Genomic DNA, 71,167 nt, shown 5'->3' on the forward strand with positions numbered 1-71,167 from the left:
CGGCGACCGGCTTGGCGAGGTGCCGGTGCAGTATGGCTGGGAAACGCGTGGGGACATGGGCGCCTCCACGACTCGCTGCCCTAGCACGGGGAGATGGGCAGAAGTCGGCGGTGCTGGCGTTGGCGACGGTGGCCCGCGCGCGAGGAGGATGGTGGTGAGGCGGCGGCGGCGAAAAGCGGAAGAGGAGATGAGGGCGGGTGCGAGGGCGGCATGAGGCCGAGGGGCTGCAGCGTGCGGGATTTGGAACAGAGGAAATTGGGGGTTTCCTTCCTTTTGGAGCGCCGGGTAAACACGGTATTGACTATTGAGGTAGGAGAGAAGCGCCCCCCATGCATGCGCAGGATTTGTTTCGCACGACGAAGGGAACCAGGCGAGCGATAATTTGTTTCGCAAGCTGTCAACGATTGTCTTATGAATTTTTTAGTTGTAGAGACTAGATCCATCTTCACCATACATGGATAACTAGAATGTAATTAAGTTTTGATATGAAATCAAACAATCTAGTTCGAGTAATAATTGAGTTCATTACAACTATCTATTCCGATGCGGTTAAGGCATAACTAATATAAAGAACAAATAGAACCTACGGACATGTTCGTTTCTCTTATAATCCGTATTTTTCAGCTTGTTTTTTTCAGTCGGAACAGTGTTTTTCTCTCCCAATAAATCAGACAGAACAGTGTTTCAGCTTGTTTTTTCAGCGAATCGAACGGATGAATGAGTAGTACATATTTATTTTTTCACATGCCTGGCCATTAAGAGGAGCAATTTTATACTAAGTGTAGCATGTAATGAACCTAAATACCATAGGCACACAAATCGTGGTTCCAGTTGCATGGAAATGGATAGCATTGGCTTCTTATTACATTGTTGTTGCCGCTCCAAGAGGGCTGAACCAAACAACATCTACTCTCTTCAAATGTACACTAGGCCAGCCATGATCTTTAGGGGCAGCTCATGACCTTTCGTAAGATCGGTTTTGCCAGCCGCCTTTAGGAAGGGATGAAAGGTAGAGATACAAATCAATTTTCAAAAATTTACAAAATCGAGCCCCACAAAAAAAATAACCCAGGGAGGCACACCCACCCACGAGAATCAAGCGTTTTACAGTTGCAGGGATTCAAACCCGCAATCTCCCCCTCGCGCATACCCTTCTTTACCATTACACCCCACACTCACTTGTGTCTATATTGGATTTGGGTTCCCCACATATTATCCTATACCGTGCTTAAATTGATTGTTTGAGCCCCTAAACGAATTCAAATGAAAAAGTTGTCAACTATAAAGTTTTATAACTTTTCGAGATCTACAACTTTCATTTCGGTAATTTCTCCATCCGAGGTCGTTTCATTCAAACATAGTTTCCCATAACAAGATAATTTCAAATGAAAAAGTTATCAACTATAAAGTTTCATAACTTTTCGAGATCTACAACTTTCGTTTTTGTTGTTTGTCCATCCGAGGTCTTTTAAAAAATTCAGATTTCAAATTTTTGAAAATTCAAATATAATTTTCCTTGACAAGATGACTTCAAATCAAAAAGTTGTCAACTACAAAGTTTCATAACTTTTCTAGATCTACAACTTTCATTTTGGTTGTTTCTTCATCTGTTTAAAAAATTCAAATTTTAAATTTAAGAAATTCAAACGTAGCTAACGTTGACCGGATGAATTCAAATAAAAAAGTTATCAATTACAAAGTTCTATAACTTTCCGAGATCTACAACTTTTATTTTAATCATGTGATCATCTGACATAATGATAGCAACATTGTTCATAAATTTTACATATCCCACTATAAAAGATGTAAATTTTATGAGCAATGTTACCACTATTCACAAATGTTGCCCCTGCGCATTGCGGGGTGAGAATAGCAATGATTGGTTAATTGTATATCATTACATGCCTTTATATCTTAAAATTGTTGATTAAGATTCGAGGATCATAAAAGCTTCATTACATCATAGGATCATGGCACCTCAATTTAGTAGGTCTACCTTTCTAAGAGCACATCTTATGGCCGTACAATTCCATTTCCGCTTGACACCTCCAAACTCGACAGGCTGGAGACACTACTCAGGTTGTCCAGGTCTGACTGTTGCATGTCTGAACTTGGAGATGCCACCTGGCGCATACGGGTTGATGAACGTTGCCTTGCTGCCTCCCCAGTCCACCATCATCCTTCCCGTTGGATCCTTTGTGTTCAGGAAACGTCCACCAGAGGCTCGTGGGCAACGCAGTGCATGCTAATGGCGTGATTCATGGAGATACGGCTGCATCATGCAGGCAGCAACATGAATGTAACGGTAGAAGACAACAGAAGATATGTTGCATGGCATGGTGATTTCATAGCTTGAGATGTGAGAGGCTGATTCATGGAGATATGATCAAATATGCTGAACAACACAAAATATGATGCGTGGCATGGTGATGTAGCATCATTCAGTCAGTAGGTGACAATTTAAGTAGTTTAACATGGAGATTGATGACTGACGTAACTGCTACTAAGAGAAGATATGTTGCATGGCATGGTGATATAGCACCAGTCAAAGGTGACAGTTAATGTGTTGAACTAATAGTTTGAGATGTGCAAAGTACCTTTCTGTCTTGAACAGCCTATTTTCCCTCTCTGCTTTGGCACGGGTACAGCGTCGACGCATAGTGGCGTCATATTGTGCGTCATATTGCTTATCGTTCACATAAATTGGTGCTTCTGTTGGCATATTCAGCGGTATAAACATACGCGCTCCAGGTTGCATGCTCAAACATAAATGCTGGAAGATAAGCAATAAGATCTACTCATAAATATTGTACAGATTTCCTACTTGAAAAAAGATATCTCCTTTCTACAGCCTGTTCGCTTGCTCGTAAACGATCGTAAATTTCTAGCCAGGAACAGTGTTTTTCTCTCATACCAAACCAGCCAGCAGTAAATAATCCACGATCGTTTACGGTCTCCCGAACAGGCTGCTAGATCCTCATTAATTAGAATGCAATCCATGGAAAAGATGCTGCTTAAAGAAATTTCTCCAGATTGTAGCCATACTATATCTGCTCATTTAATGATAAACACTAATTACCTGGGTTACACTGTATCTCTTTTTTTCATGGTATAATATCCCTTTCCTTCTTGTTTTTTGAAACTTTATAATATCCCTATCTATATCCTCATTAATTATAAATCAACCCATGGAAAAGATATGGCTTCAGAACTGCACTTATAAAGGAAATTCTTGTTTTTTGAAACTTTATAATATCCTTATCTATATCCTCATTGATTATAATGCAATCCATGGAAAAGATATGGCTTCAGAACTGCACTTAAAAAGGAAATCTCACCAGATTATACCTATTACACATGGTCGTCCAAGAATTTTTTTTAATTTTAACACTTTTTGAAAGCTAATTTTAAATCTAACACGGCCGGGTTTTTTTAAAACTAACACTTTTGACCACGCCTATTTCCCTGGCGCGGCCAAATGCCTGTGCCACGCCATGCATGGTGGCGCGGCACAGGGCTGACGTGGCGGTAACCGGGTCCGCTGACCGCTGACGGGGCAGGGCCTGCCGCGCCACCGATCTTGGCGCGGCAGGGCCGCGCCACTGAGCATGGCGCGGCTGCGCCAAATAAAACCCCCCAGCGAGGCCGCCCGCCCGCTGCCCTGCCCGCCCGCCCACCGCCAGCCGCCTCTGTCCTGCCGCCGCGCAGCGCCCGCGGCCACCTACGCAGTGCCCGGCTAGTCCCGCCGCGCAATGCCCGCGCCGGCCACGCCACGAACACCAGCGCGTCAAGACCGTCAGCTCCTAAGGTATCTCCCTCTCGATTTCATGTTATTTTGATTATTATTATTTTAGGATAATTAGTGATTGGGGATAATTAGTGATTTATGATAGTTAGTAATTTAGGATAGTTAGGGTTTTATGATTGTTATTGATTTATGATAGTTTGTCAAATTTAGGATACTTACTGATTTAGGATAGTTAGGTTAGTGAATTAGTTTGTGATTTACGTAGGTAGTTTTTAGGTTCGAGGTTGTGTGTTCTAGAATAGTTAGTATTAGGATATGTATATATCAGGATCATTAGAGAGATCCCCTAGATAGGCTAGTTGCTATGTATAGCCTAGTTTCCTTACATTAGGATAGCTTCCTTGTACAGGTAATAGCTTTCTATATTTGTACTTGCCATGTGTGCCTAATTGGCCCTATATATAAAAGGCTCCCCACCCACATTGGGTGTGTGGTGATTCCCTCTATTCTACATGGTATCAGAGAACTAGTTCCCTTTCTCCCTCCCTCCCGCACCTTTTCTCCACCGGCGGCTGTTCTCACTCCCTCACCTTTTCTTCCCCAGCGGCTCTCCCTTCCCAGGCCCCCAATGTCGGCCTCCTCTGCCACTAGTGCCTCCCACTCCTCTGGAACCCTGCCGGCTGCGGACTCCATCTCCGCCCCCGCCATCCTTGTCGCCCCCCTACGCGACAATCTCCGTCAAATCCCATGTCCCGGTGACCTTGGAGCTGAACCACCCCAACTTCAACCAATGGTCGCCGTTCTTCACCTCCCTCTGTGGGAAATTTGGCCTCCTCCCGCACATCGACGACACGGCGGCGACCAGGCCCATTGACCCTGCTTGGGCTATTGCGGACTCCTGTGTTCGTAGCTGGCTCCTCGGCACTGTCGGGACCGACGTCCTCGGCCTTGCTGCGGCCCCGGACCAGACCGCGCGCGAGCTCTGGGTCACCATCAAGCACCTCTTCGAGGCCAACAAGGCCCCACGTGCTATCTTCCTGAGTCACAAGTTCCACTCCATGACCCAGGGCGACTCTTCCATCGACGAGTATTGCCAGCAGATGAAGGCCACTGCCGATGCGCTCCACGACGTCAGTCGTACCATCACCGACCCAGAGCTCGTCCTCAATCTTCTGCGCGGCCTCAATCCCCGCTTCGCCAGCACCACGGACAACATTGCCGACTCGCACCCGCTGCCGGACTTCGCCACCACTTGCGAGAAGCTCGTCCTCAAGGAACTTTGCCTTGCCAATGAGGGCACGGTCGCCGCCCAGACGACATTCAACGCCACGTGCGGTCCAGCTTGCCGCTCGGCCTCCCCCACCGCGAGTGGCGGCTCCTCTGCTGGTCGCCAGGGCGGCCACGGTGGCGGCGGCTATGGTGGCCGCAGCAACAGCGGCGGTGGCGGCAGTCGCTATAGGAAGAAGGGACGGGGCGGCCACGACGGCGGCAGCGGTTCCCAGTCTGCGGGCGGGCCACGGGCACCCACACCGCCCGCCGGCTCCTGGTTCTGCTACGCCCCCTGGACAGCCAGGGCGCAATAGCAGCAGTGGCGCCCGCCGGCGGCAAACCCGGCCTGGCACGGCCCCGGCGTCCTCGGCGCCCATCCTCAGGCCCATACCACCTTCTCCCCCGCCTAGTTCTCCTACTGTGCGGCCCCTTCTCCTTCGCAGTAGACTGGCGGCTAGGATCAGACCGGCCTCGTTGCTGCCCTGAACCAAATGTCTCTCCAGGGGTCAAACCCTTGGGTCCTCGACACCGGCGCCACAACTCACATGACGCCCTCGGATGGTATACTTCTGTCCTGTCTCCCCCCTCCTACCTCTGGCATCACGGTTGGCAACGGCAGCACCATTCCTATCACATGCCGTGGCACCTCCATATTGTCTTCTCCCAACTCTACTTTTCACCTCACTAACATTTTGGTTACGTCGGCCCTCGTGCGCAATCTTCTTTCCGTTCGTCAATTCACACGTGACAATGATTGTTCTATTGAATTTGACGCTTTCGATTTTTCTGTCAAGGACCAACAGACAGGGCGTATGACTCTTCGCTACAATTGTGGTGGCGACCTCTACACCTTCCCCTCCACGCCAGCGCACCACTGCAGCCTCGCCACCACCTCATCGCTATGGCACCACCGCCTTGGTCACCCCGGTCCTTCCAGCCTTGCCACTCTACACAGCATGTCGGTCATCTCCTGTAATAAGAGCCCATCATCTCTATGTCATGCCTGTCAACTTGGTAAGCACATACGGCTCCCATTTAATCATTCTACCTCTGTAACCACTGCTCCCTTTGATTTAGTTCACTGTGATGTTTGGACGTCCCCGGTCCTTAGCACCTCCGGTTTTAAATATTATCTTGTTCTACTAGATGATTTTTCCCATTATTGCTGGTCGTTTCCACTTCGTCACAAATCTGAGGTGCACCACCACATAGTCAATTTCATTGCCTATGCTCAAACACAGTTTGGCGCCACACCCAAATCATTCCAAGCTGATAATGGGACCAAGTTCGTTAACCATGCTACCACCTCCTTCCTCGCTAGCCATGGCATTACGCTCCGCCTCTCGTGTCCCTATACCTCTCCACAGAATGGCAAGGCTGAACGCATGCTTCACACCACAAATGACACTATCCGCACCATGCTCCTTCATGCGTCCATGCCACCTCCCTATTGGGCTGAGGCTCTTGCCACTGCCACTTTCCTCATCAATAGGTGACCCTCATCTTCCATACAAAACAATATACCCTATCAGCTTCTTCACAAATCAATCCCCGACTACTCCTCGATTCGAGTTTTCGGATGCCTCTGCTATCCAAACCTTACTGCCACCTCCCCCCACAAACTAGCCCCTCGCTCAGCACCCTGTGTCTTCCTTGGCTACCCATCCTCTCACAAGGGGTATCGTTGCCTCGACATGTCCACTCGGCGCATCATCATCTCTCGCCATGTTATTTTTGATGAATTGGTGTTCCCCTTCTCGGCAGCACCATCGGCGGCCTCCATGCCGTCTTCACTTGATTTCCTGATGCAGGGACTATCTTCCTCAACGACACCTGCGCCCACCGCTCCATTGCTCGCTGGCCCTATGGCCCCCACCTCCAGCGTGGACGAGTCCCCAGAACTCCTGCACCTGGCTATCCTCTAGCTGGGCCCCCTAGCTCCTCCTGCGGGCGGCCCCCGGCTGGGCGGCCAACGCTTCAGCGCTGTCTACACTCGCCGTGCCCGGCATCCTGCAGCGCCGACCGACCAAGCAGCAGTTCTAGTGGCCGTAGTAGGTGCTGCTGCACCTCTAGCATCACTGGTGCCCCCTGCTACGCCTCCAGCAGTACCAGCAACCGCTGCTGGCCCTGGTGCAGTAGCTCCTCGGGCTACCGCGTGGCCTATGACGCGCTCACAGGCCGGCAGTCTCTGCACCATCGAGCGCTTTGGATTCTCTGCCTTCGCTGCCTCGCCCCTCTCGGTGAACTATCGCAGCGCACTCGTCGATCCCAATTGGCGCGCTGCGACGGCGGAAGAACACAAGGCGCTGATCGACAATGGCACTTAGCACCTCGTCCCTCATCCGCCTAGTGCGAACATCGTCACTAGAAAGTGGCTGTTCAAGCACAAGTTTCACGCTGACGGCTCCCTCGTCTGGCACAAGGCGCGCTGGGTCGTCCGTGGCTTCTCCCAGCAGGCCAGCGTCGACTACGACGAGACATTCAGTCCGGTGGTCAAGCCGACCACGATCCACACTGTTCTCGGCATCGCTGTGTCTCGGGAGTGGCCTATCCGCCAGCTTGACATGAAGAACGCCTTCCTTCACGGCCACCTCGACGAGACGGTCTACTGCGAGTAGCCGTCCGGCTTTGTCGACCCCGCTACCCCTGACTCTATCTGCTTGCTGCAGAAGTCCTTGTATGGACTCAAGCAGGCGCCACATGCTTGGAACCAGCGCTTCACCACATTCATCCACAGCATCGGCTTCACCCCCTCCAAGTCGGATGCCTCCCTATTTGTCTACAAAGTTGCCGCCGTGCTGGCCTACCTCCTTCTCTACGTCGATGACATCATTGTCACCACGTCGTCGCCGACCCTTCTCCAGCATGTCACCACGCGCCTCCGCTCGGAGTTCGCCATGACGGACCTCGGCGACCTACACCACTTCCTCGACATCTTGGTGACTCGGGACAGCCACGGGCTATTCCTTTCCTAGTGGCAGTATGCTGTGGATCTTCTCCAGCGTGCTGGCATGTCTGAGTGCCACTCGACAGCTACCCCTGTGGATGCCCGGACCAAGTTGTCCGCCATAGAGGGTGTTGCACTCGCTGACCCCTCAGAGTACAGACGCCTTGCTGGTGCGCTCCAGTACCTCACCCTGATGAGGTCGGACCTAGCCTATGCCGTCCAGCAGGTCTGCCTCTTCATGCACGACCCCCGCGAGCCGCACCTTGCGCTAATCAAGCGCATCCTGTGGTATGTCAAGGGCTCCCTATCGTCCGGCCTACACTTGGGCACCAGCGCCATCGACCAGCTCACTGCCTACTCCGATGCTGACTAGGCCGGCTGCCCCGACACGCGCCGCTCCACCTCCGGCTTCTGCGTCTACCTTGGCGACAACCTGGTGTCTTGGTCCTCCAAGCGCCAGACGACGGTGTCTCGCTCCAGTGCCGAAGTGGAGTACCATGCAATGGCCCATGTTGTGGCCGAGTGCTGCTGGCTACGTCAGTTGCTCCAGGAACTCCACATCTGGATCCCACGTGCGACGGTCGTCTACTACGACAACGTGAGCACTGTTTACATGACTGCCAACCCTGTCCACCATCGCCGCACGAAGCACATCGAGATCGACATCCACTTCATCCGCGAGAAGGTTGCTCTAGGACAGTTCCGAGTTCTTCATGTTCCCTCCGCGTACCAATTCGTAGACATCATGACCAAGGGTCTACCCGTCTAGCTCTTCACTGATTTTCAGACCAGTCTGTGCATCTGTGACTCTCCTGCTGCGACTGAGGGCGGGTATTAGGATATGTATATATCAGGATTATTAGAGGGATCCCCTTGATAGGCTAGTTGCTATGTATAGCCTAGTTTCCTTACATTAGGATAGCTTCCTTGTACAGGTAATAGCCTCCTATATTTGTACTTGCCATGTGTGCCTAATTGGCCCTATATATGAAAGGCGGCCACATTGGGTGTGTGGTGATTCCCTCTATTCTATAGTTAGGAATTTGGGTTTAGGGATTGATTAGGTATTTATTAATTAGTTTATAGTTAGTTATTTAGTTAGGGATTTTGGGTATACCTACTAGTTTACAAACGTCGGTACTTACTAGTGCGTGATACGCCGATTTTGATGACTTCATGAAGTTTCATCAAATGCTTATATTCCTAGTGAAGTTGTTTATGTTACAAGTGCGTGATATGTCTGTTAATGTTACTTTGAATATATACATGTGCTTTTATATTGTGTTCGTATTGCATAACAAGTAGTTCAAATTTTGCAATGCTACATAATGTTAATTTGAATTTTGTTAATTTGAATACTCTAACGCTTTTTTATCAATTTATAACACGTTGTACTCCATTATTGAGGTGAAGTACGACGACCAGCATCGAGCACATATCTTGAGTGACAACGATGCAGAGGTGGCCTTGCCTCCTTTGAGGCCCGCATGCATACCAGGGCGCACCAGTGGGACGAACGTTACGCGCCGTACATACGGCGTGTCAGCTTCCTCGAGCTTGTCCGTGTTGTCAACCACGGTCTTCCGCCCCTTGACCTAGCACTACTTACTGCAGCTCTAGACAGGTGCGAGTGCATTCTTTGTACGTAAACTTTCTTATAATAAATTTGAGGCAAGTAACAGTCGTTCTATTCTTATATCAGGTGGAGGCCTAAGACACACGCGTTCTACCTACCTTATGGCGAGATGACCTGGACCATGCAGGACGTGAAGGCTATTTTTGGCCTTCGGTTGGAGGGACTTCTAGTGACAAGGATAGTTGACAACGATCACTGGAGGGAGTTGGTGACTCACTTTATTGGCTTTCTTCCACCGGATGACGAGGCTTCCAAGAAAAATAAGTTAGATATTGAAGCTTATTTAATACTTACACTGCTTTACTACAGCCATCGGGTCTCATTTTGTTTGGTAAATTTCAGGAAAACTTCCGGTGTTTTGTCGCCCTAGATCACAGAGCGCTTTGATTACTTGGACCCACAGGCTGAGGAGGCTCAGATCGTCAGATTCGCTCGAGTTTGGCTGTGGCACTTTCTTGGTGCTTTCCTCTTCCTAGACGCATCGGGCAACACCATCAGCTGGATCTTCCTTGACATACTACGCCAGCCGTGGGAGAACATAGCGGCGTACAGCTGGGGCAGCGCAGTCCTGACATGGACGTATCGACAGCTATGCGTTTCCTACCGTCGCACCTCAGTGTACGCGAACCTTGGGGTTGCTCGTACCCACTCTAGGTTTGGTGTTGGGAACGATGGCCCGTTGGGAGGCCCCTTAATACTGGTTTACCGGTAAGTACTTCGGTTCATTATATTCTTCGATATGGTTACATATGATGAGTTTATTATTAGCTAATTCATTATCGCGTTCAATGCAGCACTAGAACGGACATGATACACTCCCTACAGCTCTGTTTATCTGGACAGAATCAGAGTTAGTTAGAGGGAATGCGAGACACAAGTACAGGGAGTACACGGACGGTCTCGACGTCCTGACACAGCACCAAATTACGCTCTCTTTACTATCATACATGTGTCTTGTTCGATCTACACTATATCACAGCCTAACTCAATTACGAAATGTTCAGGTGCATTGGTGTCCTTGGGATGCTCCGGAGCTCCAGTAGTATCTTAGTCCTGTCACTAGGGACGAGTCAGAGAAGTATCGCTGCAATGTCCCTCTTATTTTCTTCCACGTGGTCGAGATTCACATGCCCGTCAGGGTCTGTAGATAGTTTAGAAGAATGACAAGCTGCCCACCACCGCTTTACTCCATCAACCAAGGATTGCACGAGTGAGTTATCGATTAATAACAGAGCTACAATTCAGAGGTGTGTGTGGTATAACTAACATCGTTTTGTTACAGGTATGATCACAGAAAGAGGTACAAGACCAAGCATTGGCGCGTGACACACAACGCGCACATCCACTTGTGAGAGACTAGGGAACGACAGCCGGTCCATGCGGGTCCTCCACACGACCAGCACACCTTCGACGATTATCTGCGCTGGCTTCACAGGTCTACGAGAACACATATCAAGCCGCCATACACTGAGAAAGCGATTGACGAGGACTCGGAGGAAGATGTGATCAAAGATGTGTACGGCGTTGCCACTAGAGAGGACACACAGCTACAGAGAGCCCCGCTACAAAGATACGTGGTAAGATACTTGAATGATATAATTTGTTATCTATTTGGTATTAAGTATGTATACTAAAACTGTTCAACCGTATTTCTGTACCCATGCGACACAATTGTTGAGGCTGTCCAACGAAGCAGCGTACCGACTTCACGAGTCTAGAGGGCTGGGGACAGGCGTTCTCGCGGCTTTTGCGAAGGTAAACATAAACTTGCCCGTTCTGAAAATGTTTGTTTAGTATATATACATTTGGGAAATGGACTAACTTTAACGTCTATTTATGCAGAAGGTGAAGAAGAGCTACAGGAAGCTAGCTCAGAAGCTGAGCTGCATGGACACTCCTTATGAGGAACCGCCACTCCCGGCGTGGACGGGTGGCACGTCTTCAGCCTCTTTGAGGACACCAGCCGGCTCTTCTCAGCAAATGACAGGTGCCACTTCCGCGGTGCGTACACCACCACATCATAGCGCTGGCAAGGACTCTGCAACCGAAGATGAGGAGGAGGACGACGACGATGACGATGACGAGATCGGCATGTCTCAGCTAGGTGGTGCCCCGCTTGGTACCCAAGGTGCGTCACAGGTACTAACAAAGGTAGTTTCTTTAAATACGTAGGCTACATGAACTAACGATCATAAAGAATTCTAAGTAATCGTGCATATCACATACTTGCAGGGTACGAGCCGTACGCACCGGCAACACGACCACACCGACGTTGGCTACACTCTCAATGTGTTGCCAACAAATCCGAAGATACAAAGACGTCCGAAGAATTCTTACACTCCTGGATCTTAGTTTGTTAGGTCGAACTATTACTGGCGTCCAAAACTTGCAGACTTAGTTGGTTATGTTATGTCGAATTTATGTTAAACCAATTAAAATGTTATGTGGCAGCTTGTCAACTTATGTTATTTGCTTCATATCCATTTCAATGCGTCGCGTCATCATTGCTTGCGAGATTAAGTAGCAACTAGTTTGGAAACCGGCAGTCCCGGGGTATCTCGACGCCGGTGGCCGGCGTCTTGCGCGAGGGGTCGAGGAAGCCGGGTCCATGGTCACGTCGCCGCCGATCCTACAATATGGGGCCAAAAATATCATTGGCTTATCAAATTCTCTATTCGGCCGTGAAATTTTTTTTAACAAAATATAGAAACAAATTCATTAGACTTTACGTTAAACAATACTTAGAATAACTCCCACTATCGGCGTGACGCGTTCCGGGATGGCGGCGGACGCGGCGGCCAGACTTGCTTGCTGCTCGGGCAGGCATGACTGGCAGCGGGGTTTTATTTGGCGCAGCCGCGCCATGCTCCGTGGCGCGGGCACTGCCGCGCCAAGATCGGTGGCGTGGCAGGACCTGCCCCGTCAGCGGTCAGTGGACCCGGTTACCGCCACGTCAGCCCTGGTCAGCGGGCACTTCCACACTCATCCAGGATTTAGTGCCGGTGACATTCAGTTCTACCTGTATGCTTATCTATCAGAACTGCATGGTGTCAACTACCTTGCTAGCTGCAATTTGATAATTGAAGGCCGACATTCAGTTAAGCATCAAGTTATCTGATTTCAGTTATGTTCCAAATCAGAAAAATAGCAGTTCTGAAGACTTGTATGAGCAAACTGAGATCATGAACTGCTATCTGTTCTCTTTTCTGTCCCTACATGGAGCGCGTCGGCGGCCGCGATGTCAAGCGTCGGCTAGAAAAAGTACATATGGTCGACAAATAATTTGGCAAGAACAGAGTGTGCATCGCCACCTATGGTCCTATCAAGTTCCAGCCATTGATCTTTTTAGTTACATGTCCTAGACGTCAGAGTTTAGATTTCAGAGTTCACATATAGCTGCCTAGTGTTCCTTTTGTTTCACTTAAAGTGTGATGGAGTGAGTGTTTCAGTTATCTGAATCTTTGTTGTGTGGTGGTCACATTTATCTGAATCTCTGCATTTACAAAATCAATAGCCTCAATGTAATGTTAGGGTAATTTGGACTTCCTATATGTATTGGTTCTGAAACTAACTATCCACTGTAGCATACTTAGTTTTGATGGTGGTGATATGTTCTGAAACTTTTGTCCAGTTAAGTTTCTATTAAATTTCTGAAAACTGGATGGTGGTCATTTAAGTTAAGTTTCAGTGCTCATTTCAGCTAAGTTTCTGAGTGTGCTTGCTTCGGTTAATTGATGATCTGTCTCTGCATGTGCTAATTTCACAAGAGAAAACGAATAGCATGTTTATGCATGTTTGTTTATTCCCTTGCCATTTTTATAACAAACTGTTGTCTCCCATCAAAATGGCCACACAATGATATACAAATTGATATTCATGATTGATTTTGGCTACATACAAAGCATTAAATTGCTTGTAGACGACCCTCCGTCTCTGAGTTGTATGACCAATCTTTATAACTGTCTCTATGTCAGATTTTACTCTCTTAGAGACGATACCCAGTCTCTTCTCTTCTACCGTAAACATCCTCCGTACTTTGCAAGCGAAACGATCTACAAATTGGTTTCCTAACGACGATAAACGATTCCAACCTAGATGACCGGATCCACCAGCTTTTGCTAAATATAGGTACACATCCCTTTTTTGCCCGCACGCGAGCCATGGACCACCGGCGGATCAACTGTTCTTATAACTCCTAGTCCAGGAGCAAAACAACACGCGGAAGATGACAAGGGGAGTCGTTCGGGACTTCGGGGGGCTGGGAGTTTTACTCTGCCGCGCGCGCGCGCCGCATGTGCGGGTGGTGGCCGTGGTCGGGTACGTGCAGATGCAGGCGGTGTTGGAAACACGCTCTAGGTGTTCGATGTAATGGATCAGCAGGTTTGTTGGTTGTTTGCGTCCTAGAGATCAGGCGTCAGCGTCAGGAATTAGTGAAATCAGGTCGTGTGTGCCTGCCCTGTAGTTGTTGTTTAGGTAGGATGTGCCTTTTAGAGATTCGAGGTGGCTCCTTGGAGAATATTCATGCGTCATGCTGGTGGTTTAGTTCAGGTTCGGTGCAGTTGTTATTCTCTTCAGGAGGGTTACCACCAGTTAGGCTGTTACATGATGGATCGGAAGCGTAAATCGGGGTGACAGCACCCTTGAGTTTTGACTAGTTTTTAAAGATTATGCTTTGATCCAGAGTGCTCCTAATGGAAATAGAATGGTCGGTGGCTAAAAGTTTATTTCTCTCTGTGTAATGTTTGCAGTAAGTAGTTTTTTGATTTTTATGTTCTGAGACAGTTGTCCAAAATGGGTACAACAGTTGTTCCTTTATAGTGGTCCTTTATGCAGTGAAGATGGCCCGTTCCAAATTTATACTAGATTGTGAATCCACTTTTGATGTAAGTGATGAGAAGCCTTTCTGGAAGTGACAACTGACAAGTGATTTTCCTATTTATTATTGCAAGGTTAGCGCTTTGAAAGAGTAGTTGATGTTAGATCAGATGAACTTTTCAGCATGCACTTGGGCAAAATCTCGTAAGGCCTTTTAGAAGTATATCCACCCTTCAGATTTTAGCATTTGGATTGGTTTTCGCATGGAAAGGTTAGTCCACTTGTTTTCATCACGTTCCTATGTATGTGCGCATGCTTATTGTTTGATGTTGCTACTCTTTCTAAACGTGGCTCGAAGGATTTGCTGTGGTTGCCTTGTACATTTAAGTCTGCCTTAGTTAGAACTTTGTTCTGTCCAGAAGTCTAGTGCTGTGTCTGGCCTAGGAATTAATTGGCCACCTGTAACATGCCGTGATTCTTTGTAATATAAAAATCCCAACTTTCAAAAATTTTCGTTGCAGTGTGTGTCGCATGTAGTGAGTAGTCAACTATCTTCCGTCTCGCCCTGATCTAAAAATCCAGGACTTCAAAAATTTTGCAGCAATAACACCATTGCCATTTTATTGACTAAGTCAACATCATGGCAAGGCAATATTCCTAAAAACAAAACCCTAATCTCTCCCATCTTATTCAACTGAATTTACAATAATATTGTGCACCTCATATAGTATGCAGCATATGTGTGACTTGATTCTAATCTTGTTGTGCTTGGAGGTAGCCCTTCTCCTAACGCCCTTGTGTAGAAAATAGAAAACCTCTTCTTAATTCTTTGGGCCAAAGCTTCCTCCGGCATCTCCCTCTAGTCCAGCTCGTGGCCTACCTCTTGGCCGCACGGGCAGCAAGCAGGTGTTGCCGAGCGTGCATGCTCCTGTGCCAATTGTCCGCTAACGTGAAGCACGTATAGAAGCAACAGCTCCCTTAGTCCCAGTAGTTTTCTCGGAGCTGTCTGAAGCGTGCAGTGCAGATAACCGCGTACACCACCAGGCTCTATACTATACGTGTATATGTACGTACAAATACCCCAGCGGCAAGTACCGGAGCCTAGCTCCTCTTCTGGCCCAACGCCCAGCAACAGCCCAGTTTCCCTCCCTTGCTCCTCACGCGCGTGGCACGCTCGCGAGTCCGCCGCCGCCGCTCCCCATCGGACGCCGCTCGCGTAGTCGCGTACGCTGCACACGCGGTAGGGACACGCCGTCCCCGTTACCCCACGCGTCAGCCTCGAGCGGAAAGAGGGAAGCCGAAGACGCCGTTTCCTCCGTCCCCTCCTGGAGCCGTTCCGTCACCGCACCGTCGTCATCTATCTCCGTACGACCACGCTCCTCTGCTTTCCGCCCGCCGCGCCGAGCACCAGCAGGAAGCTGCGGGCCTCGCCGAGCCGCGCCCCGCGCCGCGCCGCAAATTGCGGAGCACTCTTGACCGCGCGGACGCGCCCGTGACCAGCCCCTTCTCGAAGGTTCCCTGCTGCGCCACCTGCTCTGCGCCTTGGATGCACGCCACGTCGCGCCGGCTGTCACATCAACGGAGCGAACGCCGGTGCACCACCCTGGAACCCTAGCGCCGCAACTATAAGAACCCTAGGCCGGCCTCCTGCTCTCGCCATCTCCCAGCATCCGCCGCCACGGCCCTTCCTCCCCCTCTCGGCCTTGCCTCCCCACTCCGCGCAAGTCGACGACGCCGTGGTGGTCGTCTCGCTGCCGCGCCGACGCCGCGGGAGCCCCCTCGGCGAGCCCTTCGTCCAGACACCCTGCCCGACGCCGCTCGCGGCCGTGCGTCGCGGCGTCGGTTCGCCTCGACGCCGCCCTCGACGTCGCTCTGTGCACGCTGCGACACGGCAGCGGACGCCACGCCGAGCCGCCTCCGCCTCGCCTTCGAACTCTGCTGAGATCCCCGCCGCCGGTGAGCCCTTTCCCTTGCCAAGTTCCCACCTTTTTCTCTTCCCTGTCGTCGACCTTGTCTGAATCGGCCTTCGTGCCGTGTTCATCCTCCGCAAGGAAGCCGCGTGGCAGCCGTGAGCCCAGCCACCTCCTCGCTAGGAGCTGAAGACGCCTTCCCGAGACCTCCACCGAGCATCTGCAGTACATCACGCACCGCGACGTCGCGAACGCGGGCCGCGGCAAGGAGCACGTCGACGCCCCGGCCTCGTGGTCGCCCTCGTCACACGTCCGCCCGGAAGCCACCGGGACCCGTAGCCGCCTGCGTCACCTGGCCGACGACGTTGCAGCCATCGGCGCCCGCTCTGGACCCTCCCGGCGCCCCGTGTACTACTACTACCGTCGTCGACAAGCCAACTTCGTTCGGGAACGCGCCGCCGCCGACGGACGCGAGCCAGCCATCGCCCCGGCCCTGCCGTCCCTGATCTCGCGCGACGACCACGACGCCGAGCCTGCCTCGGAGTACGCGGAACCCCGGAGAGGAGCCGTGCCATGCCGCCGTCCCAAGCCACTAGCCGGTGACATCGCGCGTTCTGCCTGCACTCGAACCCGACCTGCACCACGCGGACGGCCAGGACGAGCCCTCCGGTGAGCAAGCCCTAAAGCCTCACCTTTGTTAGTAGTAATCCTAGCGCATTGGCTGGCTCAGTTAGTTAGGACTGCATGTTTCTTATTCAGTTTTGCATGCGGATGAGCACTGATCTGTGGTTGCCATCTCGCGTAGAAGTAGCAGCGGGAGTAGCGCGCACGTCCTGAGGATGACCGGTGTTTGAGCGGCATCGTGGGCACGGGGATGGACGTGCTCACCGCACGGTGCGCGCCTGACCACTGCGTGGTCCTGATAGTCTGTAACTCTGAATAAATAGAGAAGAGAAAGAACAGAAAACGCTGCTTGCAGTTCGCAGCACCAAACCCAGTGTCCCAAGTGTTTACGTTGTGTTTGAGTGCTTCTGTGATTTGCATTTGACGATTGCAAGCTCACCGGCTGTCAAGAACACCGGTTTAGAGCTGACAATTGGCATCAGAGCCGTAAGAGGAGGACCTAGCGCGTCGCGATGGTGTCGCCGAAGGGCCGAGGCCGCACGCCGCCGTCGGCCACGAAGGAGAAGGGCAGCGGTTCCGGCAGCAAGACTCCAACGCGCTCGCCGTCTCCAAGTCGATCACCACCGCGTCGTTCGCGGACTCGTCGCGGTGGCCGCTCGTGAACGCGGCGCCCACGGGAGGTCGTCGTCGAGCGCGTGGTCCGGGAGACGAGCGGCTCAGGCAACTGGCCGCAGCTCACGAAGACGAACTACGACTCCTGGTCGCTGTTGATGAAGCTGAAGATGCAAGCCCGTCATCTCTGGGAAGCAGTCGAGGATGAAGATGTCGATTTCCACGACGACCGAAGCGCACTGGAGGCGATCTGCTCCGGCGTTCCCCTGGAGATGGTGCCCACCCTGGCGACCAAGCCATCGGCCAAGGAAGCGTGGGAGGCGATCCGGGCGATGCGCATCGGCGATGACCGGGTGCGGAAGTCGATTGCACAGAGCCTGCGCGCGGAATACGAGCAAATTGCGTTCCGCGATGGGGAGTCCGTCGAGGACTTCGCCTTGCGACTGTCCAACATTGTGCAGCGCCTGGCGATCCTCGGGGACCCGGAGCCGAAACCGAAGGTGGTGGCGAAGTATCTCCGCGTCGCGCGTCCGCGGTACAAGCAGCTCGTCGTCTCAATGGAGACCCTCCTCGACATCGACACGCTCTCTGTTGAGGAGGTCACCGGGCGGCTCAAGGCGGCAACCGACGACGAGCCGTCACTGGCGAAAGACATCTCCGGCAAGCTCCTGCTCACGGAGGAGCAATGGCTGGAGCGGTACAAGAAGAAAGACGGCGAGGCTGGCCGGGGCGGCTCGAGCTCCGGCGGTCGCGGACGAGGACGCGATCGTGGCAGGGGCCGTGGACGCAGCGGTGGCGGCGGCAACGAGCAGCGGGCCGGGACGAACTCGGCCCAAGGCATCGGCGATGATGCCTGCAAGACCTGTGGCAAGAAAGGTCACTGGGCCAAAGATTGTAGGAGCAAGAAGAAGCTGGAGCAGGCCTACATGGCCCAGGATGACGAGTCCACTCTGCTCCTTGCGGTGGACTGTGAGCAGGGGGAGGGGATTTTTCCCCAAATCGAGCAGCTGCCGCCGTCGGAGCCAAGACCGACGACTCCACCACCGATCCGCACCAACAGCCAGCTCCATCTCACAGAGGGCAAGGTGTTCGCCGTCTTCGACGAAGGCGGCGACCGGGATCCCAGGAGATGGGTCCTGGACACGGGCGCATTGAACCACATGTCTGGGGCAAGGTCCGCGTTCTCCAACATCGACTACGGCATCACTGGTTCCGTGAGGTTCGGCGACGGCTCCGTAGCGCGCATCGAGGGAGTCGGCACCGTCCTTTTCTCCTGCAAGACGGGGGAACATCGCGCCATCGACAATGTCTACTACCTTCCCCGCCTCACCGCGAATATTATCTCCGTCGGTCAGCTGGACGAGTCCGGCTACTAGGTGCTGGTTGAGAGCGGGGTCATGCGAGTGCGCGACGAGGAGCGCCGGCTGCTGGCCAAGATCCACCGCAGCCCAGGACGCTTGTATGTGCTCGACGTCAACATAGCACAACCGGTGTGCCTGGCGGCGCGCGGAGAGGAAGAAGCCAGGGTATGGCACGCCAGGTTTGGCCATCTGCATTTTGCGGCGCTGTGGAAGATGGCCAAGGACGGGCTCGTCCGTGGCATGCCCCTGATGTCACAGGTGGAGCAGGTGTGCGACGCCTGCCTCGTTGGCAAGTAGCGCCGTGCGCCGTTCCCTCAGCAAGCTCTGGGACGGTCGACGGAGCCATTGCAGCTTCTTCACGGCGACATCTGCGGCCCAATCATGCCGCCTACCCCAAGCAGGAACCGGTACTTCCTGTTGCTTGTTGACGATTACTCACGGTATGTGTGGATCTGCCTGCTGCCAACCAACGATGCCGCGGCTACCGCAATCAAGCGCGTTCAAGCAGCAGCTGAGCGCAAGAGCGGCAAGAAACTGTTGGCCCTGCGCACTGACCGCGACGGTGAGTTCACCGCCACTGACTTCATCGAGTACTGCGCTGAGCTGGGTGTTCATCGTCAACTCACGGCGCCATACATGCCACAACAAAACGACGTCGTGGAGCGGTGGAACCAATTCGTCATTGGAACCACGCGCAGCATGCTCAAGGCGAAAGGGCTCCCCGGCAAGTTCTGGGGGAAGCGGTCACCACGGCCGTCTACTTGCTCAACCGTTCCTCGTCCAAGAGCGTGGGTGGCAAGACCCCCTACGAGCTCTGGACGGGTAGCGTTCCCAGCGTCCAGCACCTGCGGACATTCGGCTGCGTCGCGCATATGAAGGTGACAACGCCTAACCTGAAGAAACTTGATGATCGAAGCAGGCGTACAATCTTCGTTGGCTACGAACCCGGCTCCAAGGCATACAGGGTCTATGACCCTGTGTCTCAACGCGTGCACGTGAGCCGGGACTTGGTGTTCGAGGAGGCGGCGCAGTGGTCCTAGACCCAGGGGCAACGTAGCGAGGTGAGTGACTTCACGATCGAACACCTGCCATTGCCCGGGTCAGCCACCACGACAGCATCGACGAGTTCGACTACGTCAAGCGGAGCTGCTACCACATCTCCAACACCACTAGCGTCTCTAGCCCAAGCTTCACCAGCACATGGTGCTGGGAGCTCCTCATCACCTACCTCCCTGGTTCATGCCTTGCCAGTGTTCAGCGCTGGGAGCGTGACGCCGGGCACGCCTCCTCAGCCTGAGTCGGACCCAGTGGAGTTCGTGTCACCACCAGGCACCGGCGCATCGCAGCTGCTGGACGCGGACCATGACGACGACGCCCCACTGCGATACCGCAACGTCGACAATGTGCTCGGTCCGGCCACGCCGTCGGGTCTCGCTGCACGTGAAGTGGAGGAGCAGCTGCTGCTTGTAAGTGAAGCTGAGCCAACGACGTTCTAGGAGGTGCTACAACATGAGAACTGGCGCCATGCCATGCTCGATGAGTTCACTTCCATTGAGGTGAACGACACTTGGGAGCTCATGGATCCTCCACCAGGCGTGCGCCCGATTGGCCTCAAGTGGGTCTTCAAGACGAAGTGGGATGAAGCCAGGCTCGTCACCAAGTTCAAGGCCCGGCTCATCGCCAAGGGATACGTGCAGCGCCAAGGCATTAACTTTGATGAAGTGTTCACGCCTGTGGCTCACCTGGAGTCAGTAAGGCTGCTGCTCGCGCTCACTGCAAGTGAAGGGTGGGCAGTCCATCACATGGACGTCAAGTCCGCCTTCCTGAACGGTGAGCTTCTAGAGATGTCTACGTCGAGCAGCCACCGGGGTTCGTGGTGAAGAATCAAGAGAAGAAGGTGCTGCACCTGATCAAGGCTCTCTATGGACTTCGTCAAGCCCCGCGCGCCTGGTACTCCAAGCTCGATGAGTCCCTGATCAAACTTGGGTTCACGCGAAGCACATCAGAGCATGCTGTCTACCTCCACGGTGCGGGCGCACGGCGTCTCATCGTGGGCATTTACGTGGATGATCTGGTGATCATCGGTGGCAATCCAGGCGACATCAGCATCTTCAAGGAGGAGATGAAGGTGACTTTCAGGATGAGCGACCTTGGCCTTCTCCGGTATTATCTCGGATTGGAAGTGATTCAGTCTGAAGAAGGAATTTCAGTCTGTCAGAGTGCCTATGCTGCGAAGATACTCCAGACTGCTGGGCTAGAAGGGTGCAATCCAAGCCATACCCCCATGGAACCTCGACTGAAACTCAGTAAGTCCACCTCTGCTCCTTCTATTGATGCCACAAAATACAGGAGCATTGTGGGCTCTCTCAGGTATTTGGTGAATTCAAGGCCAGATTTGGCTTACTCTGTGGGGTACATTAGTTGGTTCATGGAGAACCCAACTACAGAGCACATGGTGGCTGTCAAAAGGGTGCTGAGATATGTTGCTGGAACTTTGCACTTTGGCTGCCATTATTAGAGGAAGAAGGGAGCTCATCCCATTGGCTATAGTGATAGTGACTTAGCCGGTGACATTGATACCAGGAAGAGCACCACAGGAGTCATCTTCTTCCTCGGCTCCAGCATCATCACATGGCAGTCTCAGAAGCAGAAGGTGGTGGCTTTATCTTCCTGTGAAGCCGAGTATATAGCTGCCACCACTGTAGCCTGCCAGGGTGTTTGGTTGGCCCGTCTGCTTGCCGAGTTCAGAGGTGAGAAGAGCAGGGCCTTCAGTCTGAAAATTGATAGTGAGAATGCACTTCAACTGAGCAGGAACCTAGTTTTCTATGACCGCAGTAAACACATCGACGTAAGATATCATTACATCAGAGAATGCATTGAGGAGAACCAGGTGATGCTTGAGTCCATTGGGACTGTTGAGGAACTGGCAGACATCCTAACGAAGGCTTTGGGGCGTGTTCGTTTCTGCGAGCTACGGTCCAAGATCGGCATCATCAACATTCAGGCCATGCGCAAGAATTAGGAGGAGAAATGTTAGTAGTAATCCTAGCGCATTGGCTGGCTTAGTTAGTTAGGACTGCATGTTTCTTATTCAGTTTTGCATGCGGATGAGCACTGATATGTGGTTGCCATCTCGCGTAGAAGTAGTAGCGGGAGTAGCTCGCACGTCCTGAGGATGACCGGTGTTTGAGTGGCATCGTGGGCACGGGGATGGACGTGCTCGCCGCACGGTGCGCGCCTGACCACTGCGTGGTCCTGATAGTCTGTAACTCTGAATAAATAGAGAAGAGAAAGAACAGAAAACGCTGCTTGCAGTTCGCAGCACCAAACCCAGTGTCCCAAGTGTTTACGTTGTGTTTGAGTGCTTCTGTGATTTGCATTTGACGATTGCAAGCTCACCGGCTGTCAAGAACACCGGTTTAGAGCTGACAACCTTTTGTGTTAGACTGCTTGTCCCGGCCTTCGCCGCTGGCTCCGTTTTTGCACCAGCACAGTGCACCCACGCGCGGACACGCACAAGCCGAGCCACGGCGCGTGGGCGAGTACGCCCCGACAGCGGTCTGGCACACCTACTGATCCACAAGGACACGCCGCACTTGCACGCACGGACACCGGCACCTCTACATAGGGCAAGGCGCCGCGCCACCGCCTCTAAGCCGAGCTTTCACCGAGCTCCTGCAGGGAAGCCGCCACCGTTCGCACGCGCACGCCACACGCTCGCCCATGAACGCGACCACTGGTTGAGCATCCCGGCCACACGCGCGAACACGCGAAGGACCCAACCTTTGCCTTTCCCTGGTTGCCTACTTGCCCGACCGCCAGACTTCCTTCCTTCCAGCACGCTCTCCCTGAGGTTCTAGGAACCGTCGCAGCCGACGCACGCACCCGCGCTCTTGCACGCACCGCTACGGTGCCAGCGGACGCGCACTCGCTGCTGCCGCAATCCACCCACAACCACACGGGCCCCTTAGCTAAGCCAGCACATCCGCGGTGCACACGCATGGCAGTAGCCTGGCCTCTGCCGGCGACCCCGCCTCTAGTGTTACCGCCGCATCGCCCTGACACGGCCTTGAACCCGCACCTACACCAAGCACCAGCACGCCACCGACGTCCGATCGGCCAAGTTGTCCTAGTCGTCGTGAGAAGCGAGGGCGCGTGCGCGGCGAAGTCTTGGCGGCTCTTAGCCGTAGAATTTTTTTTTAAAATTTTAACACTTTTTGAAAACTAATTTTAAATTTAACACTATATATTTTTTTACTAACACTTTTGGCCGCGCCAATTGTCCTAGCGCGGCCAAATGCATGTGCCGCGCCATGCATGGTGGCGGGATAGAGGGCTGACGTGGCGGCGACCGGAATCGTGATCGTTGACGTGGAAGGGCTCTGCCGCGCCACCGATCTTGGCGCGGCAGTGCCGTGCAAAGGCGCATGGCGTGGTAGGGCCAAATAAATATCACGAGCGAGCCCGCTCGCCTACACGCACACCTGCCCGCCCCCCACCAGCCACACGCGCAGCGCCCGCCCGCCCCCGCCTCGCCCGCCTACTCCTCAAACAGCGCCCGCGCCAGCCGCGCCACGAATGCCGGCGCATCAATGCCGCCCACTCCTAAGATACCTCCCTCTCGATTTCATGTTATTTTGATTATTATCGATTTAGAATAATTAGTGATTTAGGATAGTTAGTAATTTAGGATAGTTATGGTTTTATGATTGTTATTGATTTATGATAGTTAGTGATTTAGGATAGTTAGTGATTTATGATAGTTAGGTTAGTGAATCTGTTTGTGATTTACGTAGGTAGTTTTTAGGTTTTAGGTTGTGTGTTTTAGTATAGTTAGGATTTTGAGTTTAAGGATTGATTATGTATTTATTATTTAGTTTATAGTTAGTTATTTAGTTAGGAATTTTGGGTATAGATACTAGTTTACAAATGTCGGTACTTACTAGTGCGTGATACGTCGATTTTAATGACTTCATGAAGTTTCGTCAAATGCATATATTCCTAGTGAAGTTATTTATGTTACTAGTGCGTGATATGTCTGTTAATGTTACTTTGAATATATACATGTGTTTTTATATTGTGTTCGTATTGCATAATAAGTAGTTCAAATTTTACAATGCTACATAATGTTAATTTGAATTTTGTTAATTTGAATACGCTAACGCTTTGTTTATCAAATTGTAATAGGATGGCCCCTTCCATGCAGCACCCGTTATACCCCATTCTTGAGGTGGAGTACGACGACCAGCACCGAGCATACATCTTGAGTGATAACGACGCAGAGGTGGCCTTGCCTACTTTGAGGCCCCGCACGCACACCTAGGGCACACCAGTGGGACGAGAGTTACGCACCGTACATACAGCATGCCAGCTTCCTCGAGCTTGTCCGTGTTGTCAACCACGGTCTTTCGCCCCTTGACCCAGCATTACTTACTGCAGCTGTAGACAGGTGCGAGTGCATTCTTTGTACGTAAACTTTCTTGTAACATGCAGGGATTGCTATTTTTGGCCTTCAGTTGGGGGACTTCCAGTGACAGGGATAGTTGACAACGATCACTGGAGAGAGTTGGTGGCTCAGTTTACTAGCTTTCTTCCACCGGACGATGAGGCTTCCAAGAAAAATAAGTGAGAAATTGAAGCATATTTAATACTTGCATTGCTTTCCTGCAGCCATCGGGTCTCATTTTCTTTGGTCAATTTTAGGAAAAGTTTCGATGTTTCGTCGTCTTGGATCACAGAGCGCTTTGATTACTTAGACCCACAGGCTGAGGAGGCTCTGATCGATAGGTTCGCTCGAGTGTGGCTCTGGCACTTTCTTGGTGCTTTCCTCTTCCTAGACGCCTCGAGCAACACCATCAGCTAGATCTTCTTTGACATACTACGCCAGTCGTGGGAGAACATAGCGGCGTACAGCTGGGGCAGCGTAGTCCTGACATGGACGTATCGACAGCTATGCATTGCCTGCCGTCGCACATCAGGGTATGCGAACCTTGGGGGTGCTCATACTTACTCCAGGTTTGGTGTTGGGAACGATGGCTCGCTGGGAGGCCCCTTAATACTGGTTTACCAGTAAGTACTTCGGTTCATTGTATTCTTCAATATGGTTACATATGATGAGTTTATTAATGGCTAATTCATTATCGTGTTCAATGCAGCAATGGAACGGATATGATACACTCCCTATAGCTCTGTTTATCTAGACGAAATCAGAGTTAGTTAGAGAAAATGCGAAGCGCAAGTATAGGGAGTGCACGGGTGGTCTCGACGTCCTGACACAGCACCATGTTATGCTCTCTTTACTATCATACTTGTGTCTTGTTCGATGTACACTATATCACAGCCTAATTCAATTACGAAATGTTCAGGTGCATTGGTGTCCTTGGAATGCCCCGGAGCTCTAGTACTATCTCAGTCCTGTCACTAGGGACGAGTCAGAGGAGTATCGCTGCAACGTCCCTCTTATTTTCTTCCACGTGGTCGAGATTCACTTTCCCGTCAGGGTCTGCAGACAGTTTGGAAGAATGACAGGCTGCCCACCACCGCTTTACTCCACCAACCAAGGATTGCACGGGTGCGTTATCGATTAATAACAAAGCTATAATTCAGAGGTATGTGTGGTACAACTAACATCGTTTTGTTGCAGGTATGACCGCGAGAAGAGGTACAAGACCAAGGATTGGCGCGTGGCACACAATATGCACATCCACTTGTGGGAGACCAGGGAACGACAATCAGTCCATACGGGTCCTCCACACGACCAGCACACCTTCGACGAGTACCTGCGGTGGCTTCACAGGTCTACGAGGACACATATCAAGCCCCCGTACACTGAGGAGATGATTGACGAGGACTCGAAGGAAGATGTCATCGAAGATGTGTATGACGTTACTACTAGGGAGGACACACAGCTATAGAGAGCCCCGCTTCAAAGATACATGGTAAGATACTTGAATGGTATAATTTGTTATCCTTTTGGTATTAAGTATGTGTACTAAAACTGTCCAACCGTGTTTCTGTACCCAGGTGACACAATTATCAAGGATGTCCAACGAAGCAGCGTTTCGGCTTCACGAGTCTAGAGGGCAGGGGCCAGGCGTTCTTGCAGCTTTTGTGGAGGTAAACATAAACTAGTCCGTTTCAAAAATGTTTCTTTAGTGTATATGCGTTTGAGAAATACACTAACTTTAACGTCTATTTATGCAGAAGGTGAAGAAGAGCTGTAGAAAGCTAGCTCAGAAGCTGAGCTGCATGGACACTCCTTATGATGAACTGCCACTCCCGACGCGGTCGGGTGGCACGTCTTCAGCCTCTTTGAGAACATCAGTCGGCTCTTCTCAGCTGATGACAGATGCCACTTCCACGGTGCGTATACCACCACATCATAGCGCTAGGAAGGACCCTACAACCGAGGACGACGAGGACGACGATGACGACGATGACTATCCCTAGGCTTCCGCAGACAGCACGACCAGTGGGACGATTGGCCGCAGGATGAGATCGACATGTCTCAGCTAGGTGGTGCCCCGCTTGGTACCCAAAGAGCCTCACAGGCACTAACAAAGGTAGTTTCTTTAAATACGTAGGCTACATGAACTAACGGTCATAAAAAATTCTAAGTAATCGTGCATATCATATACTTGCAGGGTACGAGCCATACGCACCGGCGACGCGACCACACTGACGTTGGCTACACTCCCAATGTGTTGCCAATAAATCCGAAGAGACAGAGGCGTCCGAGGGATCCTTACACTTCTGGATCTTAGTATGTTAAGTCGAACTATTATTGGTGTCCGAAACTTGCAGGCTTAGTTAGTTATGTTATATCGAACTTATGTCAAACCAATTAAAATGTTATGTGGTAGCTTGTCAACTTGCGCACGAACTTCATTTATTTGCTTCATATTCGTTTCAATGCGTCGCGACATCATTGCATGCGAGATTAAGTAGCGACTAGTTCAAAAACCGACAATCCCGGGGTATCTCGACGCCGGTGGCCGCCGTCTTGTGCGAGGGGTCGAGGAAGCTAGGGTCCATGGTTGCGTCGCCGCCGATCCTACAATATGGGGCCAAAAAGCCAAATAAATAAGTTTCCTTAAAAAATATTCGTTTCAATCCGATCAAAATTTTCATAATCGATTAGTTAACATGGTGATTAACCGTATTATGAAAGACGAAAAAATCATTGGCTTATCAAATTCTCTATTCGGCCATGAAAAAATTCAACAAAAGACAGAAATAAATCCATTATTGATTTTACGTCAAGCAATACTTAGAATAACTCACACTATCGACGCGACGCGTTCCAATTAAAACGTCCAGGTACCGCCGGACAGGCGGCGGGCGCGGCGGCCAGGCGGGCTTACTGCTCAGGCAGGCGGGATTGGCCGCGGGGTTTTATTTGGCTTTGTCATGCCACGGATCAGGGCGCGGCACTACCGCGACAAGGTCGGTGGTGCGGCAGGCCCTGCCATGTCAACGGTCAGCGAATTCAGTCGCTGCCACGTTAGCCATCTGCCGCGCCACCATGGATGGCACGACACAGGCATTTGGCCGCGGCAGGGCAATAGGCGTGGCTAAAAGTGTTAGTTAAAAAAACAGACAGTGTTAGATTTAAAATTAGTTTTCAAAAAATATTAAAATTAAAAAAAAATTCTCACCGAACACCTGGAAGGTGCCCCAGCCCCGTCGCCTTCTCTGCAATTGGGGCTTGGAACCTAGCAGCCAGAACCACCGACAACACCAGGCCCAGCTCGGTGCTCCACCAGCGCCTAGGCCTCCTGCCCTTGCTGATGGGCCACCAGCAGTACAAAGGCAGTCCATCCAACACCCCCCACCCACCCCTTTTTTTTCCTTTTGTCTTTCAGAACACCACCCCACCTTCAAAAATCCATATCAATTTCATCCTAGCTCCAAAAATTATGAAACTAGTTTCATAATTTTCCTAAAATCTTTCTCTACCTCCTGGTGCTGTTTTGAGTTTAGATGAGGTAGGTTTTTATCGTGGTTTTATTGCTTCTTATTGGTGGTCGTTCTCGCTTTGTCTTGCGTAGCGACGATTTGAGCTCGGATGGATTAAGGACGCCTCGGATGGAGAAGGAGACTCCCGTTGATTGACAACAATGATTTCCGGAGATGCGAACCACTACTTCCTCTACACCCAAGTGTCATGGCAGCACCTTTTTCTTAGAGAATCCTATTAGACATTGCAAGGTAGAAACTGCTAGCACTTTATATTTGTTTCTTTGCTAGAATATGTGATGCATGCTTTTGCCTGAGACTTGATTGCCTTGATTAAAACCACTTCCCCCGGATTACCCAGCTCCACATTTATATATGCCTGCCTGCTTGCTTGCATTTACTCCATCATAATTACATATATTCCTTGTTATATGATGTGTGATGGATGTTGGATGATGTGAATGGTGGATGGGGTTTAGCCGTGAGGCAATCCCATGAGGTATATGGTTTGATACGCGACGGGAGCGGTGAATCCCGAGTGGGTGGTGGTGATGTGAGGAGTTCTGGAGATTTTCCTTGCCCTTGACCTGATTCTTGGAGATATTGGCTAGAGTGAGAGGTTGTTGTGGTGTACGGAGTGCACCAAGGGTAGTTCCTGTGACGGGAACACAGAGTCCTGGAGGGACGTCGTACGGTCCCCGAGGGGTATTGGGATGAGGAGTTTGTGGATAGACCACCTCTGAGGGGTGGGTCTAGTGCTCTGAGGGCACACGGATTGGTGGAAGGTGCTCGCTCTGGCCAACCTAAGGACTGGCATAAGTTGCAGCTATAAATCACGGGTTAATTTCGTGCACACCACATGCCAACGGGGAAGGGGCCCGCTGCCCAAAGTAGTGCATGCGACCATCAGTTTCTGTGGGAGTGAGTAGGCACGCGGTATGTGGGCCTGTGCAACTAGTGTCAAGAGGGCGGGGGTTACTCCGTGACACCTCGATGACACGACCCCAGCTTATATAGTGGCGTCTATATATCTTCGCTCTGACGGGTGGACAGGACTGGTGTTAGTTGGCCTAGTTTGCGGTGGCGGTTTTCATCGCTGATGGTGATTCATCGGCGGTGTTCATGTGGGGTAACAGTGTACTCTCTGCAAAGGTTAATAATCTATACGTATAGCCGCGATCTCGGATATGATCACTTACCTATGTGCAGGGTTCAGCTCACTAGCATCTCTTGTGCTTTGCTTCTCTCCCCCTGAAGATAAGGTCCGGCTTGAGACCGTTGAGATGAGGGGCGTGCGAAAGCCGCCTTGTCGACTAGACTGAGAGACTGAGGGTGTTGTGAGGGATGATGAGTGATGACTTGTGATGATGATGATGAGTGGATGGTGAGAATGAGAGTGTGGTTTGGGACTTGAGAAGATATTATTACTTTTGATGCTATTATGCATGCGCTAAGAATGCAAACTACAACCAAACTATTAGGATCACCAGATCCTTTTATTTTCTGTTTTCCTCCAAAGCTCATTCGGTGCTGACCATGGCCTGCACACATCTAGTGGTGTGCAGATTTCTTGCCTCGCTGTGGTGTTGTGAATGGTAGTTGTTTGCAGATCTACTCTCAAGGATACCTGTGGATTGAAGACTCATCAAGCTTCGCTCCTACATTTAGATTTCCGGTGTTTTGATTGATTTAGTCCTGAGGGCTTCTAACTAGATTAATGTAATAGGCTTAATTTTGTACTCTGATGTGTTATATGACTTTGTAATTATCTGAAAAGTGGACGTCCGTGATAGCCGAGGTATCCTGGGACTATAACGACAGAGAGGCAAGAGAGTCGAAATTTCATTTTGAAGTCCCAGTTCGTTTCACCACACGCTCGCCATATGTGCTGATGGTGGCCGCAGTGTTGGTGGTGCGTTCTAGGTGTTTGATATAATGTGTCAGTAGGTTATTTGCATCCTGAAAATCCCCGTCAGTGTCAGGAACGAGTGAGATAGATAATCCACGCGGAACCGATGGACTTTTAAATCATGTGTGTGGTGTAGGTGTTGTTTATAGGTAGGATGTGCTTTTCAGAGATTCGAGGTGTCACCTTGCAGAATGTTCATGCTTCATACTGGTGACTTAATTCGGGTTCGGTGTAGTTATTATTCTCTTCAGGAGGGTTGCCAACTGTTACACGATCAGACATGTAAAGTAATCATTAATGTGTTAGCATAATTGTATAAACGTTACTTTGATTCAGAGGGCTTCTAATGGAAATAGGTGATTATAGGTTTCTTTTTCTCTGTTGTGACATTTGAAGTAATTAGCTTTCTGATTTTTATGTTGCGAGACAGGTTGTCGAAAATGGGTAGAACAGTGGTCCCTTTGTTGTGGTCCTTTATTCTAGTGCAGATCAGCCATTCCAAAGTTACACTAGAATAAGAATCCACTTTTGTCCTAAGTGAAGAAGCCTTTCTGGAATTGACAAGTGCTTTTTTTATTTATTAGGCAAGGTTGTCAATTTGACAGTGTGTGTTGTTAGTTCAGATGGGGTTTTCACTTTTCAGTATGCACTTCGACAAAAGCTCACAAGTCCTTTTAGAGTATATCCAGCCTTTAGATTTAGCATTTGGATTGGTTTTCATATGGAAAGATCAGTCCACTTGCTGTGCACATGCTTACTGTTTGAAGTTGCTACTCTCTCTGAATGTGGCTCGAAAATTTGCTGTGGTTGCCCTGTACATTTAGGATTCCCTTGTTAAAACTTTTATCTGTACAGTGCACATGCTTACTGTTTGAAGTTGCTACTCTCTCTGAATGTGGCTCGAAAATTTGCTGTGGTTGCCTTGTACATTTAGGATTCCCTTGTTAAAACTTCTATCTGTACAGAAGCTTAGTGAAGTGTTTGGCCTGGGCTAATATTAAAGTTGTTCTCCTTGGTTTGTATCATCTACTTGCCAGTGATGTACCATCACTACCTGCTGCGGTGCACATGCACTAAATTTCTTAAGGCGAGATACCTACGTTGAATACACTTTGAATGACATTCAGTAGTGATCATGAGGCAGAGGCAGTGCCTCTGATCGCTAGATCACTTCAGGCTTACACACATCAGGCGTCCATGGGACCTTGGCTTATAGCTCAACCGTTCATCTCCACAAAGGTCACATTCAAATCACCACTAGGTACGTAGTTTTTGTATCAGTATGTTTGCTCTGTACAATCAATTTTTTTTGTAGTTTACCAACCTGACATATTTTTGGAATAAAGAGGTTATATGTTCACGTAAGAGTAGAGTATCATTCTAAAATTTGTTACTATTGATATTGCCCCTGATGGAAACAGAATAGTCGGTGACTAAAAGTCTCTTTCTCTCCTTTGTAACCTTTGCAGTAAGTAACTTTTTTATTGTTATGTTCTGGGAGGTGCAATGTTTTCCTAAACGGTAAACGGTCTTTACACGGTCGTCCTTCGTTTAGCGTTTATGCTGTTTACACGGTGTTTAAACGAAGTTAAACGGTCTAAATGGTTTTGTACTTAAAAAAATACATAAAATTATATATGTGCATGTAAAAAATTAAGTATTCTAGCATTTATACATATTTATCCGAGTAAAAATCAATTATTTTAGTATGTATATATATTTATGCATGTGAAAAGAACCAAATATAGATATTTATGCATGTAACATATAAGTGTACACATTTATAAATATAATAAACTTAAGTATACAAATTTATCCATACAAAACTGAACTAGATTTACCTCGTGTTCGCCTAAACAACCGTTTAAACAGTTGTTTAGCCCGTTTAATACAGTTTATCTCCGTTCCGTTAGGCCATTTAGACCGTTTTTCTCGTTTTTTGACCGTTTAATTTTCGTTTACCCCGTTTAATTTTCGTTTACCCCTAAACAAAACAGTTTACCACCGTTTACCGTTTAGTGGCCGTTTAATCAGCCGTTTAGGCGAACACTGGGGAGGTGGTTGAAAATGGGTAGGAACACTGTTTATTTTTTGTGGTCCTTTTGTGCATGGGATCTGCCATTCTAAAGTTCACTAGATTAATAATCCACTTTTAACCAAAATGATAAGAATCCTTTCTGTAAGTGACAATGCTTTTGCTATTTATTACATGGTTAGAGCTTTAACAGAGTAGATGTTAGATAACAGATGGAGTTTTCAGTTTGCACTTGGACAAAAGCTCAAAGGTTCATTTGCCAACTTGAAGTATCCCCAAGCTTTGGATTTAGCATTTGGATCAGTGTTGATATTGAAAGGTCAGGCAGCTTCTTTTCATCACCGTCATATGTATGTGCATATGCTTATTGTTCGACGAGGCTTCTCTTTTCAAACATGGCTGGATGGATTTCCTATGATTGCATTTTACGTTTGAAATTGCCTTAATTAGAACTCTGTGCTGTTCAAAAGTTTGGTTTTGCGTCATTTTATAAACTTGTTCACCTATTTTGTGCCTATTCTTTTAATATAGTATTCATTAGTGTCAACTTTCTTCAATGATTTTTCCAAGAACCCTTGTGAAGGGAATTAAAGTTTGATAGAAATGGATTCAAATTTCCTTGGATGAGAAATTTCTTATCTGTCAAGGGAAAGAAAGTTGCCGACCCCGTTACTTCATTCCAAGGGATGTGGAAAATCTTTAGGCCTGTTCGGCTGACATTAAAGCCGGCTGCAGCTGTTTTGTTGTGAGAGAAAAATACTGTAGATTCTAGTTGATAAGCCGGCTGATAAGTTCAAGTGAACAGGCCATTTATCCTTCATCTAGATCTGAGTACAGACTCTAAACTAAGACTAAGAGAGTGCAACATCTCCGTAAGTTCAGTAAGGTGGGATACTGGGATCTAAACTCAGAAGTCCACTACCTGGTTCCATATGATTGGTATGAATATTGTAATCTCTGTCCATGAGTACTTTTTCTGATATCTAGGTTAGTTTTTTTTTATTGGAATATTTCCTCTGTAATACTAGAAACTCTTTGATTTAGGAACCTGGCATCTTTGAAATACACAGGTATGTTCATATCACCAGCTCACCACTAAGACGTCATTCTAAAATTTTCATATTAACACAAGGGAGGAATACATTGTTAAGCAAACTGCTTTGTACTTGAGTGCTTGTGTTGTTCGTGATGTGTCATGTATGTCCTCTGTAGGTTAGGTGCACCTGCAGAGCCTGTTCTTTTGAAGTTTGCATTGGTGTTACAAGTGCACATAAATTTTGTGTTAGATCAGATGGTGTTTTCAGTACACACTTGGAGAAAAGCTCATATGTCTTTTTGAATGTCCCAAGCCTTTTGATTTATGATTCAGATAGATTTTCATATGTATATGCTTGCTTATTCCTTGATGATACTCATTTTGAGCATGGATAGAAGGGTTTTTTTTTTCTTGCAGTTTTGTGTACATATCGTATTTGTTTAGACAGAGTAGTTGTTTGATGTGCATATCGTATTGAGGTTAGGTTAGGATGAGCCTATTCTTTTTGCAGAGTACACCCATGTCTTAAGTGCGCACAAATTATCATGTGCAAGCTGGCCTTTAGGTGAAACATTGGAATGATGCCAAACCTGATTTGTAAGACCTTCATGTAACTTCATGTTATTAATCTGTTTTAGCTCTTGAAAAGTGGTAGGTTACCTACCTAGAAAAAATTTAGCTAGTTAAGAAATCACCTCTAATTGTCTCAAAAGTTAGGGATAGCTAATGAGTAAGTACTTGTTTGGTGTACCATGAGGGAATCTAATCTGTTGGCTGGGCAATCTCAATGCAACCCGTCCTCGTGGTAAGCTGAAAAACTGGGCCGACCAAGTCCAATAGGCCAACAGAGTGTAGTAGTGTACTCATGGAACCTGTCCTAGTGGCAAGCGGGAAAACACAAGTGGGTCGGCCAAGTCTAATAGGCCAATAGAGTGTACTCGTGGAACCTGTCCTAGTGGCAAGCTGAAAAACACAAGTGGGCCAAGTCCAATAGGCCGACAGAGTACTGCTCAATTCAGCCCACCAGATGATTGTATAAGTGTCTGTCAACTAAAGATTTCTGGTTCACTTCAAGCCTGAAGAGAACTTGTGTTCAGTGTTCTCATGGAACTTTGTGGTCCATCTGCAATTCTTTCTTGTGATCTGCTTCACTTTTCACCTATGTTCCTGTCGAAGATATATAATTAAAACATGACAGTTCTTTTTGTGAAAAGAGAAGTGGTGGTTTCTTTTTGTTTGTGGTAAACATTGGATGTCAGTGGTGTAGACTTTTTATTTTCTTAAACCGTGTGGCTGAATATGTTGCAGGTTAAGCCTGTTGTCCAAGTAATAATGATATTGTCTGAACTGTATCGCTTTTGGTTGAATCCATGCAACTTCACAAGAAAGATTGCAAGCTCCTTAGGGTCTGTTCGCTTGAACTAATCAGCCGGCTTATCAGCTAGAATCTATAATATTTTTCTCTCACAACAAAACAACTTCAGCCGGCTTTAATACCAGCCGAATAGGCCCTAAGGAGCTGGGTGCATTGGACAAATGAAAACTTTATCAGGTGGTTAGTGTGCTAACATGTGTACTTGGTTGATAAATCTTGGTAATGATCTCTAAGGAAGTGAGCCTAGCTCAATCGGTTGGGACGGAAAGTGTGCATGTGGATCCCAACCATCTAGGCTTGACTCCTCTTTTAACTCGAGTTTGGGTTCCTTCTTTAACTACAGTACCCTGCCCATTGCAGCGGGATTTTCTTAGAGATAAAGATGTTGCATCTAGGTCCCTAGTTGCATCATTGTATGTCTGAGATAGACCGTCAAAACTGGCTAAGCTAATGAACCAATCTAATAAATTATAGGAGGATGTGACTGCCAAACAAGCAGTATAACATTGCCTTGTATGTTGATGAAATGCTAATAGAATATTCGACCAAGTTATAGGAGAATGTGACGGCCAAGCAATAGTATGATGTGGATATTCCTTGTATGTTGATATATGAAAAATAATAGTTGTACTTTAGGGGAAGATGATGTGGCACTTAATTGGAGATGATGTGGCATTTAGTGGGAGGTGACACATGGATAGCTTGTATGCAGAGATTGAAAAGTTAGTGGGTGTTTGCTTTTATTAAACAATATATAGATATAGATTAATGAAAAACTGCTTAGTTCCTCCTAGGCTGGGTTTCTAATGATCTCTACATTCTTTACCTTTTGGTTTTGCTCTATCTAATGGCCAAGGTTAGGGGTGCACTAATTTCTCCATTTTATTGTGAAGCTTACAACCTTTTGTGTTTCTGGAAACATACCAGCCGTGTAACTTACTGTGTTCTATTAACCTTCTTATCAGTTTGGAGTTTGAGCGTCATGCTATTCTGATTGTAACATGGATATCTGGAGCCAGTCGATGACCTTATATTTGCTCAAAACATTTTTTTTGAACGAAAGGCTCACAACAATTTGGTTGGAGTTGGTAGGGACTTGGCACAGCCGATCAATCTATCAGGTATATGCGTCTCCTGGGAGGCTCCTACCGTTTCATCGAAATGGCAGGATGGGCATATGCGCTGAACTCTGTTTTTGGCTTTCTCAACTGAAGATCCGCCTATTTATCTAAAAAATAGTTATCTTTACATCAGACCGTATATCCGACCTTATCATAGTTTGTTATGACTGAATTGTACTGGAGATATATTGTTAAATACAGCATCTTCTTTGGATATCTCCTGTTCTTGCTCAGTTGGCAAATGGACCATACCCCTTTTCTACGATGGTGTATTCTGGGAAATCCTCACAGGTAAAATATGCTTGCGGGGTCGAAATCTTGGCAATTTCTTTGGCTCTCTTTTTAGACATACATATCATGTATATGTAAACCCAAGTTCTTGGCATCAATTCATCATTGCACTAATTGTGGTCTTGCTCTTGCAGGTATTCTAGATACATATGCCTAATTGTATGTTCCAGTCAGTCATCTATTCATTCTTGATGCACGCCTGTTTGCTTTGCCCTCTGGCAAAGTTGCCTGGCGCAGGAGCTTCTCCCAGGCGTTCGATTTCCCCCGCCTGGGGCCAGAATCTCTGCCTGTCGCGAGCTCTGCCTGGGAGAGTTCAAAGCAAACAGCGATCTTACTGAGACTCTGCCTGATATATGGTATGTGCGTTAGCTTTAATCTTCTATACACGAGAGTCTATGCCTTTGATAATGGACCCCATTCCTATATTAGTGACTTCATGCCCTTAATATAAGTGTCTGTCTCCAATGAGCGTATGCCAGCATTTTCATTGGCTGCCACTGAATACTCTGATATTCTAGCTCTGCAAATGGAATTTTTCAGGACAACTTTCCATAGCTCAAAATAACACGATACTATGAACAGTGTGCCCACTTGCTAAAGTGATATGATTAATGATTAGCAAGTTGACACTTTGTTTCTTTCCTACAATCGATCAGTGCAAGTTGAGGCTGAAATTCCTGTTCTTGTTACCTGTTCCGGAACTGCAATTCAGTCGAATTTTCTTTGCCACTACTATCTCCACGGGCATATGGTTCGCGTTGTTCAGCATCGCCCTTGTCTGCACGCAGGATATGGGAGAACTAGATGAGCTGACTGTAAGCGCATGAAGGGAAAGGACATACATGGTTTTTCAAGAAGATCTGTTGGTTTTACATTGCTGACTGCCTGACTTACAGAGTTACAGTTGATATCAACGGTTATGCTTAAAAGTAAAGAACCTGTATTGAAGGTGAACGGCTGAACGCTCAACTGTGCAGTCTGTGCTTGAATTGGAGACTGTAACGTCATGACTGACAAGAAACATCGAACTGGACGTCGGCCATGGCCAGCTCCAAGAAAACTAGGACGTGGCCAAAGTTGTGGTGGCGTCCTTCGCCCCTGCAACAGTTCTGCTGCTGTTGCGGCCAAAGTTGGCAACCAATTTTCAGGAGCATCATTGGTTAATTGTGCTCTAGGTCAGGTAACTGACAGTAGAGCCAAAGGCGGCCACCGTCAGAACCGCACTAACTACCGTTGCTATTGGTCTCTAAAATGTCGTGGTGACACCCCCATTTGCATCAGCATCATGCACTGCCAGTCGCCGACAGAACATTTTTCCTTTTTCTTTGCGTGTGATTCACACAGTGTGAACTTGCCCGCTTTTTAGGCAGATCTTCATTTGAATCTTCCAGTGTCAAGAAAGAAAGCTTATTGGTTTCAGCCAGAGCTTATCAACCAATTAATAGTGTTTTTCTCTCACAATAAACCAGCACCAACCAAACTTATCAGCCCAAAAACTAAACAATTTTCTTTGCCGATTCGCTTATTGATTTCAGCCAGAACTTATCAACCAGTTAATAGCGTTTTTCTTCCCCCAACAAACCAGCACCAACCGAACATGCACGTCCTTGTCGTGCCTCGTGCGTGTACCACATGTATCAATTTTTTTTGCAGATCGAGCGACACGTCGCCGCCTTGCCGTTGGCTCCGCGGGATCTTGTGACGTCCCGCACATAGCACTATAGCAGCATCGAGCAGGCGGAACCGGGGGAGGGTTCGCTCAAGGCCGTCAAATCCAACAAAAATAAATCAGAACACTGGTGATGGTGAGAACATAAATAAATCGACGAAAACTGTGGAGCAGATTCTCTATTCATCACAGTTCGTTCCAGTTCCAACATCTTTGGAGCTTACCGAGATGAAGGCGTGAGTTGTGAGACATTGCAGCAGTACAACCACAACAACAACAACAACAAAGCCTTTGAGACATTGCAGTAGTAATTTTAATAAAATGTTGGCAATTTTGAATTGTGAGACAACGCAGTAGCAATTTTTAATAAAATGTTGGTAAATTGCATTGAGCATTTGGTCAAATCCATCCAGATACAACAGGATGCATGAAGAGAGGAACACAAGGCTAACACGGGAAGCAAGCAAAGACATTGAGCATTTGGTCGCCGCCTCCGCCTCTAGGTAGCAGCAGCGGGTTATTCGTAGCAGCGAACGCGGTGACGAACGGGTAGCATAGCGGCGGTTGTCGTCATCATCTTCGTCGGCGCCGGTCTCAGAAATCGACGCCCTTGAAGACCTTGCGCACCTGCTCGAGCGTGACGAAGAGCACCACGGTGAAGGGTCCCTGGCGCATCACGGTGGGGATGAACCCCTTGTACAGCGCCATGGGCCCCTCGGACCGCACGGTCTTGAGGGCGCAGTCGACGGCGCCGGCGTACGGCGGCGGCGCGCCGGGCGCCACCTTCATGTTCATCATCCTCGTCTTGACGACATCCACCGGGTTGGACGCGGCGGCGGCCACGATGCCCGCGGTGAAGCTGGCGGCGACGTGCGTGGCGAGCCCGTCGGCGCCGGGGCCCCGGCGCGCCAGGATGGCCTCCTTGGCCTGGTCGTACGTGGCGAGCTGCGACGCCGTGACGATCATGGCGCGGTTCACCGTGAGCGACGACCCGCGCCAGAGGCTGCGGACGCCCTCGTCGCGCGCCATCCGGCCGATGGCGTCGCCGACGCCGGCGTAGTTCCGCCGCTCCGCGAGGGGGAGGCGCCCGTCCGCCTGCATCCGCACCATGGCCACGTCGGCCGGGTTGCCCACGGCCGCGCCGACGCCGCCTGCCACGAGCCCCGCCGCGATCTTGCGGTGCAGCGGGAGGACGCCGCCGCTGTCCTGGGGCGTCCACTTGGTCTTGAGGATGTCGTACAGCCCCATCCGCGTGGTGGAGTAGAGCGTCTGGCGCAGCATGGTGGCGGACAGGCCCGAGAAGAGCCCCGCCGCGCCCTCGGACCGCAGGATCTGCGCGCCCACGGCCAGCGGCCCGGGCTTCCTCGGCGCCGCCGCCGCCGGGATGTCGTGGTGGTGCGGGAGCGCGACGGCGTGGCCACCGGCGTGGAAGGCGAGCGCAGGGCGCAGCGCCGGCTGCGGCGCCGCGGCCGCTTCCCCCTGCAGCTGCATGCGGACCTTGATGAGGTCCAGCGGGTGCGTGGAGCAGCCGGCCACGATGGAGGCGATGCCGCCCTCGACGAATCCCTTGACACCCATTGCTTGCTTGCTTGTCGCCTCGGTTTCCTCCCTCTGTCTCTCTTTTTGTCAGGAGGAGTCAGGGAGAGACGACTGGATCGGAGAGCAAAGAAAGAAGAGGAAGAAAGGCCAAAATCTAAAAACGGAAGCTCAAAGCTTAGCTCGAGCAAACCGAAACGAAAACCAAGGGGGGAAGAAAAGGAAAAGGAAGGCAGAGATTAGAAGAGGCTATTGCTGCCAATAGGAGCTGGGGCACATCTCACTGGAGACCAGGAGATGGGAATGGAGCGCGAAGGCTATGCAGGAGGAGTGTGGGACGCTGGCCCTCTGTGACATATGCTGCTCGTGCTTTCCTGCTTCTTGTTCCTCGGCGTCGGATGGTGTGGGGAAGGAGGCGGCGGGGAGGGCACGCTATTTATAGCTGGGTGGGTTGGCAACCGGGGGTGGCGCGCGGCGCGGGAAGGGCCAAGGAAGGAGACGAACCGGGGCTAGGGAGGCGTCGCGGTTGGGCTTCGCGCTCGCGGTCGGACTGGGGAAGGCAGATTCGTAGTCGCGGCGCGGGCGGAGGGAGGGAGGGAGGTGGGTGGGGTGGCCGGGTGGGAGAGGATGGCGACCTGGCCGCCCGAGCTAGGAGAGCTTTCTAGGGTCGCTTCGCCTTGACGCGGAGTTTGGGGTAGCCGGGGAGGGGAGGCGGACGGCTGGCTGTGGCCGCGTCGGTGGGTTGGGTGGCCTGCGGCCGACTGCCTACGGCTTCCGCACGTCGTGCGGCGGCGCGAGCATATAGGAGGGCGGGCGGGCGCGCAGCTGGAAGAAGCCTGGAACGCGGGGCGGCCGTCCGTGAGCGGCTGGGCCCAGATCTGGACCGTCCGTCGTGGCCTTGGTGGGCCCTTTCCTCGATTAGGGTTTGGGGACGAACGGCTGCTGGCATTTCCTTTGGAGTTTTTCTATTCGTTTTTTTGTTGGGTGGCGCGCGATACGGCAAAGGGCGCGCCGGTACACCGCTTTTCCCACACACACAACACAGGCAAAAGGGCAGCGGAAGGACGGAGGCCGGCTAGACAGGAGGAGTGGAGGACACACTGGACTACTACTGGAGGGCGGGGGGGTGTGCGGTAGCCCAAATACAGAATTGGAACGGGATGCTGGATCGGTTCCCTGCGTAACCGTGTCGAGCTGGTCGAGTTTACGAGCCCACCGTTGATGACCTCTCCACGTCTAGATTAAATGGTGTTCGTAAGGGTAAAGTAACCAAGAATTCGTCAGACTAGAAGCCGCCCGTTTTACACTTGGGTATCGTCGCATCGGGCCATCACGGCATTAACCACAGGCCACAGCTGCAGTTTACAGTTCACACCGCCTCTGCAGTTTAAAATTTCCTCGCCCTTTCGCTTTGAGGATTCTTCTTTTCTCCGATTCTTGCGGTAAATTGACGCGGCCGTACAGTCCACCCATGAACGCAGCAGCAGCAGCCAGCAGCACCGCACAGATCGCATCGAATATGCACTGCTCTCTCGCACAGCCTCAGCTGTCAGCTCGATCGGCGCCAGTTGCTGTTGTTACCGTGCTCCACGCAGCCGCCACTTGCCATTGCCAGGCCTCACGCACGCCTCAGCGGCCGGCCGCCTGGTCATCAAGCCCGTTCGTTCATTTCCGCTCGTTCGTCCACCGTCCAGACGGAGCCAGCCAACACGGCCGTGCCGGCCAGTGCATCGGTTCACCGAAACGTGCCCGCGCCGCGCGGCCGGTTGGAACGGGATCATTGGGATGGCGACGCCACTCGTCCAGGCGTCCTGGCGTGGCGGGCTGGCGGCTCGCCGCGTCCGCCTGCGCCTGGGCCCCCACCCACCACCTGCACTCTTGACTCTTCCGGACGTCTGGATCTGGCTGTTTGCGCGGGCGTCTGGGCCGGCGTTCCGCGCGACCGCGCCACGAGCGCGGCGTCGGCCCTGTCGCTGCGCTGGACTCCGTCCGTCGCGTGGACTTGGACTCCCTCCTGCACCCTGCTGGCTGGTGGAACCGTGGAAGCGCCGCTGGTGGACTAGTAGAGGCGCGTGGTCGCACGGTCCAGCTTCCAACCGTTCCAGAGACGCTGGGGGCGAGCGAGGCGAGGTCGCAGCTGGTGCGGGCTGGAAGAGCAGCAATTCTCCGCGCGACGGGAAACCTAACACGTCAACATCTCTGACCCTGCGAGCAGTGTGCATTAAACCTGTGCTCGCACCAGCTTGGGTCGACTTGGCTGTACCTTTCGTTGGCCTTTTCCTGCTGTCTTTCGGTTTCGGACTTCGTAGTTGTGTGCTGTGGTACTAGTGCTCAGCCGTGGACTTGTCCTGCCCGCGTGTTGATTTCCTCTCCTAAACTTTAGTCACTATTCCATTAAATATTTAGATACATATATAGAGTATTAATTATAGATCAATTATAAAACTAATTATATAGCCTGCAATCAATTTGTGAGATGAATTTTTTAAGCCTAATTAGCCTATGATTTGATAAGGTAGTGCTACAGTAAATATGTGCTAATGACAGATTAATTAGGCTTAATAAATTCGTCTCGTGGAGTACCGACAGATTCTGTAATTTATTTTCTTATTAATATCTTACACCACATACGACACCCTCACATGATACCTTCTAAATTTTAGTCGGATCCCGATATGCTTTTCTGACGCTAATCTGCAGGGCGACGTGATAAGTTTTTACTTATATGATTAAAAGTCTGGGTAACATATTAATATATTAAATAACAATCATGAGCGAAAAGTCTTATCTTAACAATACAAAATGTGTACTTTCTGTAAAGAGGGAGAGGGGTGCTAAAATAAGTGAGAGGTGTTGGTCTTTATACACTAAAAAATGCCAAATATTTCAAGGCCGAAAGCTCCACATAAACTAGAAGTGGTTTAAAATCGGTTAAGCCAGGAAAGTTATTGGTAGCTACTCCTAGAAATGACATTGGGCAATGGGAGCGAGATGGTCTGATGTGTGGTGGCAGTGAGAAACACGAGGGCAAGAGTGGTTAGAATAGGTGTAGTTGGTTAGAATAGCTACCTCTTGTGGGGTATGGTCTCCGGAACCCTATAAAATAAGACATGGGCCACGCCTCAAAGATGGCTCAGTCTACAAGATTAAGACGTGCACCGTAAGACTACATAAAGATATAATTTATTATATAATATCAAATATGATATTTTTCTTGTAACCCTATCTCTCCAGAGTATATAAGGAGAAGTAGGGATCCCCTTTACAGGATATCGAATTTGATACACAATCAATACAAAATAATAGAGCACATGATATAGGGTGTTACATCAAGCTGACGGCCTGAATCTGTATAAATCTTGTGCCTTGTGTCTCTGTTACCATCCGATTCGTACTACGTGCAACTCCACCAATTCATCTACTACCGCGGGTATACCCCTCGGTAGATCGTCGACCAGATTTCGTCGACAGTGACGCGCCAGGTAAGGGCTATGTGTGCTGATTCTATGGCGAACCAGATGGGAATATTTTCTTCAACCAACGTCACCGGCAACTCAACATTCGGCGGCAACTTGACGCTGGCACGCAGCGGATTGCTTTCCTCGACGAACGGCCGCACGTGCTGGAGTCCAACGTCTTGCCATGCGCCTCCAACAGACGCAACACACGACAAGATCGGAGTCAAGCAATCCAAGAAAGCTAAGTCAAGTCGCTTCCTAATTAAATATTGTTATTATACTTCCAGATATATCCGTTTGTCTGCATGATTTCTGTTGGCAGCAACCCGATCAGATACGCAAGATCGTTGTCGCGGATCATGACGACCAGCAATCAAGAAAGGTGGCCGGCGATAAAGCGATGTGGAGCGGTGTTTCCACCGAAGATGTTGATCAGCCATACAAGCTAATTGAAGTAGTTGAAGAGATATACAAGCACATATGCATCTAGATCTACACCACCAAGCAGGCAACCTCACGTATCATAGGCATGCAAGGAAGATCTTGTACTGCGCCCTCACCTTAGTCGAACACGCTCAAGGACTTCGCCTCCCCACGTGGATTGACTTCTTCAGGCTCCGATTACGTCCGTTCGCCTACGACTCCGTGTACCCGTCCAAGCTGTCGAACGAACCGTCTGAGCCGTCAAGCGAGCCGACCGGACTACTCGTTCCGATCGCCTACCACATCTCAATGATCGCCGCAAAGAACGACGTTATAACGACCGCGACCGCCGCCATGACGACAGGCCAGAAAGCTCGAGGGCCGAGCAATTTCATCGCCGCCGACTAGACGTTATGTCTAAAGATAAGTACCTTTTTATATATGAATATTTAATAAAGTTTTCCCATGATGTTTCTCCATACTATTCTCTATATGATTATTCTCCAAATGACTTTTCTCCATGTATACCATCTTAAAGATGACATACGCTTTCGCCTCAATGGCTCCCCGAATAGCCACGTTTACGCTTGTGCTCTCTAGAGACGGCCCTGTCTTTGGCTTCTCTCTACACGTGCACGAGCGTCTGCCCTCTGCGTTATGGGTGGTCGGCAGCGGCTCCTCGGTGATGCTTGTCTTCCTACACGTACACGAGCTCCAGTGCTCCGCATTACGGTTTACGGGCTAGCTGGGGCTGGGGGCTCAACCAACAAACTAACGGCTCGGAACAATGTATATTAAATATAAACACATCTCCAAAAGAAAACTTAATGTTTACAATATATTTAAGATATTCTTCATCAACTCACCGACCACCCACGTTCTCACTTGCGTTAGCAGAAATAGTCTTGTTCTCGATCTCACTCCTACACGTGCACGAGCGCCAGCCCTCTACGTTATGGGTGGTTGGTAGTGGCTCCTCGACGATGCCTGTGCTCTTACGCGTAAACGGGTGCTAAGCACTCTACGCTATGGAGTATAAGCTAGTCGGGGCTGGTGATGTGATACAGAACCAACTGGTAGGAAGTTACTCATATTTAAAATATGAACACTTCGTACAAACATAATATCTATCTTGTCGGTGTTTCGGACCAGGGGGTCCTCAACCGATTAGTGAATTTGTTCTGCGTGCTCCCGATTCCGGATGGTGATGCAAAGAGACACAAGGTTTATACTGGTTTAGGCAATCGGCGCCCTACGTCCAGTCTGAGGGATAGAACTTGTATTCCTTGCACCGAAGTGCTCGTAGTAGGGGGTTACAAGCTAAGGGAGAGAGGGAACTTGTCCCAGGTCTCGGCAGGGTGTCGTGGGGCCGTCTGAGACGTTGCTCTCAAGTGGCTGGAAGGTGTGTGTGTGTGTGTTCTCCGGGCGTCCCCCCTAAGTGGCCCAAGTCCTCTCCTTTTATAGTTGAAGGGGGGACAAGGGCAGTACAGGTATTACTATGCGGCGTCCTGCCGCCAGGGACGGCATGTCCAAGCCCTGTGGCCTGTTCCTTTTGCGATGTGGTCGTCGGAGTGGCCCATCCTTGGAGTACTGGGACGGCGTGGTCGTCCCATCAGATCCTGTGCGTCGTGGGAGCCCCAGGAATGCCTCGGAGTGGACGTGGCGGCGACCATAAGCCGCTGGAGACGGACTATGCACGAGGCCGAAACTTGGTCGGGGCCGAGGCTGGTACTGTGGTGGGGGGTCTCGGCAGGCGCGGACCCCAATATTGCCGAGGCCCTGATGTATAGTGCCGAGGCCTTGGTGTACAGCGCCGAGGCCTTGAGCGGGCGGCTGATCGTGGACACAGTGGTAGGACACAGTGGCCAGTAACCCCCGCCATATCCTGTCCCAGGCGCTGACGGCGGCTGATCGTGGTCACAGTGTTTGGACACAGTGGCCGGTAATCCCCGCCATATTCTGTCCCAGGCGCTGACGGCGGCTGATCGTGGTCACAGTGTTTGGACACAGTGGCCGGTAATCCCTACCGTGCCCTGTCCTGGCCGGTATGGTGCTGATGCGACTTTAGGTCACGTCGGTCTTTCTGTGACGTTGAGCCGCTGTCCGGCTGAGATCACGGGAGTGGTTGAAAGCATTAATGGGACGTGACCGGCTATCGGGAGGGTCGGCCAAGGCGGGGGGCGACGGACTGCGGGCGAGCCGGCCTCGAGCGACACGAAGAATGGGGCCTCGCGCGAGACGGGGATCAGGCTCCTTGCCGAGGCTTCGCGCGAGAGGCCTCGCGCGATACGGAGAACGCGCCTCCTGCCAAGGCCTTCTGTGGAGAGCCTCGGGCGAGGCAGGGACAGCATTCCCTGCCGAGGCCTTCCCTGGGGAGCCTCGCCAGGATGTCGAGACCTCCTTCTCGGGGCTCGAGGCGAGGAGGAGGAGGACCCAGTGGGCCTGGCCACGACGGGGAGGGGCCCACGACTTACCTTTTTGCTTTTATCATCGTTATTTTTTAGATGGGACTAGGGCAACCCATTTGATGTTTTGCTTGGGGTACCCCATTCTAAGGTACCTGACAGTAGCCCCCGAGCCTCGAGGAGAGTGCGCGCACTCCCCCTGAGGGTTTGCCGAGGCTTGGTTCATACCTGCCCCGTAGGAATTGGGGCTTGTTTTTTGAGGTTCTGGTGGGTGCGCGCGGGCGCACCCGCCGGGTGTAGCCCCCGAGCCCCTGGGGGAGTGGAGTTACTCCTCCAGGGGCTTTCTTCATTTCCGTGTCTGAACGAGTAGTTCTTATTGCATTTGCCAAGCCCCCAAGCGCAAGTTCGGGTTGCGGGGGTCTCGGCAAGGCTACAGGGAAAAAGGCCTCTAGCCTCTACGCGGAGCAAGAGGTTCGTCAGGGGCCCCCTGACTTTGGGTATGATCCTCACACTTCCTTTCGCTCGGAAGGAGGGGTGAAACGTGCCATGCTACCCTCGATGGGCACGAGCATGGACACTTCCGATGAGTTGTTAGCGGGTAGTCCGAGTGGAGGCCCGAGCCCCGTTCGCTGGGGGATGGCTAGTGGTCCAGGGATGCACTCCAAGAGTACCAGGGGGTTTCTCTAGTGGATGCCGAGGCCGTTCGCAGGCCTCGGTGGCTTGGTGCCTCCCTACTGTGGGATCCCATTCGGATACTTCCCCGCCGGTCTCGGACACGACTTAGGACGCCCCGAGCGACCGTTCACTCGGGTCTGGGCCATTCGTAGGCTCGCCCCGATGTCGTCCCTGACTCTGTTGCCCTAGGGCGGCTGTCGAAACCTTTTGGAGGCCCAGCCTTCGAACCCCTGGACCGTAACGGGCTCGACGCCCTTTTATCGTGTTTGTAGCGAAACCTCTAGCGCGGTTTTGGACTGTTTGTCTTTGCCTTGGGTGTTCTGGCCCTTTTATCTGGTCTTCACGTGTCCTTTTCGTTCGGATGGAGGGTTAGTTTGCCGAGCCCATTCTGGTCTCAGCAAGGTTGTAGGAAGAGCCCCTAGCCTCTGTGTGGGAGGGCTGTCGGGAGTTCTCCTGACTTTTTATACGCCCCTCGCGCATGAGGGTTTGTTTGCCGAGGCCCCTTTGGGCGCGAGCCCGGGTCGTGAGGTCTCGGCATATTTGCAGGAGGAGCCCCCTAGCCTCCGCATAGGGCGAGAAGGCCGTCAGGGGTTCCCCTTACTTTTTATGCGACCCTTGCGCTTCCTTTTCGCTCGGAAGGAGGGGTGGAACGTGCCTCGCTACCCTCGATGGGCACGAGCGGTGGCACTTCCGGTGAGCTGTTATCGGGTAGTCCGAGTGGAGGTCCGAACCCCATTCGTTAGGGGATGGCTAGCGGTCCAGAGACACACTCCAAGAGTACCAGAGGATTTCTCTAGTGGGTGCCGAGGCCGTTCGTTGGGCCTCGGTGGCTCGGTGCCTCCCTACGGTGGGATCCCATTCGGATACTTTCCTGCTGGTCTCAGACACAATTTTGGGCGTCCTAGGCATTTCGCTCGCTTGGGTCTTAGCCCCGTATAGGCTCACCCGCAGTTGCCCCTGACTCTATTATCCTAGGGCGGCTGTCGAAACCCTTTGGGGTCCAGCCTTCGAACCCCTGGATCGTAACGGGCTCAGAGCCCGATTCCTTCCTATGAAAGGAATAGGCCGCGGGAAATGTCCTCCCTATTGGCTCGGCCACGGGTGGCGCGCCTTTTGAGGCGGTTTCACGGGGAGGCAAAATGACGCCTACTGCCGTAGTGGGCGAGCGCGACGTGATGGACGGGACGTAACTGTTCACGCATTTAATGCGGGAGACGTGGGCGCGTGGGCCGCCGAAATCGGCTCGTGGTTAACCGCGCCGGACGGGGAAAACCTCCCTGATTTCATCGCCCGTTCGTTTCACCTCCTCCCTGCATAAATACCCAAAGAGTCTCGCCCCTCCTTATCTTACCTTGCCTGCCACCTCCGTCGAGCCGTTGCCAGAGCAGCGGGTGCCGGGAAGAAGAAGAGAGAAGAGCGAGTCTAGGGAGAAAGCGAGAAAAAAGCGAGAGCGTGGAGGGGGAGAGAAAAACTCACCGCCGCACCCGATTCCTCCATCGCATTCATGGCCGGCAATGTCATCGTTGTCGAGGCGGACCCCTGGGATCCGTCGGATGTCACTGAGGAGATGCTCCAGTCGCTTGTCGATGGTGGAGTCCTCCGCCCGGTGACAGACCCTAGCAGGCCGGAGTGGATTGCTCCGTACGGCGAGCTGGAGCCGAGGCCTCACGATGGCTACGTCGTGAGCTTCGTCTCCTTCCACGAGCGCGGCCTCGGCATTCCGGCGGACCGGTTCATGCGGGCGCTCCCGCATTACTACGGAGTGGAGCTCCACAATTTTAATCCCAACTCCATCGCTCAGGCGGCTATCTTTGTGGTCGTCTGCGAGGGGTATTTGGGGATCGCTCCCCATTGGGATTTGTGGCTCCACCTGTTCCGGGCGGGGCATACTACCAAGCCGATGGGCACGTCGGGCAAGAGGAAGGCATCGAGGGCCGGAGGCTGCACTCTCCAAGTGCGTTAGGACCGCCTGCACCTCTACATCCCGGCCCAACTCGCGTCTTCCAACCGCCGGTGGTACACGAGTTAGTTCTACCTCCACAACGACGATGGGGGACTTCCCCCTTATACTGGGCGGATTGTGGGGAGTTGCCCGGAGAAATGGAAATGGGGCGTCCCGAAGGTCGACCAGCCCAAGCTGGAGCCACTCCTGGAGGGGCTGGCGAGGCTACGGAACCATGGCCTCACTGTCGCTGTGGTCGTGGCCGCCTTCCACCGCCGGCGGGTGCTGCCGCTGATGGCTCGACGGCGGCGGCTGTTCGAGATGAGGCCAGGTGAGCCCGTCGAAGGCACCCGGATGTCTTCCTCCACCCTCTCCGACGAGGAAATTCACCGTCGGGTGGGGGAGACGGTAGATGTGAAGTTGAGGGGCGGCAACCTGACCCCCTTCGCGATGCGACCGTCACGGGGGTTTCTTTCGCTGGTAAGTCGAGTGCCGCTGCAGCCTTTGAGCCTCCTCAATCTCCCTTTATCCCTTGTTTCCTTATGCGCGTTTGTGGTTTGTTTAGGGGATGAGGGACGTGCGCTCCTCCCCGCCGCCCGTTCCCGAGGACGCGGGGCAGCGGGCGATTAACCGCGCTCACGCCGACGCGCAGAAGAAGCGGAAGGATGCTAAGGCGGTGAAGCGCACGAAGCACATCCTTGCACGCGAGGCGTTGGATAAGCACTGCCGTCAGCAACGGAAGGAAGGTCTCCCGTTGGAGGAGTCCCCGTCGACGTCGTTTTCGACGGAGGCCTCGGACGGGAATGACAAGGGCGAGGTGGGGCGAGGCCCCCTAGACCACCTTCCGGACGTCGAGGAGGTGGCGCCTGGGGCGTCGGTAAGCAGCCCGGCACCCCCGGGAAGGGGAGAGGAAGCGGACCCGGGGCCGGCGGTGGCCCCCTCCGGGGCCGTTGCCGACACGCCCAAGGCGCGGGCGTTAGGCAAACACGCCGTCAGCCCGGTAAGCTCGGCGGTCGCGGTGGAGCCGGTGGCGGTGGAGGCGACGCCACCGGCCCCACAGAGGATCGAAGGGGCGCCGGGGTCCTCCGAGGCCGACCGGCGCCGGTGGATACGGATGCGACGCCACTGCCGCCACCTCCGCCGTTGTGGAGGAGGTTTGCTGTGGCAAAGTTAGGGCTGCCCCGTTCAAAGTAAGTGTGTTTTTGGCGGGGTTATGGTGTCTTCCATTCGCTTTTTTAGTCTCGTGCTGACCCTGTAGGTTGATTTTCTTTAGTCAGAAGTGGCCTGCGGATGACCTCCCCTTAGCGCCCCTTAAAGCGCTTAAGGCGAGCCCTAGCTCCTCTGCCCACTAGGTGGTAGAGGCACAAGCCGCCATCCAGCGTGGCGCGGCGTCGGCGAGGGTCGACCCATAGGAACTGGCTGCCCAAGGAAGGGTTGCCGAGGCGGCCCCTACACGGTCGGATGGGGCCGTCGTGCCCTTTGTTGCCGAGGCTCCCAGGGCCTCCGGGGCTGAGGCGATGGGGGCCCCGGTGCCCATGACCGCCGAGACCGCAGTGTCCGCGGCCGGTGCTTCTGCGTCTGCCGAGGCCATAATGATGGAGGCCGGAGCCCCTGAGACCGCCGAGGCCGTGACTGCAGAGGCCGGAGCCCCCGAGGTCACCACGGCCGTCGTGATGGCAGCAAGGCCGTCTGTGCAGGAGGCGGAGATGTCGGCGGCGGAGGCCTCGGCCGTGCCCTTGGCTCAGGGCCCGCCGTTGTTGCGGGAGAGTGCCCGAGAGATGGAGGTCTATCCGATCTCCTCCGATGATACTTCCTAGGCACGGGAGGTGGTTGGCACCGAGGAGACCGACGCCGTGGAGCAGCCGGCGCCGCTCTTAGATGAGGGAAGCTCGGCCCTTGTGCGGGTGCGACCCGAGCCCCACGGGTGGGATCACCCGCGGGTACTGTGGCAGAGCCGGGACGACCCTGAGGGGGAGCCTTTGTTCGCCCTCAAGGACACGGCTGAGGGCAGGCGCTGGAGTACCTTCGAGCAGTACCACGAGCTGGCGGAACAGTCGCTACGGACGACGCTGTCCGTGGTAGCCGATGAACTGCCCAGAGTCGCTCAGGTTCGTGTTTTCCTTTCTCGCGCGACGTTGTTCTTTCCTTGGTTTTGTCGCAATCAACGACTTCTGCTCTGCCTCCTTAGGAGCTCGAGACCCAATACCTCAAGAAGTCGGTCTTCCTCCGGTGGGAGAGGGGAATCTAGGACTAGCTTCAGAGGCAGAGGGGCCTTCTTGCCGATGCTAACGAGCTTCTGTCGGCCCGAAGCACGGAGGTGGAGGACCTCTGCCTTCGCTGTGCCGACGCGAAGGTCGAGGCGGCCACAGCCCAGACGCAGCTCGCCCCCTTGGCGGCACGGATCAAGGAGCTAGAGGAGGAGCTTACCCGCGCCGTCAGCGACCGGGATGCCTTCAGGTCCCGGGCTGAAGAAGCGATGACCTCGGGCAAGGCCCTCGCCGGGCAGCTAGGGGCAGAGGAGAGTGCACACCGGCTGACCAAAGGCGCTCTAAACAAGGCCCTCGCTGCGGCTGAGGCCTCGCAAATCAAGGCTGTGGTTTTGAGGGGGACGGTCGAGGGTGAGTTTGAATCCCCTTGTTTTGTTTTCTTCCCCTTATGTTCGCTTCCTAACTTCCTCGTATGACACAGAGCTGGGGAGTGAAGCCTCCAGGGTGGCCGAGGCCTCTCGAGTCAAGGCCCAGCGGTTGAAGGCGAAAGCCGAGGCCTGCCAGGCCGAGACCCGACGCTGGGAGCTGAAGGCCAAGGGTGAGCTTCGTGGGCTCCTGTCCCTAACTTAGGTTGTTTTTTCTCTGGCTTGACCTTATTTCATTTTCCGTGGTGCAGAGTCAGAGGCGGTGGTCGTTTGGGCCACCGAGGCTTCCAGCGCGGTGCAGACGGTGCTCGAGACCGAGATCGGGGAGCACGAGGCACTAAAGCGTGCTGCCCTTTCTGCCTACGAGGCCCTGGAAGTCGAGGGGGTTCAGTCGGGCAGCTCCCTAGGGAGCCATTTGATTGCGCTGAGCAGCCAGATGCGCGAGCGGCTCTGAGGGGCGCTGCACATGGGTGTCAAGCGGGCGATGGCCGTCATCTCCTCTCACTACCTTGGCGTCGACCTCCCGGCCATCAGTGATGGCTACGTTCTGCCTGATGATGACGAGGAGGCCCACGCGGCGGTCGCGAAGCTGCTGGAGGTGGCGGAAGGCCCTGGCACGGCGCTGGCGATGCTCTTTGAAGATGAGGTGGTTCCTCCCCTACCCTTTGCCGATGCTGGGGGGCCTGAGCCTTAATCTGGGCCCCGGGGGCTATGTAAAGATAGAATAGGGGTTATTTTTGTATCATAACGTTTGTGGCCGTCGAGGCTTTTATTTCTGACGTATTTGTGTTTCTTAGTTGTTTTTCTCATATTTCCGAGCCTTTGCCCTCTGTTGCTCCTGATCCGATTTCGTTTGCAAAACACCCCTTTGGGGCCTAAGCCGTCCCTTGAGCGAGAGGTAGTGAGGGAGTGCCGTAGCCCGGGGGTGTAGGCCGTCTCATGACTCAGCCGGCCTCTTGCTTAGGAAACAGACCTTGGTTTGAGGAGTCTCTACAAATGATTTGTCAGAGCCTGCTAGAGACTTGGCGTAGGAATTTTTTCGAAAAGCAACTAAAAAATGGTGCGTGGGACCTAGGGGAAGTCCCCCATCTAGCCCCCGAGGGAGGCTTGGTTCTGCTATAGGCAGAGCCGAGTCTCCCTTATTGTGTTTATTGTACTGCTGAGACCTACTGTGGGCTCGGGGGGTTTCTCGAAAAGTAAAGACCAACTAAAGAGCGCTTTTTAATTGCATTTCGAGAAACGATATATACAACGCTTGGAAATTTAGGGATAAAAGCGACGTAGCTGTTCTATGTTCCAAGCGTTGGTGAAGATTTAGCCCTTCTCGTTGGCCAGCTTGTAGGTCCTGGGCTTCAGGACTTGGGCAATGATGTACGGTCCTTCCCATGGTAGGGTCAGCTTGTGGCAACCCTTGTTGCTCTGTGCTAGCCTCAGCACCAGGTCGCCTACCTTCAGGTCTCGGCCTCGGACGCGTCAGGCCTGATAGCGCCGCAGGCTCTGCTGATACTTGGTCGAGTGTAGTAGCGCGACGTCTCGGGCTTCCTCCAGCTAATCGAGGGCGTCCTCTCGGGTTGTGCGATTGCTTTGTTCATTATAGGCTTGCAGCCTTGGGGAACCATATTCTAGGTCGGTGGGGAGGATGGCCTCGGCCCCATAGACTAGGAAGAAAGGCGTGAACCCCGTGGCTCGGCTCGGAGTGTTCCTCAGGCTCCAGATGACCGATGGGAGCTCGGCGAGCCATTTCTTGCCATACTTTTTCAACCAGTTGTGAATTCTTGGCTTGAGGCCTTGTAGGATCATGCCGTTGGCACGCTCTACTTGGTCGTTGGTCCTTGGGTGTCCTACGGCCGACCAGGCCACACGGATGTGGTGGTCGTCGCAAAACGTCAGGAACTTTTTGCCGGTGAACTGCGTCCCGTTGTCGGTGATTATGGTGTTGGGGACCCCGAACCGGTGGATAATGTTAGTGAAGAACAGCACTGCCTGCTCGGATTTGATTCGATTGATCAGACGGGCCTCGATCCATTTGGAGAACTTGTCGATTGATACCAGTAGATGGGTGTAGCCCCCGGGGGCCTTTTGCAGAGGCCCGACCATGTCGAGCCCCCACACGGTGAATGGCCATGTGATGGGGATGGTTTGCAAGGCCAGGGCTGGGAGATGTGTCTGCCGAGCGTAGTACTGGCATCCTTCGCAGGAGCGTATTAGCCTAGTAGCGTCGGCGACCGCCGTCGGCCAGTAGAACCCTTGGCGGAAAGCGTTCCCAACGAGCGTCCGAGGCGCCGCATGGTGCCCGCAGGCGCCTGCGTGTAAGTCCCAAAGCAGGGCTTGGCCCGCCTTGGAACTGATGCATCGTGGAAGGACGCCTGAGGGACTTCGCCTATATAATTCGCCATTGTAGAGGGCGTAGGTCTTGGCTCGGCGCGCAAGCCGTCATGCTTTAGTTCGATCGTCGGGAAGCTCCCCCCGGTCAAGCCAATCGAGGAACGGGACTCGCCAATCCGCGTCCTGATCATTCTGTGGAGGCTCGACGTTGACTTCCATGACCTCGAGCTTGGTCGAGGGGGTCTCGGCAGCAGAGGGGGTGTTTGGCTTTGCCATGGGTTCCCCAGGTGGGCCCTCCTCTGTTGTCGAGGTGCAGCCGATGGATGGTTTGTGGAGGTCTCTGGCGAAGACGTTCAGGGGGACCGGGGCCCGTGCTGAGGCCATCTTTGCCAGCTCGTAGGCGGCCTCGTTGTACTTTCGCACGACGTGATTTAGTTCGAGACCATCGAACTTGTCTTCTAGGCGTCGCACCATCTTGCAGTAAGCCTCCATTTTAGGGTCGAGGCAGTTTGACTCCTTCATCACTTGGTCTATGACGAGCCACGAGTCGCCTCGGACGTTGAGGCGCCATGCCCCAAGCTCGATGGCGACTTGTAAGCCATTGATGAGGGCCTCGTATTTGGCCACGTTGCTGGAGGCGGCGAAGTGGAGCCGCACCATGTAGCGCATGTGTACTCCGAGGGGCGAAATGAAGAGCAGACCCGCGCCTGCCCCGGTCTTCATCAGGTATCCGTCGAAGTACAGGGTCCAGCACTCCGTCTGAATCTGAGCAGGTGGCAATTGAGTATCTGTCCATTCAGCCACGAAATCGGCCAAGACCTGAGACTTGATCGCTTTTCGAGGCGCAAAGGTCAATGTTTCCCCCATAAGCTCGACAGCCCACTTGGCTATCCTGCCCGAGGCCTCCCGGTTATGAACTATCTCGCCCAGGGGGAAGGATGATACCACAGTCACTGGGTGCGATTCGAAGTAGTGGCGCAGTTTGCGCCGGGCCAGGACCATGGCGTAGACTAGCTTCTGGATGTGGGGGTAGTGCGCTTTGGTCTCGGAGAGCACCTCGCTGATGAAATAGACCGGTCGCTGGGTAGGCAGAGTATGCCCTTCTTCCTGCCTCTCTACTACTACGGCGGCGCTGACCACTTGGGTTGTTGCGGCGACGTAGAGTAAGAGGGCCTCGTCCAAGGTCGGGGGTATCAGAACAGGAGGATTGGTGAGCAGCCTCTTGAGTCTATCAAGGGCTTCCTCAGCCTTAGGGGTCCAAGAAAAACGCTCGGACTTTCTCAAGAGTCGGTATAGAGGCAAACCTTTTTCGCCGAGGCGCGAGATGAAGCGGCTCAGGGCCGCAAGGCATCCCATGACCCTCTATACTCCCTTGAGGTCTCTGATTGGTCCCATGCTGGTTATAGCCGAGACCTTCTCTGGGTTGGCCTCAATGCCGCGTTCCGAGACTATGAATCCCAAGAGCATGCCTCGGGGGACCCCGAACACACACTTCTCGGGGTTGAGCTTGATGCCCTTCTCTCTAAGGCATTTGAAGGTCACCCTCAAGTCATTCACAAGATTTTCAGCCTTTCTGGTTTTGACCACGATGTCGTCTACGTAGGCCTCGACGGTCTACCCGATGTTTTCGCCAAAGACCAAGGTCATGCACCGCTGGTATGTGGCACCTGCGTTTCTAAGGTCGAAGGGCATTGTCACATAGCAGTACATGCCAAACGGTGTGATGAAAGAAGTCGCGAGTTGGTCGGACTCTTTCATCTTGATCTGATGGTAACCAGAGTACGCATCGAGGAAAGACAGGGTCTCGCACCCTGCGGTGGAATCAACGATTTGATCGATTCGAGGTAATGGGAAGGGGACCTTTGGATAGGCTTTATTCAGACCGGTGTAGTCTACACACATCCTCCATTTCCCGTTTTTCTTCTTGACTAAAACAGGGTTAGCCAACCACTCTGGGTGGGATACTTCCTTGATGAACCCGGCCGCCAAGAGTTTCTATACCTCCTCTCCGATGGCCCTGTGCTTTTCTTCATCGAAGCGGCGCAGGCGTTGCCTCGCCGGTCTAGATCCAGCCCGGATGTCCAGGGCGTGCTCGGCGACTTCCCTTGGTATGCCCGGCATGTCCGAGGGACTCCATGCGAATATGTCGGTGTTCGTACGGAGAAAGTCGACGAGCACGGCTTCCTATTTGATGTCGAGGGTGGCGCTGATCCTCAGCGCTCGGTCGTCGGGGCATGCGGGGTCGACCGGGATGAGTTTGATGGTTTCAGCGGGCTCGAACGCCCCCGCGCGACGCTTGGAGTCAGGCACCTCGCCACTGAGTTGGTCAAGGTGGGCGATGAGGGTCTCGGCCTCTGCAAGAGCCTCGGCGTACTCGATGCACTCGACGTCGCAGTCGTATGCATGTTCATACGTGGACTCGATTGTGATGACACCATTAGGGCCTAGCATCTTGAGCTTGAGGTAGGTATAGTTGGGCACTGCCATGAACTTGGCGTAGCACGGTCGCCCCAGAATGGCGTGGTAGGCTCCCCCAAACCCGACTACCTCGAAGGTGAGGACTTCCTTATGGTAGTTGGAAGGGGTGCTGAAGTAGACAGGAAGGTCGATGCGCCTGAGGGGTCGCGTGCGCTTCCCTGGCATGATGCCGTGGAAGGGTGCGACGTCGCCTCGTAGCCTCGACCGGTCGATCTCCAAGAGCTCTAGGGTGTTGGCATAGAGGATGTTGAGGCCGATGCCTCCATCCATCAACACCTTGGAGAGTCGGGTGTTGCTGATGATCGGGTCGACGACTAGTGGGTACTGCCCAGGATTCGGAATATGGTCGGGGTGGTCACCTCGATTGAAGGTGATCGCCTCTCGAGACCAGTCGAGGTACTAGACGGTGGCCACCTTGACCGAGAAGACTTCTCAGCGTTCCCTCTTGCGCTGTCGCGCCGTAAGGCATGTCGAGGGCCCACCGAAGATCATGAAAGCGTTCCGTACCTCGGGGAACCCATCGTCCTTGTCTTCGTCCCGACCGCCGGTGCCTTTCTGCTTGGCGTCGTTGTCGGGGAGCCCAAGCCTGGCGTAGTAGCGCCGCAGCATGGTGCAATCTTCGAGAGCGTGCCTGACTGGGCCCTGGTGGTAAGGGCAGGGTTTCTTAAGCATGTCGTCGAAGGGCCTAGGGCCTTTGGGGCCTCGGGGATTCTTGCACTCTGTGGTCGCGACCAGATCAGCCTCCAGGACCTCCTGCCTCCCCAGGCGCCCCTTTTTCTTTTTCTTAGGGAGGTGGGAGGCTGAGGCCTCGGGGGCCTCTTCCCTCCGCTTACCCTTGGTATCGGCGTCGGGGAAGATGGCTCCGACAGCCTCTTCTCTTGAGGCGAAGCTGGTGGCGATGTCGAGGAGCACGGCAGCAGAGCGCGGGACGTTGCGACGTAACTCTCGGACCAAGTCCCGACAAGTGGTGCCGGAGAGGAAAGCCTGGACGATCTCCGAGTCGCCGACGCTGGGTAGCTCGGTGCATTGTTTGGAGAAGCGCCGGATGAAGTATCGGAGAGACTCGTCCGGCTTCTGGTGACAGCTCTTAAGATCCCAGGAATTCCTAGGGCGCACGTACGTGCCCTGGAAGTTCCTGACGAAGATCCTAACCAAATCGCGCCAGTCGTGGATTTGCGAGGGAGGGAGATGCTCGAGCCAGGCTCGTGCCGAGTCCGACAAGAGCAAAGGGAGATTGCGGATAATGAGCAGGTCATCGTCCGCGCCACCTAGCTGGTAGGCCAGGCGGTAATCGGCGAGCCAGAGCTCCGGGTTGGTCTCGCCGCTGTACTTCGCGAGATTGGCCGGCTATCGGAACTGGGCGGGGAAAGAAGCAGCGCGGATGGCCCTGCTGAAGACCCGAGGGCCTGGCGGCTCAGGGGAAGGACTGTGGTCCTCACCGCTATCGTAGCGACCGCCTCGGTGTGGGCGGTCTAGAAGCACGGGGACCCTGTGGGCTATCGGCGCTCGGTCGGGGTCGGGACGAGCCGGGGCTTCCCTATCATGCCGAGGCGGTGCCGTGAGAAGGTTCGAGGCGCCCCCGCGCCGTTGGGAGGTGGAACTCTTGGCCTGCTGAACCGCAGCGGTCTCTAGGAGATCACGGAGCTCGCCGCGGACCCGCCGCCCCTCCGTGGTAGAAGGCTCGGGCATTGCGTGAACCAGCATTGCCACAGCCGCAACGTTCTGGCTGGCGTGATTGAAGACTGGGGGTTGCTCGCTCCCTTCGTCATCATGGATGCGGTGATACACATCGCGAGCTCTTCATCGGGCTCCCCCGCCTTCGCCGCGGCCTCGCTGTTCCTGTTCGAGAGAGTCTCGAAGCTGCTGCAGATGGAGTTGGTCTTGCTCGACCTTGGCCTAGAGCTCACGGAGTTGCTCTAGGTCTGGGCGCTGAGGTCGTGCAAGAGCGACGTTCTCATTTCGTGCGGTCGGCAGGGCATTGCGTGGGGGCGTGACGGTGCCCGCCCCTGGACGAAGTGGGGAGCGGCTACCTACCCCCTCATCCTCCTCGCCTACCCTCGGCATCCCAAGCCCGACGTGAAAACACTCGCGAGTGGGGTCGTAAGTGCCTTCGTCGTCGGAGTCAGAGTAACCGAAGCAGTAGTCGCTTGCAGCCAAGAACTGGCGCAAAGTCCTAGGGTCGTGGAGCCTGGAGAAATCCACTCCGGGCCATGCCTCGTCCTCATCCGAGGAGTCAGCGTGGGTGCTTAGGTCGAGACCGAAGCGCTGGCAGCGTTCTGAGGGACCCTCATGAGCAGCAGCGTATGCGTAGGTGTAAGAAGCGGCGGCATTTTTCAACCCAAAGGGGTATGGGGTTGATGTCGTTGCCAGATTCTACTCCGTCGGGGTCGGTTCTTCAGGGAGTGGTGGAGCGGACCTTGACGACTGGGCATCATCGTGAGCCACCGGCGATTTCCCTTTGTCCAAGCTCAGGCCAGACAGGTCCCCAGCCAGGGACCCCGTACCAATAGCTGGTCGTAGGATATTGGCGGGGAGTGGTGTGCCGCCCCGGGTTTGCGTAGCGTCGGGGTGGTCTTGCTCGTGTCGTGCCTGGCGAGCACGGCGAGAGCGGCCACCCGGGCGCCGCCTGCGCCTGGGCTGCCGGTGCGTAACTTCATCGTCGGGCGGTGGGGCTTGAGGAGCGAGGAGTACCATGTCATACTCATGCCCTAGAGACATGAACTCTAGGCTCCCAAACCAAACTACGGTGCCGAGACGCAATGGTCGCACGGGGTCTGCCATCCAGAACCTGCTGGGATGACGAAACTGACATGCAGATGGCCCCTACCTGGCGCGCCAACTGTCGGTGTTTCGGACCGGGGGGTCCTCAACCGATTAGTGAATTTGTTCTGCGTGCTCCCGATTCCGGATGGTGATGCAAAGAGACACAAGGTTTATACTAGTTCAGGCAATCGGCACCCTACGTCCAGTCTGAGGGATAGAACTTGTATTCCTTGCACCGAAGTGCTCGTAGTAGGGGGTTACAAGCTAAGGGAGAGAGGGAACTTGTCCCAGGTCTCGGCAGGGTGTCGTGGGGCCGTCTAAGACGTTGCTCTCAAGCGGCTGGAAGGTGTGCGTGTGTGTGTGTTCTCCGGGCGTCCTGCCTAAGTGGCCCAAGTCCTCTCCTTTTATAGTTGAAGGGGGGACAAGGGTAGTACAAGTATTACTATGTGGCGTCATGCCGCCAGGGACGGCATGTCCAAGCCCTATGGCCTGTTCCTGTGGCGGCGTGGTCGTCGGAGTGGCCCATCCTTGGAGTACTGGGACAGCGTGGTCGTCCCATCAGATCCTGTGCGTCGTGGGAGCCCCAGGAATGCCTCGGAGTGGACGTGGCGGCGACCATAAGCCGCTGGAGATGGACTATGCATGAGGCCAAAACTTGGTCGGGGCTGAGGCTGGTACTGTGGTGGGGGGTCTCGGCAGGCGCGGACCCCAATATTGCCGAGGCCCTAATGTACAGTGCCGAGGCCTTGGTGTACAGCGCCGAGGCCTTGAGCGGGCGGCTGATCGTGGACACAGTGGTAGGACACAGTGGCCAGTAACCCCCGCCATATCCTGTCCCAGGCGCTGACGGCGGCTGATCGTGGTCACAGTGTTTGGACATAGTGGTCGGTAATCCCCGCCATATCCTGTCCCAGGCGCTGACGGCGGCTGATCGTGGTCACAGTGTTTGGACATAGTGGCCGGTAATCCCCGCCGTGCCCTGTCCTGGCCGGTATGGTGCTGATGCGACTTCGGGTCGTGTCGGTCTTTCTGTGACGTTGAGCCGCTGTCCGGCTGAGATCACGGGAGTGGTTGAAAGCATTAATGGGACGTGACCGGCTGTCGGGAGGGTCGGCCGAGGCGGGGGGCGACGGACCGCGGGCGAGCCGGCCTCGAGCGGCATGGAGAATGGGGCCTCACGCGAGACGGGGATCAGGCTCCTTGCCGAGGCTTCGCGCGAGAGGCCTCACGCGATACGGAGAACGCGCCTCCTGCCGAGGCCTTCTGTGGAGAGCCTCGGGCGAGGCGGGGATGGCGTTCCCTGCCGAGGCCTTCCCTAGGGAGCCTCGCCAGGATGTCGAGACCTCCTTCTCGGGGCTCGAGGCGAGGAGGAGGAGGACCCAGTGGGCCTGGCCGCGACGGGGAGGGGCCCATGACTTACCTTTTTGCTTTTATCATCGTTATTTTTTAGATGGGACTGAGGCAACCCATTTGATGTTTTGCTTGGGGTACCCCATTCTAAGGTACCCGACATATCTATTCCGCTCTGCTGCCTTCATCGTCGAGTTCATATATTTATTTTTACATCATATACTACTCATTCTACATATTTATTGCAGGATCATCGTCTGGGTGGTCGCACCACCTGGCCTTCGGACTTCTCCGCCGATCAACTGGTCGGACCGCTAGGTTCATGGACTTCGTTATCGACCAGTTGGTTAGACTGTTCGGCGTTCACTTCTACTCGGCGCTCACTTCACCGCTGACTAGTTGGTTGGGTTACTCGGTGCTCGATTCTTCACCAACCAACTAGTCGGATTGTCCATCGCTTCATCGTCAGCTACGCTAGGGCTCGGCAGCTAAGCTGGGGACTCCGTGTCATTTGGATTGTTTGTCGCTTCATCGTCAGCCACGCTGGAGGCTCGTCAGCTAAGCTAGGGACTCCTCGGCGTTTGGATTTTTCGTGCAAGCGTCACCGGTTAAGCTAGGGACTCCTTGACGTTTGGATTCTTCGTGCAAGAGTCGACAGCTAAGCTGAGGACTCTCTTGGCTACCAGATCTTGCTACGTCTCATCGGTGTACTATCAACTTGCTTCATGTTGTTCGGATCAAGGTGCTGATCTTGGGTAGCACATCTAGGGTCTTGATACGCACATGACAGATGACATTGGCAAGCTTTCAGGCTTATTTTCTTTGACCCTACTATAAGATTTATTTTTTCATCTTTCAATAGGCTCGGATACTAAGTGGCTACACTTCACTTAGCGATGATTGTAGTGCTCTTGTCTTGATTTATCCTCCTTATTGACTAAATCATGGATGATTTCTCGCAAACGGAGTCTAAGTGGCTACACTTCGCCTAAGATGGAGAATTTTCAAATTTTTATCTTGAGCCCCTTACATCCTTCTGGCAAGTCTTATTTGGCTAAGTCCGAGATCTGCATACCTGTTAAATCGATCGACTTTGACTTTCACCGCTTAGTTCACCAGTTAAAATGGTCGGCTTCGATTTTCACCGCTCAGATCACCGGTTAAACTGTTCGGCTTCACATCAAACTATTTAGACTTGTTCAAGACAGCGTTGCTCAAAGGATATAAGGCGCTCGGAGACTAACTGTAGGGGTATGGCCCCCGGTACCCACAAGACAAGACATGGGCCGCGCCCCAAAGGTGGCTCAGCCCACAAGATCAAGCCGTGCACTGTAAGACTACATGAAGATGTGATTTATTGTATAATATCAAATATAATATTTTCCTTGTAACTCTACCCCTCTAAAGTATATAAGGAGAGACAGGGGTTCCCTAGACGGGATATCGAATCTGATACACAATCAATACAAAATAATAGAGCACGGGATGTAGGGTGTTACGTCAAGCTGACGGTCTGAACCTGTATAAATCTTTTGTCTCGTGTCTCTGTTACCATCCGATTCCTGATCACACGCACTCTGTGGTAGAACCGCTCGAAATAACACACCTTCAGAGACGCTCGTCTTCCACCAGATACTAAGCACCCCGAGAGCGAGATACTTCGAGCAGTTCCGTTGAGCACACCCTAAGGGAGAACTCGAATAATCCACGTTTTCCTCCAGGATCCAATAATAAGAACGAGTTTACAATACTTAGTCCATTTCATACAACCAGAGTTCTTAGAAATACATTATTACAGTACCAAATTCAGAGTACGGAATTTAAACAGCGAAATTAAAATAAACGTCTATCGATAATATACAAGAATCCATCTGTGCCCACCAGAAGAATCATTCCCGCAACAGCTACTCCTCAAGTTGCACCTGCAACAGGGGTAAATAAATCCTGAGTACATAATGTACTCGCAGGACTTACCCAACTAATGGAAATAATTTCCCTACTACAAATGATATGATAAGCTTTATGGTTTGCTGGGTTTTCTTTTTGTAGAAAGCAATACTAGTAGTGAATTCTTATATATGTTTTTTATTAGCAGTCATAATTAGTTCATTATCTAACCATTTTAGATAAGCACATGTTCTACTTTGAAGCAAGAGTTGAACAAACATATCCATTTCACCATCTTTCATCTTTCAGTTCTTACTATGGTGCTAGATTATAGACAAGTCGTACCGGATTATCCGACGATTTGCGAATCAATGTGCCCAGCTAGGTACCCCGAAACACACGCCCCGCTTGTACCCCAGGTACCAGCAGGACCAACTCATCACTCTCCTGTCAAGGGGTCTAGGTCCCCGTTCAAACTTGGACTCCATGCCCCCACATCTGAGTCCCGGATTCAATGTGGTGCTTAGACCTCCACCATCACCGTCTCCAATTAGACGGTCCGGAAAGAGCCAGGACCCATGAAAAGAGAGCAACGAGCCTCCCTGATCCCATAAACAAGTATGTGCTCATGATAATAAGTCAGTGACATAACTAGAATCCAATGCAACGATCGGTCCTTAACCAACATGGACAGAAAAAACAGTGTAACTAAGTTATGTCCCGTTGGTCGTGGAACGCAACCTCTTATACCGTTTACGTCAGAAAAGTCACTCGTGGGCTACTCTTAGGGGGTGTTTAGATCCGATGACTAAAATTTAGGAGGTGTTGCGTGAGGGTGTCGCATGCGGTATTTGTATACTAATAAAAAAAATAAATTATAGAATCCATCAGTACTCCACGAGACAAATTTATTAAGCCTAATTAATCCGTCATTAACACATGTTTACTGTAGCACTACGTTGTCAAATCATGGACTAATTATGCTTAAAAGATTCGTCTCGTAAATTAGTCGCAAGCTGTGCAATTAGTTTTGTAATTAGTCTATATTTAATACTTCATATATGTGTCCAAATATTTAATAAGACATCGATTAAAGTGTAGAAGGAAAACCAAACACCCGACTATGTGTTGACGGTTTCAGAAACGAAATTTAGTGACATTTACATAACACGTGGTAAGTGATGACGTGAGACGGACGTGCGACTCGCAAACAAGACAGGTTGAACAATCGTTCGTCAAGACTCGAGGAGCATCCATCGCGCAGCAGTCAGTACAGCACGGTTCACGGGCCCCCCTTTTGTGCAAGAATTTCGTGCGCTAAAGCTCTGGTTGGCAGGGTTGCCGGCCGTGTGTTTATTTCCCCTCGTTAAACTTTAGTCCTGACACATCAGATATTTGATACATAAATAAATAGAGTATTAAATATAAACTAAAAATAATTAATGCTACAGATTATGACTAATTTATAAGATGATTTTAAGCCTAAGTAGTTTATAATTTAACAATATGGTGCTACTGTAACATGTGCTAATGACAGAGTAATTAGACTTAATAAATTCATCTCATGGATTACCGAGAACTTCTGTAATTTGTTTTATTATTACTATTCAAACACTCGATTTGACACCAATGTGACAATCTAAACTTGTTTTCTGAAGAGACGTTTGCAACAAAGTCAATTCTTGAGCTTAATTTACTCCTCCTCCTCCGTTGAATAGCTGGAAGTCAACTAGGGTGTCCTTGCTCGAGCACTACGGAGTACGGAGGCGCCGGGGCTGGCAAGTCAACTAGGCGCCGGCGCGGCGACGAGCGGTTCCTTCGTTTCGTCGCACTGGCAAAGCCAAGGAGGTGGCTGTAGCCTGTCCATGCGAGCAGTGCGGACCTTTTCGATGGTCCAGTGGCAGAGCAGAGCACGGTCACAGTGCTGGATACGTTTTCCGCGGCAAATACTACGTACGACGTACGTAATCTTACTGTCTTACAGTACATGTTTTGCATAGTCAAGCATCCTGCAGTCAGAGAGATATCACAACACATCGTCACCCCGCAGTCAGTGGCTGGCTACATGTTCAAAGTCCATGGCAATAGGAGTGCTCTGTAGTAGAGCGAGCGGATAAGGCCGGTGCGATGTGGCGATGGAAACAGCTGAGTCTTGGAACGAGTCGTTCCTGGCCCTTGGTCCTTCCTACCGTCCAGTGTTGCATTGCAGAAACGGCTCGGACAGCGAGAGCCAAGAGGCCACGCATGTCGTTCGTGGCTTTTGGTCCGCGGCCCCGTGCCTTTCAGCGAGCCAGAGGGGCGTGACGGCGTGTTGCCGACTTGCCGTGTGTGTTTCGAGATGGTTGGTTCGCCGAATCTGATGGCCGGATGGGAAATTTATCATCGCTCGTGGTCGTGGGTTCATCGAACGCTAGCGATCGCAATCAGCTTGCGCGCTAGACGCGCTCTCATTACGCGGAGTCGATAATAGCTCGGCTCGTTGCGTGCGTGCCGAAATTATCGTGGGTTCTCAATTATGTTTGCCCAAGCATACATGCCGTCGCGAATGTGGTTAAGCATGTCAGCGCATGTGCACGCCCATGCATTCCTTGACCCTATTTAATTTGTTTCCTCAACAATATCCTTCGTTGTTGCTTTATAAAAAGCAAAGGTTACCTCCCGGAAAAAAACAGTGTTTTAGAGCAATCCAACACTCGATTTTTTTTTTCATTCTCTTCTCTCCTCCCTTCTTTTTTCTCCAACTCGATCCGGCGGGCTTAGTAGGGGCTCGGGGAAGGAAAGCTGGCCAGGTGGTGAGGACGGCGGTTAGAGTTCCGGCGGCATAGAAGGCGTCTGGGCCAGGTCAAGGCGGGGCGTCTATGGCCATGATGGCGGTGGGAGGAGGGGAAAGAGGAGGTTGCCGTGGGTACGGTAGCGTCTCATCAGAGCTCCACGGCCGTGGAGCTTCAGTGAGCCCTACCACGCCACGGTGGGTGGGGTGGCACGTCGGAAGGAGGAAGAAGACGGTGAAGAAAAAAAAGTCAAGTGTTCTTGATAGACATATAAAAAGAAAAGAAAAGAAAGAATATCCTTCGACAGCACACTCGACCAAGGGCCACCCCGACCAGATTTTGGGCTTTGAACTGGTGGCCGGTGATTCCGTTCCTCGTAGCCATCCCTTCCGATTCTGAATTATTTGCTTTATTTCCATGACACACAGCCCTCGCCTGTCCACAGCAGGGGAACTTGATGATCAATAATTTGTATGCTCAAAAGATCCAAAGTGGTGCAGGCATGCAGGGCCTTCCTTGATCTCATCTTGCTAGCACGCACGATGGCTCGGTACCACTACCACGCCTTTGGAACCTTGTGGATGGGCGCCGCGCCGGAGCAAGGAGGGAGAGCCTCCACGGGAGCTTGGACTGCTGGAGAAGACGAGACGTCGGAGCGGCGAGTCCACGAGGCAATTCAATGGTGGGCCTTGCGGAGCGGACACGACGAAACTGGGCCGTAGCCTTTAACTACCTCGCGAAGTCGCGATCTGACGAGGGTGACGGCCGGGAGCCCGGGAGTCCAGCAGTAACCACGAAAATACGAAATACGTAAGCTCGTTCTGAGCCCAATTAACTGCCCACCTCCGAGGCTTCGATAATAGAGCTCCGGCATGGCAAAATACAAACCATAGGTCCTCTCGAATCTCGAAAAGAAGAAAGCAGAGAGAATGATGCACCTGGTCCACTCCAACCAACCACCCGGTATAGACCCCAAAGATCTTGTATCACATTCCACGATATGGCACTTGATGTCTTGATTGCATGAATTTGTGAAATTTTGAATGTCAAAGCTTTAGATCAAACTTGATCATTTTTCCACCAAAAGTCGTCATGAGTGATAGACCTCAGATTCACATGTATCCTCGGATTTAATATTGATAAGCATGGAACCAGTTTCTTGAGTTAGGTGAAGCGCATTTTACATCTACGATTCAAGACTTCAAATCCACGAGGATCCATGCCAATCAGATAGTTGAGGTGTAGCGTCCGATATACTATCAAAGTGCAATTACTCCCCCCCCCCCCACCCCACCACACACACACAACAGGGCCATCCCATGTGTGCTGTTTCTACATATAATAAAGTGCAAAGGCAACATCTTTAGATTTGTAAGTACCCATGTTTATGAGAGCAAGTTTTCAAGTCACTATATTGGCCCTTCCTTTGTAGTTAAGGTGCTACACGTCTGTACTCTATTTGAATAGTTGATTCCAACCTCCTGTATATATGTTTGTTTCACTATCTTAATATACTATAAATGAGTTCTTATAATTTTTTTTGAAACTAAAAAACCCCATGATTTTACCCAAACGAGGTTCTTGGATCAAGTGTAGGTAGCATTTTAAAACCATATAACTAGTCTTTTTTCTAGTTTAGCCCAACAAATCCTCATGTCAAAAATCTTAACTAACAAAGGGCATATCCATGAACCCAAACCTACTTAAGATCCAATACATAACAAAAGTGCATATATCACATCAATGATTCTCTATAGCAATTACTGTTTGTGGCTACGTTCTGCATGCTAAGTGAATCACATACCACTATCAACTCACTTTTGTCTTCGTCCATGCATCACATAAAAGGGTTAACCATATAATGGTGGCATGGATTCTAGAAGGCACAAATTTACACGTCCGTTATTAATTAAACCCTCACAATCTCACATCGATATACACATGGGCCACTATGAGTTTAAACTGGGTCTAATGTCACAAGGAGAAGCCTTGCTGCCTCTATCCTTGCCACTTCAAAAAATTTCATCAGCTGGCTCAGGGAGGGGGCACGTCGAGTTGCTCAGTGAGAGTGAGTCTGGGCAAGTGCACTTGATCTAAATGTGTGACATACTGACATTATATTTGAGCTCGGATAATGAAAGCTTGACAACTACAGTTTTTTTTTTTTAATACTTTGACTAAGCTTATAAAAAGATGCACCAAAATATGCAGCATCAAGTTAGTTTGATTAAATCCACCATGAAATGGCTTCATAGTCTAAAAAGTTAGTTTGATTAAATCCACCATGAAATGGCTTCATAGTCTATTTATTTGGTATCGTGGATGTTAACATATTTTCAATGATTTTTTTTGAAGCTAAAAAAGTTTGGTCCAGAACAAATTCAAAGTGACCAACATTTTTTGGAATGTAATAAGGAGCTCGATCAAGTTTGTGCTTAGCTCTAGATAGAAGAAAAGCTGCGTTAATGTAATACTTCATTACAATCTCAGCCATTTGAGCGTAAGCTTGTTATTATACTCTAACGAGCTCTCACATCCAAGCAAGCTCTAGGCCCTGTTCGGCTGGCATAATTTTGGCTGAAACTGGCTAAAAACACTGTTCTGACTGAATTGTTGTGAGAGAAAAATACTGTTCCGATTGAAAAAAGAAGCCGAACAAACCGGATATGGGATAAGCCGAACAGGGCTCGTTTGAGTCATTTCGAGCTGGATCGAGTAGCGGAGCTCAAATCGTGCCTGCGACGAGGTAAAGGTCAACTACCTCGTGCGCCGCAACTTCTTTGCTTTGTACAGTTATAGCCCAGACGATCCAGATTAACATCCTTCTAAATTCGGAATCGTTGTTGTATGTTAGCCAATCGTAGCAATCACGAATTTATTTATACGCAAACAGAAAGTTGCATTCACGAAGCTAGTAGATTGCAAACAACAACGACGTGGTTGATCACGATCCAGTAAAACATGAGTAAGTGTTGTTTAGGGGACCATGGCGGAGACACGAGTCATGGGTCCCGTTCGCTTATCTTATAATCCATATTTTTTATCTGAAATAGTAGTTTTTTTCTCACAATAAATAAATTGAAACAATATTTTAATTTGTTTTTTTAGCGAAGCGAACGGGACCATGGTGTGGCCAGCTGACCATGCATGGGAATTGGGAATACGATGGTTCAGCGCGGACGGCGGCGCCAAGCTAGGGCCTTGTTTAGATTACCTCCAAATTTCAAGTTTTTTCACTCTCTCTCCATCACATCAATTTTTGAACGCATGCATGGAGCATTAAATATAGGTAAACATAAATAAATAATTGCACAGTTTGGTTGTAAATCACGAGACGAATCTTTTGAGCCTAGTTAGTCCATGATCGGACAAAGTTTGTCAAATACAAACGAAACATGCTACAGTGTCCAGATTGCAAAAATTTGCAATCTAAACGAGGCCTATGTGTGTGTCGATGATATTCTGGCTTCTTGTTACAAAAGACTATGTTCGCTTAAACTTATTAGCCTGACTTATCGGTTATGGTACACATCTGGTTCGCTGATTCTGAAATTTAGTTTATACTGGTGCTTATGCTGAAATATTGTGAGAGAAAACACTGTTCCACGGTTGAAAAGTAGTTTTGAATAAGCTCAAGCAAACAGGACGACGGTTTTTTCTCTCACAACAAATTAGCGAACAGTACTTTTCAGCCTGGCTTTGCAGACCTGCAGTTGATATGTGTGTCAACGTGTAGCTGCAGGATAATCATGCTCCGTCACTGGAAGTTCCCAAATGCATCTGCCCCTAGAACGAATGAAATTTCTGGTTCTTAATCTCTAGGTCTGTCAGAGAACAAAACTATATATATTTGTGAATTTGCCCAACTAGGCCAGTATAACGATCCATGTTTTAACTTCATCCTCACGTTTTTACTCGAGAAGAGCTCGTACCAAGGATTCCCATTCACACGGCGACTATTTATGCATTAGAGCTTAGGTTTGTGTGTGCTCTGTAGTTAGAGCTGATAGAGGCATAGAGCACTACAGTCAGTGCAATTATGGGTCACAAGAGGAGTACACGGCAGGGGCCCAACGTTTTGCTTGTTTTACCTGCAGCCTGTTCGGAAGGCCGTATCGTATCGTGGATTATTTACTGCTGGCTGGTTTGGTGTGAGAGAAAAACACTGTTCCCGGCTGGAAATTTACGATCGTTTACGAGCAAGCGAACAGGCTGTAGCGACCTTCTCTTCTAGTAAATCGAGAGCTGCACTATATCAAAGACCTAATGCATGTCTAGAACATATTTTTTTGAAGATCGACGCGATAGAACATGCCCAGTTGGTGTAGATTATCTCTGCATCAGAATTCAGAAATGGAGCTACCTAAGGTCAAAACACGAAGCGGCCAATTAGCAGCTAGCTGTGCGTCGTGTTCTGCCCTACGGATCCAGGAAATATTTTAGGGGGGACTGAACAACACTGCTGCTCGATCTTAAGTCTCAGCCCCCCCTATACTATAGAACTTTGCCTAAAAATTCATATGGGCTCTACAGTAATTTGCACTGATTCGGTTTGGGTAGGGGGGCTTGAGCCCCCCCTGGATTCTAGTGACGCGAGAGATCGATTGGACAACGGGACAAGAGACTTAATGACCAGATCGCGATCGAGTTGCAACAGGTTTAAGCATGTTTAACTGTTTAAGGACTATCTTCTTAAATATGCCTGTCGTTATCGGTACCACTCGCAAGGTGATCTAAATGCTCCAGCCCTGTTGGTTTGAACTTATCAGCCTAACTTATCAGTTATGGTATAATATTTTTCTCTCATAATAAATCAGCTTCAGCAAACTTATCAACCGCAGAAACCATCAGCCGAAGAGCAATAGTGGTCTCAATGAGCTGCCTGGCGCGCGGCTAGGGCATGCATGCATGTATCCTGACAGATATCCCACATATATATACAAAGCCAGTTCGGACTGTTTTTTTAAGGTCACCGAGGAGATGAACTATCCCCACTTGAATTTCATTACCACAGATTCCGGCAAAAGCCGGTGGTGGTAGTTACAACGTTGGGTCAAAACCTAGAGTTACAAAGCAAGAAGGCGAGAAAGAGAAAGAGAACAACAACCACACCACATACAAATAAGAACCGGCACCAACGGCCATAAGGGGAAGCAACTAAACTACAACTCCAAAGAACTCCATTCCACGAGCAACTGTAAGGCACTGAGTCAAGATGATAGACGACGGTCGTGATGTACATCTTCTATGGAGTTCATTCGGGATCCAATAGCCTTCCACCTACGCCCCTGGAGGGGAGAAAGTCTCAAGGGTTGGAGGAAAGATGATTGGAGAACGAGGAGATCCAAGAGAGAGGACCATGGTCCCGTTCACCCGGTATATGGTGAGAAGATGCAATCAAGGAACCTGAAGAAAATCAGAGCAGGGACAATGGTAGCAGACATCATCGAACAACCAGCTTGTGCCCCTACACATAGGAGATACAAGCAAAATGACCTGTAGAAGAGTTGCGGTTAAGCCTAAGATTACACTCCACAGCGACGCCTACAAGTAGGATGTGACATCAAAACGATGCCACCGCCACCAGCCCTAGGGAGATATGGAGCTAGATTTTCACCTAGAGACATGTGCGGAGAGGCTACAACGACGTCTCAAGGAGGTTAACGACGCTCAAGAGCATCGCCGTCGATAGCACTGACAAGTCGGTCACAACTTTCGCCTAGACTCCCAAATCCATGAACTGTAGGTCGCCATGGCACGACAGCAATCCCCACTGCTTGAGCCCTTGACGACTCGAGCAGGGCTGTGGGGAACGCCACCACCAGAGGTGATGCGCCATGGGATTAATCAATCGTCTGTGATCTTGGATGCACCGACAATCCCCACTGCCTTGTAACACCTGCACGTCCCCACGTGCTGTTACAACCCTAAACCTTTACTTGGTTGAGTCCAAGATTATGGTTTAGCTTAAAGGCGTGTTCTACCGGTGCTTTGGCCAGTCCGGAATGTGGTAACTGATGGAAGCCAAAGACGCACCATCTCAAGTTACCGCCATGTTCGTCTCCACGCTACAGGGGCTTGCTCGACCGAACTAGGGAGCATATATATAGCCACATACACTAGTACGTCCGCACCTCATCTCAGTGCAGATATAACAGAACAAACACGTCTACTACTACACGTCCGCACCTCATCTCGGGTGCAGATCTGCAGATATGTGGACTGACAGTGCCTACGAGTTGACAGTTCATGAAGGCCTGCACGTAGGAGTACGCTGTACGTATTGGTGAGATAGCAGCACATGAAGGCATGGTCCGTGGCGACGTGCCCACGTGCCCGCGTACGTACCTGAACAGCCCTAGTACACCCCCACGAAGCAGCAGCCCACACTACTGCATTAATGGTTTCCAGAGACGACTGATGAGGCTCTGTGGAGGAGGTTCAACCAGTCGTCCCTATCAATTCGTCTCTATAAATCATATATTTGTCGGGGCAGTTTCTAGACTGTTCTTATAAATTAATTTGTAGAGACGGTTGGTGTTATCAGCCTGTAGTACCAGCCGTCCCTATAATACCCGTATATATATATATATATATATATATATATATATATATATATATATATATATATATATATATATATATATATATATATCCATCATTAAATAAACATAATTCACAAGTCTAATTCGTTCCAGAAGTCCAAACCATCCTACAAGGTAAGACCAATGCCAAATTCCATACACATTGTTATCAACGGCTTAGAACTAGCCTTTCAGTCTCACGAAGGTGTTGGTACTAAGGATTTCTATCTAAGTCAGAATCTCGGTCATGGTAGGTGCCTTTGACGTGTACAATCTGATCCAATATAAAGTTCGACGAGCTCTAAGAGTTGGTCATCCTTGTATGGGTCTCTTTTTATTTCTTTCTCTTCTTTCCACTACAAGAGAACAAGTTTCGATTTAGTATTTCATATCATGTCGATGTTTTTATATTACGGTTGAAGAGGTTCAAACTTACCCTTAAGGAGTGTTTCCTGTAGGCACCGGTGTTACTCATCATAGAACATACATAGTATCCACAATGTATAGTTCTAGGCTTCTGCTTGGGACACTATGTGTTTTGCATATGGAAATGTTAAGTAATGCTTTTGACAGCTATGTAATGGAGTACTAAAGTAAGTTACACTTACCGCACATAGTGTTT

The 71,167-nt window shown here is 51.2% G+C and overlaps 3 protein-coding genes across 9 annotated transcripts; 2 read left to right on the forward strand and 1 right to left on the reverse strand.

The window, feature by feature from the left end:
* Positions 1–4,538: 4,538 nt before the first annotated feature.
* LOC136499992 (uncharacterized) lies at positions 4,539–5,331 on the forward strand. The gene is made up of 2 exons (XM_066495454.1): positions 4,539–4,564; positions 4,659–5,331. The coding sequence occupies exons 1-2, from the start codon at positions 4,539–4,541 to the stop codon at positions 5,329–5,331; spliced, it is 699 nt and encodes a 232-aa protein (XP_066351551.1).
* Positions 5,332–15,185: 9,854 nt separating this feature from the next.
* On the forward strand, positions 15,186–26,794 carry LOC136502121 (uncharacterized). Of its 7 annotated transcripts, none has more exons than XR_010770428.1 (10): positions 15,187–16,371; positions 16,467–19,484; positions 24,110–24,547; positions 24,626–24,991; positions 25,078–25,206; positions 25,288–25,493; positions 25,566–25,860; positions 25,946–26,038; positions 26,126–26,484; positions 26,566–26,794. XR_010770428.1 is itself a non-coding variant. In XM_066497595.1 (2 exons), the coding sequence occupies exon 2, from the start codon at positions 17,720–17,722 to the stop codon at positions 18,935–18,937; it is 1,218 nt and encodes a 405-aa protein (XP_066353692.1). In that variant the 5' UTR covers positions 15,187–16,371; positions 16,467–17,719; the 3' UTR covers positions 18,938–20,372. The 7 variants fall into 7 exon arrangements, 1 of the variants encoding a protein (XP_066353692.1); XR_010770429.1 differs by having other exon boundaries at positions 24,110–24,325; positions 24,416–24,547; positions 25,078–25,493; XR_010770431.1 differs by having other exon boundaries at positions 15,186–16,371; positions 16,471–19,484; positions 25,078–25,493.
* A 10,882-nt stretch (positions 26,795–37,676) lies between these two features.
* On the reverse strand, positions 37,677–39,606 carry LOC136500327 (mitochondrial uncoupling protein 5-like). The gene has a single exon (XM_066495665.1). It carries the CDS (start codon positions 38,892–38,894, stop codon positions 37,911–37,913), a length of 984 nt encoding a protein of 327 aa, XP_066351762.1. The 5' UTR covers positions 38,895–39,606; the 3' UTR covers positions 37,677–37,910.
* Between the last annotated feature and the right edge of the window lie 31,561 nt (positions 39,607–71,167).

This window comes from Miscanthus floridulus, chromosome 13 (genome assembly GCF_019320115.1).
Source record: "Miscanthus floridulus cultivar M001 chromosome 13, ASM1932011v1, whole genome shotgun sequence".
Taxonomy (NCBI): domain Eukaryota; kingdom Viridiplantae; phylum Streptophyta; class Magnoliopsida; order Poales; family Poaceae; genus Miscanthus; species Miscanthus floridulus.

Coding starts and splice junctions, on each gene's coding strand:
- LOC136499992 (XM_066495454.1), top strand. CDS start 4,539: ATGGTCGCCGTTCTTCACCTCCCTCT. Junction 4,565..4,658: donor GCCGTTCTTCACCTCCCTCT/GTGGGAAATTTG, acceptor CTGTGTTCGTAG/CTGGCTCCTCGGCACTGTCG.
- LOC136502121 (XM_066497595.1), top strand. CDS start 17,720: ATGAAGCTGAAGATGCAAGCCCGTCATCTCTGGGAAGCAGTCGAGGAT.
- LOC136500327 (XM_066495665.1), bottom strand. CDS start 38,894: ATGGGTGTCAAGGGATTCGTCGAGGGCGGCATCGCCTCCATCGTGGCC.